Source organism: Lagopus leucura, unplaced genomic scaffold (genome assembly GCF_019238085.1).
Source record: "Lagopus leucura isolate 7727_CA_CO unplaced genomic scaffold, USGS_WTPT01 Super-Scaffold_73, whole genome shotgun sequence".
Classification (NCBI taxonomy): domain Eukaryota; kingdom Metazoa; phylum Chordata; class Aves; order Galliformes; family Phasianidae; genus Lagopus; species Lagopus leucura.
This window is the reverse complement of record NW_024962252.1, coordinates 48,478,014-48,550,102: the sequence shown is the minus strand read 5'-3', so window position 1 is coordinate 48,550,102 and position 72,089 is coordinate 48,478,014. Positions and strand designations below refer to the sequence as shown.

General features: G+C 37.8%; 2 long non-coding RNA genes across 3 annotated transcripts; both read right to left on the bottom strand.

Moving 5' to 3' along the window:
- Nucleotides 1–39,093: 39,093 nt before the first annotated feature.
- On the bottom strand, nt 39,094–44,732 carry LOC122188949. Its single transcript, XR_006181680.1, has 3 exons — nt 44,644–44,732; nt 43,841–43,936; nt 39,094–39,504 (listed from the first exon to the last, which is right to left on the bottom strand). It is a non-coding gene; the product is annotated as an uncharacterized LOC122188949 (long non-coding RNA).
- Nucleotides 44,733–49,437: 4,705 nt separating this feature from the next.
- Nucleotides 49,438–56,325, bottom strand: LOC122188942. Of its 2 annotated transcripts, none has more exons than XR_006181674.1 (4): nt 56,136–56,325; nt 54,292–54,448; nt 53,193–53,327; nt 49,438–50,323 (listed from the first exon to the last, which is right to left on the bottom strand). It is a non-coding gene; the product is annotated as an uncharacterized LOC122188942 (long non-coding RNA). The 2 variants fall into 2 exon arrangements; XR_006181677.1 differs by having other exon boundaries at nt 49,438–50,318.
- Nucleotides 56,326–72,089: the final 15,764 nt, after the last annotated feature.

The window sequence follows — 72,089 nt, the reverse complement described above, 5'->3', positions numbered from 1 at the left end:
GGAAAGGAACTTGGAGACTGCTAAATCTCTCTCAAACAGAACATGCTCTTTATGCCCATTCTGTATGAAACCAAGAGAAACATATTCAAGTCCCAGTAAAAAATTGATTTGTGCATTATATAATGACAGGTCAAGGACCAAGGCGTCTTCTTCCTAAAATACTTTCCACTTAGATTTAATCATAGAATTGCTCAGGTTGGAAAAGACCTTAAAGATCATCGAGTCCAACCATGACCTAACCATACTACCCTAACTAACTACCCTCTGCCAAATCATATCCCTGAGCACTATGTGTAAAAAACACCTGAATGTTTTAAAATGCATTCAGGGATGCTGACTCAACTATCTCCCTGGGGAGCCTAGTCCAGTGCTTAACAACCCTTTCTGTAAAGAAGCGTTTCCTGACATCGTTCCTAAATTTACCCTTAGGCACAACTGAAGGCCATTTCCCCTCATCCTGTCACCAGTGAGAAGAGACCAACCCCGCTCTCACTGTAAGCACCTTTCTGATATTGGAAGAGAGCAATAACGTCTCCCCTCAGCCTCCTTTTCTCCAGACTGAACAGCCCCAATTCCTTCAGTCTCTCTTCATATGGCATATTCTCCAAGCCCTTCACAAGCCTTGTTGCCCTTCTTTGGCCCTGCTCCAGCACCTCAATGTCCTTTCTGTACTGAGGTGCAAAACTGAACACAGTACTCAAGGTGAGACCTCACCAATGCCGAGTACAGGGGCAGGATGACTTCCCTAGTCCTGCTCACTGCACCATTCCTGATACAAGCCAGGATGCCACGGGACACACTGCTGGCTCATGTTCAGCCCACTGTCAGTCAGTACACCAAGATCCCTTTCCATCAGGCAGCTTTCCAGCCACTCCTCCCCAAGCCTGTAGGGTTGCCTGAGTTTTTTGAGACCAAAATACAGGACTGGACAATCGGCCCTATTGAAACTCACACAGTTAACCTCAGCCCATCAATCCAGTCTATCCAGGTCCCTCTGTAGTGCCTTTCTCTCCTCAGGCAGATCAATACTCCCTCCTAACTTGGAGTTGTTACTTACTGAGGATACACTCAATCTCATCTTTCTTCCCCCTGACTTTCTTTCCTTCTTAAATTCTACCTTGGCCATCTTTAGGAAGAGCTCAAGCATGGGACAACATGTTATGCTTTTTGCAGCTATCAATAACATATGAAGGAATAAAACATTTTTAGAATGTGGGAATAAGGAGAAGAAGAAGATGCATCCCTAGTAACCTGCTGCCATGGCTGAGAGAGTTCATATCTCACATTTCTTTCACATGCCTCACCTCCCCCAGAAATTTCTCTGAATTGCAAGGTGGGAGATGATATGCTAACTCCTGAATGTATTTGTTCTTTTCCTTAAGGTCTCAACAAGTAAGCCTGAGCATGCTGAAGAACTCTACGATCAAACATGTCCTTAGTTAACTCTGTAGCAACTTTCTTTGTTGGGCCACAATAATGATGAAAAACTGGAAGACACACAGTCTGTATAGTCATGAAAATAGAAGAAGAAGATGGACAACCTCAGTGAAAGTGTAGTGTAGAATAGATTTTTATATATCCCACCCCAGAAAAACATTCCACTTGCAGGTTAGTTTCTAAGTTATACTGAGTATATTACCATTAGGAAAATTTAAAAACAGACTTCTCCATCACATGGAATGGCTGGATAGTGACTGGAAGCAGACATCCAGTGGTTGCCTACATACAAATCAGTGCCCTCAGCTAGGTTTTTAGTCTTGTTACAGATGCAGAGAATGGTTGTGAACATCCCTCGTGCACCACCTGTGGATCAGATTCCCATACAATTCCCCTCTTCACTTGGACCTGTACAATATTTTCAGTGAATCTGCAGCCTGCCTTTGTGAAAGATCTGAAGATGATGTAGGCTGAAGTTTAGGGGTGTCTGTAACAACAGCAGGATGCAGAGGGCAATATGTCTCAGAGAAGCGTGGAGATATTTGGGAGCATGATGCCCTGAGCAAGGCCATCCCAATGCAAGGACACAAATTGCTGATTTGACTGTAGGATTCATTTATCTGACTCAAAAAGGTAGCATGTTGTTGCACAGCTTATACTGCTGGGGCATGACTTAACCTGACTGAGTGCTGTTGTAACTAGGATGACACTGCTCCTGCATTTCAGGAGCAAGGGAATGGTCTGCAGCTTCCACAGACTTAACTAGACATTATTCTGTCTGACTTTCTAGCCTTGATCTGACAATAGGTTGGTAGGATATCTTTCCCAACATTAGAAATTCAACTGTTCCTGACAAATAACTTCCCTCTAACTACCCCCTATGCCCTTTCCAGAGCTCCCAATCCCCTTTTCATTACTTTTCTGCTCTAATACAATTAGATGAATTAAAAAAGAGAAAATCTATTTTTTCTGTTTTTGTTAGTTTCTTTGTTTCTGTTAGCTTCTTATTTGCTGGAAAATGCAAAGCCGCTTGCGAGGGGGAAAGGTTCCTCTCTTAAAACATTTGTTGCAGCTCAAGTACAGTTTTAAAAATTCAGTTTGGTAGCGGTTAAAAAAAACAAAAAAAAAAAAAAAAAAAAAAAAAACAGTTGTGATCTGAGCTCAGTTATTGTAGTGGATTCCAAGGCAGTTTGGGCTGACCTCAGACATTTCCCTGGAAGGGAGAACATAAGGGCATTTGGGTAGAGGGTCAGCACTATGGATTTGCTAATAGCCTGCTGTTTCAAAGGGGAGACCAGTACAAATAGGCACGTACAGATCCTTACATGTCCATGCATTGTTATCTTCAGGATTTAGGTTAGGGGTATACTGAAGAAAGAAGGAAATGTACACAGCATGTGAGGTGGGGAATGCTTTCTGATACAGTGACATGATGGTACTAAACTGTAGGTAAATTAGGTACGACTAACTGTAAAATACAACTGGTTGTATTTTTATTTATTTTTTTTTAAATCAGGGATGAATAAAAGGCTACTTGTGTGGGTCTGTGAATTTTCAGATAGCATTCTTCTCTATAATATACTGGCCAATATTTTAAAACCTGTAGAAAAGGAGTGAAGTTCCAGAACTTTAATTTCTCTTGGTTTAACCCAAGAACATTTGGAGCTACCCTGTGTAGCTAAGTTTTTAGAAAACCTCTCCACTTATTTCAAAATACTTATCCATAGATTCTACTGATGGGAAAGATCCCTGATAAAAAGGAATTTTATACTATTGCAAAATTATAGAAATTTCATTATGGATTAGATAATACACAAACAGCATTGAATAAGCTCAACAAGTACCATACATGCAGGATGAAATCATCAGGAAGAGAGTTTCAAATTTCCACTAACTTGTACTGATCAACAATGTACCATTGACCTGGATTTTCAGCAGACTTGACTTCTAAGTTACAGTAAAAAATAACAGCATACATGAGAATTATGAGAAAAATTAGGGCTTAGTCATTGTCTGGTTTCTGTTTTGCAACATTTACATTAATCTTAAAAGGTGTCAATTGGATTACCAGCTGCCACTAACTTGCTCTTCTTCCTGTAGCAGTAGGCTTCCTGACCAGTAATATGCACAGCAGTGGTAAATCCCCTGAAGTCTGAGCACAGACACATTGTCAGAACTGTGGTTTGTACTGTTGCTGTGGCTGCTTTATTTAAGTATGAAGAGCATCATTGTCTAAAACTAAAAAGTCGATCTGGAATTCCCAGGCATCAAAAAAGAAGGGTGAGAAATCAAATTTCCAAATGACTTATTTTTTATGACCAGATTGTAAGCAAAGCATTAGTCTTCTTCCTAATAAACTACTTGATTTCAAATCCAGGAAATTTTAAAACAGAAGGCTACAGAAGGCTGAAAGGTTTGCTGCACTTCCTTACCTGAAAGGTAACTTTCTTTTATTTTCACTAACGGTGACTACTTTAGTTTTCATTGTGCTCGCCTATAGGTGAGTGGCACTAATTCCCTCTCAAATCTGAACATGCAGAAAAAAATCTTAGTCTTAAAATTGGTACAATCAGCATATCCATAAATCTAACTTTCAAAACACTGCTGTTGCTGATATGCTCCCAAATTTACTCACCCCTGATATTTGCAAGCTTTTTTTTTTTTTTTTTTTTTTTAAAAAAAACTTATCTCCTCCTTTTTTGCAAGTGAATTCCTTAAGGTGGTTCCTGCTGTTGAGGCCAGTTAAAAAGAGAGAAACCAAAGTCAGTAATTTTCTACACCATAAAGGAGGTTGAAGCAACAGAAAACAAATTGGATGCAATTCTGCACTTAACCTGCAAGGTTAAAAGCTGAGTCAGAAAAGTGAAAGTACCTGTGAAACTGCAGAAATTAAAATATTGCAAGAGAAATTTAATCCTTGTTTGTTCTGTTGAATACCTTACATGCCAGCAAGTAAGGAGGACCAGAAAAAACATATTGTCTTCCTTGTCAAGCTTCCCTCCCCCACCCCCCCAATATTTTAAATATAGTTTTACCAAGATAAACACAAACGTTTTCCTTAGCAAATTCTTAAAAAAAGTTCTTTTTCTTTTCATTAACTGAAATTGTAGTGAGTTTCATTAACCCCAGTGTAGTGGGAAAAGTTGTACTGACAGCTGGAAGAATAAAACACTCCCAAGTCAAGAAACAGGGACAAATTCTCTCTTAGAAACACACCAAAGTGCCACGAATTCTCAACAAATCTAAGATCTCAATGTTAATGTCTTTTGGTCTGCAAATCTCAGCACTGTTCTGTCCAAAGTGCAAGCCAAAACAATTGCTTTTCACAGAAGAGGAAGGGCATTGTTGGGGTCACAAAATTCCATTTCCTTAGCATCTTAGACAAAAACATCCCTAATTACTCTTCCATCACATACTTGTAAAACAATCTGCAAAGTTAAAGCAGATATAGCAATACAGAATCAATAACAACATTTCTGCAGTAAGAGGTTGGTAAAAGAAAAGTAGTGATTTGTATCAGTTTTTCTCTTTACAAACTATTAGAAACTGTAAAGACAGCATAATTATAACTTTTTAAAAGACGTAGTTGAAATTGCTGTAAGTTGTTCAAATGTTAAAGATATTAATGATGTGTCAGGCAGGGAAGAGTGTTGAAAACAGTCAAAAGGTACTGCAAATATGTAATGGGCAAAGTCTTTGTTAAACTGAGGTCAATGGGAGCTCACTATAAAATACAATCTGTGTTAACAGTGTAGAGATGCTTCAATCATTCCTAACGTCTGGATTTTCATTGTAAATTTACAATCTTCATGAACAGACAAAGATGTTAAGTGACACATAAAACAGGGACATATTCTGTTCTTCCTGTGAAGGCAGACCCAGGATAAGAATAGGTTGCTTCAATGTTGTGCCAAGCATCTGTAATTTTGAAAATTACATTAACATTTGGGGGAACTTGCTTTGGTCTATCCACTGACAGGAGACAAACTATTACCTTTACTTCAGCTGGCTTCTTCCTTCTTCAATTCTAATTCCAAACGACTCTTACCCATGTCTTCACAGACTGTAGCCAGGACCAAAGCTTCCTCTAAGCAGTACAGGCAGCAGCAGAAGTGAAACGATGGAAGTAATAAGTCCCTTAGCTCCTCATCCTACCCAATGCCTGGAGGATGCCTCCTTTGTGCTGCTGAACTTTTTATAGCTTCTTCATGCATAATTCAGCTGTTCTTGATGCGACAACAGTGTCCTCCAGGTCCACCCTCACACTAATAATTTTGAATAATTTTCACCTATTCTGGGCATCAAAACACTGTCTTAACTTAAAACTCAAACCTAGGTTACTGGAAACTGGAGACAAGATGCTCCAGTTGGAGAAGATGGAAGAAGAGAGACCTCTTTTACCACCCTTCCTCAAATCACGTTTCATCAGCTATTGCATTACAAAAAGCTAACTTGGGAACCTACTAAAGGAATTTTCATCACCCACCTTTTCTTAGAGGCATCTTTTTGTCTGATTATTGCAGTGCAGCACCTTTACTGACACCTACATCCTGCACCCTGGAATCCTGTATTATTTGGAAAAATAATGTTTTCAATAACAGTTGAAGTTTCCTTTTTGAGAAGTATTTTGCTTTTCTCTCTTCTAATAATACAGTGTTATCTGATGCTATGAGCTCTTGGCCCACAGATAAGTTCATAGACCTGTGTAAACTAATATTCAACAAAGAAACACAGCCGAGCTTACTTTTCTCCGTTCCATAACTTTCATAAGATGAATACACATACTCCTCAGATTGCCATCTCTGATGTAATATGTCCCAAATAGGAGTGTCTTACAGAAGGAAAAAAAAAGTAAGAAATGTTGTATGTATGAGAAAACTAATAGGAGGAGTGCAATATGCCGTACAGCCTATCACAGATTGTACGTGAATAGGTTAATAAAAAAGGTTTCTCACAACCTTGAAACATTTGAATATTGTTAAGATGAAGTTTACGACGCTGTTATAAACAAATCAGCAATAAATATTTTCAAACTTAAGGAGTTCACTGAGCACTGCAGGTGATATTCCATAGGTCACTGTACAATCAATAAGTGTACAGATGTGTAAAATCAATTGACATACAGAGTTTTAGACTAAGTAAAATCATCATAATAGAAAGATAATAAGTGGAAAATGCTTACCAATGTTGTAGGCTCGCAATATTTTCCACAAGGAGCAGTCTCCAGGAAGAGATTCTTGCTCAGTGGCAGTCCCTTAAATGGGATCTAGGAGAGGTGGAGCCATGCTCCACTCCTGGTAGCACAGGTGAATTACCTTCACCTGTGCTCCCGTGGCTGACTCACTGCTTGCCTCAGGTGGTCAGTTAGAGGTTCAGGCTGTGATTCAGCAATTCCCATACAGTCACTCTAAAAGTAATGCCTACTACTTATTTCCATGGAAAATAAAATGGATACGTGGAGTAAAATAACACTATTTCATAGAGCAAGTTCTAAGTTACAAAACACTATTTTTCATCACACTAACCACCATTCGGTGTGCATTTCCACCAGTAATTAACTGCATTGTGTGCCTGCATGCCACACTCATAATTATCTGCACCAGTGGACATGACATATTGTCACTATTGCCACTGCTGAAATGCACTGTTCTACATCCACTGTTTGGGCTCCATCAACAAGCACTGGTGAAAATAGGTGCTATTTTTTTTTTTGCATGTGAAGCAATTCAATTGCTCATACCTTGATTGTAATCACACCTTTGTTTCATGTGCACTTCCACGGTATTTGTCAGACTGCTCCTCAGCTGACATCTGTTGCGTGGCAACAAAATATAATGAAATATTAGTGGGAGGATTCAACCTCTACTGCCATACCACCAACATCCACCTCTGACATCACAGACCAAGAGAATAAAATAGGAGGCATTACTTTTGGAACAGCCATTGTAGAAGTACTAGTCTCAGTGTCACTGTTTTTTTTTTTTTTTTTTTTTTTTTTTTGTAGGAACTAATTAACTAATGCTTTTTATTTACATTTAATGCTATCTGGTCTATACATATATTCCAGTCTTGAAAGCACAAATGTAAATGACAATTTGAGAAGTTGGTTCCTTTCTTATAGATTTCCCTAAAACTTAGGAGTCCGCTTTTCCATTTTTTCCTGCAGAAATGTTAGCACTGGATAAATTTAGTATGAAGTTTGAAAAGTAAACTCCAATAATTTAAAGGCAGTATATAGCATTAGATGTAAGAAAGAGTTTAATTTAGTATACCTTCTTCAGAATTATATGCAGTATATTATGCTTTCATTGCAAAACTCTAGTGAAACAAATATGGTCCCAAACAGGGTAGAAAAACTACTGCTACACTAACACATCGGATCTGACAGTATTTCTGTTAATTAGCATCAGAGGTATTGCTTAGCACAGCAATAATTATGAATTTACTATGGTACCAGTCACTGAACTACAATAAAAATAGGACATAACTACTAAGGCCTTCTTGAGTCTGATGGAAAAAGTTCTACTTTACAATGATTTAGGTGGAATTCGGATAGGACCTCAATCAATACTTGTTGTTACTTCTTCTGACCTACCCTCCTCCTGCACAAACGTTTTTGCTTTGTGAGCTGAATGCTTTCCCTGTGACCTCCTCAGATTCAGCCACAAAAGAGATGCTTGGTATCCTTACTTTACACTTTAATATGCAGTACCCTTCCCAGATCCTTGCAAAACCAAGGTATGTATAGAGTAACTTTCTTCGATTTGTCTTTCAGTGTACTGTCAGAATTTTATCTTCAAAGTCTGCCAAACACATGGAAATACATTATTTTGATTATAACTGAGGAATAACCTACAAGGAATCAAGGTGAAATCAAACTAGGGAATTGAATTCAACCCCAAAGATTAAAAAATACAAAGTGAAAGTGAAGCTAAATTGAGATTATTTAAAGCATTTTCAGTTCTATGCAATAATGAGGTATTGCTACATATCTTCTTCTTTACAATTTAATACAAGTTATTGTGCAGGTAAATAAAAATGTGGAATTAAAATAGGGATTGGAACTGCAATGCTTAAAGAATATAGGCCAGGAGAACTTGGTGCAGCTGCCCTTCATCTAAGATTTTTTTCTGAGTGAAATTTTTTTCTGTTATGACTAAGACCAGTAAGCATAGTGAAACAAAAGAATCTTTAATAAGGAAAAAACCTAACTAAAAAGCAAAACTGAGTGGCAAAGTGAGCCAGTGTTAGAAAGGACAAGCATTAAGAGTTGTTTTTGCATAGATGTAAATTTTCCCAGTCTGCCTATTAATCCTAAAGGAAAAATATCTCACACGCGAGATTTGTAAACAGGCTAAATGTGACCCAGATTAAGGGCAAAAGCAAGCACATGGCCTGCACTGCCACACGGACTGAACTGAGTTAAAAAATGCTGCTCAGAGATTAACTCAGCTGCATCAGAGGGAAGAGAGAGATTGAGTTGATATGAAAAATAGGAATTCAAACTCAAGGCCTTATGTTTTAGTCACAATGTGAAGCAACAGTAAACTCATATTTATTATTTGTTGGGACTGAAAAGTCATGAGAAAGATTTTCCACTGTGACTGGAGGCAGAAGCACTAGAAAATTCCTGAGAAAGCTTCTTGTGCCCAAACATGAAAAGCCAAGAGACTTGCCTTGCTGAATGAGCATTATAAATAATGAGTTTGTATCAAAGAAACAGTGATGAATTCTGAGATTTGCTGCTTGTCATTCATCTCTACCCCATTAACGAGCTATAGGAGCAGAAGAACCTGTTTAGGGTTTGCCACCATTCCTATATCAGATGTTACATTCACGCTCTATATTTGAAGTTTTTATTTGCATTATGTACAAAGATTATCTAATATAGACACTGTTCTAAAAGCATTATTGCTTATGGTAGTAAACAGATAAATAAGAAGAGCGAGAAGAACATTAAGAAAGCAGAGGGGAAATCTGGATCACGTACTAGATTCAGCCTAGAATTTGTCAATGGCTATAGGAAGATTTCATCCTGTCTGCTCTCTATGCTTTCACCTCACTAATCTCTTCCCCTATTCCCACCAGAAGTATTAGTTTCTAGGTGCTCTTTCTTCGGAGGCCGTGATTCTTTTCCAGGTTTACCACACATTGTAGAACAACTGAAGGGACATCTCCCCAGTGGCTTATCATAGAATGACTTGGGTTGGAAGGGGCCTTTAAGATCATCTGGTTCCAACCCCCCTGCTATAGGCAGGGACACCTTCCTCTGGACCAGGTTGCTCAGAGCCACATCCAGCCTGGCTTTGAATGCTTCTAGGGAGGAGTTATCCACCACCTCACTAGGGAACCTGTTTCAGTCTCACACCACCCTCATAGTAAAGAATTCCGTTGTAATACCTAGTCTAAACCTACCCACTTTCAGTTTAAAACTGTTTCCCCTTGTCCTTTGGCTATATGCCCTTATGAAGTGTCCCTCACCAGCTTTCCTGTAGGCCCCCTTCAGGTACTGAAAAGCAGCTATGAAGTCCCTTGAAGCATTTTCCAGGCTGAAGAACTCCAGCTTTCCCAGCCAGTCCTCATAGGGAAGGTGCTCCAGCCCTTTGATCATCTCTGTGGCCTTCCTCTGGACCTACTCCAAGCAGCTCCACGTCCTTCTTACACAGGGGGGCCTCAGAACTGGATATGGTACTCAGGAGGGGTCTCATGAGAGCAGAGTAGAGGGGCAGAATCATCAGTGTCAATCACACTTATCCTTACTACATTGTAAGTGCCTTTTCACCATTTGATCCAGAGTTCTATAGGGAATCAATTTTAGTAGTGTTGTGATTTAACCCAGCAGATAGCATAAGCACCACACAAGGCTTTTGCTCACTTCCCACCCAAGAGGGTGGGAGGAGAGAATTAGAAAATATAGAACTCATGGGTTGAGATGAAATTATTTACTAAGACAGGGGAGATGCAATACGCTCACTCCTATTGACCAACACCCCATCAGCACCAGTCTGGGTCTAGGTATACTCCCATTACTCAGCAACAACCAAATGTTGGTGTGCTCTTAACATTGCTTCAACTGAAAACAGGAAAGGTAGAAATGACTTACAGGACAGAAAACAAGGGATGATAGGAAGCAGTGGATGCTCAGGACTCCTATTTCTTGTACACACATGGATTCTGATTATACTATTTTACAGACAGCTCCTCGAAGGTTCTCAAAAACCAAAGGTAAGACTTCCAAACCATCTGTTTGCCAACTACAATGCCTGTTGTTTCCATTTCCCAACAGAGAAATAATGTTGTCTGATTCTCCCTGACTCACAATCTGTAGTAATGTGGAATTTACAAATCCCCACAGTCTAGGGAGGGGATGCTGCAATGTGTATTATGTCATGTCAGCACAGACAGATTTGGGCTGCCAAGGCTGTTTTTAGCCCATGTTCTGTTCTGCTGCTGAGTGAGCCTAGATGTGAGGAATGCATCCAGGTAGACAAAAATCTAGCTACAAAGCTGCAAGTGGGACTATGACTTACTGTGCTCTGATCTTTGAATCTGCTCAGATCTTTGAAGAGTTCTACGTAACTGCTTATGGAATGAGTGACTTTTTAATAAATGATAACATTAGCTGCAGCTCAGCAGGAGCTGCAGTCTTCCACAGAAGCAAGGTTCAGCTAAGAGCTGGTCTTGGGAATCAGGAACTCCTTTGAAGCTCTTGTAGACAATGCGTCCACATTGCTTTAGGCAACAGCTTTCCAGAAAGAACTGTTGGACACAGCAGTAACTATATTCGGTGTGTACTCATAATGGCCAAAGACTGGGGTGAATAATTTCTCATTTAAAATGTGTTAAAAATCTGAAAAACTTTTCTAAAAGTAAAACATATCCCATCATCACTACCAACAACTTGAGACTGTTTGCTGTCTCAGAAAGGGTGTCACATATTTCACTGCTCAGCAGCTATCACAGCGAGATCCTGCTGCATGACTCACAAAGGATCAGCAGGACAAGCAGACATTTCTTCTTGCACTTGTCTACTTCATTCTCTTATTGCATGATGAACCTTCTGATGCAATGAGGATTTCATCAATAATTAGTAGTTAGAAAGCATTTGAAAGCATAGTATGCATGCACACTAAGCAATTGTTTAATTCTTATGTTTTAGAACATTTTAGTGAATATACTTAAGAAGAGTGCTCATGAAATTAAATGTCTGTAAGGTATAGAGAAAATCCTTATAGATCATCCCCATACATTTTTCTGAACCACTTTGATAATAAGATGCATTGCATTATTTGGCTGATGGGTTCAGTTCAGCTGAGTCATTTCCATCAGATCAACTTTAAATTTATTCAAGACCATTGTAGAAGGCTATTGATTTATTAGGTAATATGTACAAGCATCACCCCAGAAAAGAGGAAGAATTTAAGTAACTGTAAGTATAACATGTTTTGTAAATGTGAAACTCACTAAAGCAGGTATTGCTCTGGAAAAATAGAACAGGCTGATGATAATTACTAACAACACACATTACAGTAAAAGTGGTTGAATGCAAATGAATATCATACAGAGAACAGGATATGCTACACTGACTTCTCTGTACTGAGAACAGGGATACGGGAAAGAGGAGAAAATGTTAAAGGGAAGCACAAAGGAAGGAAATGTGAGAGAGTGAAAAGGCGGCATGTCCGTACCCCATTTACGTCAAACGGTCTTAAATAAGAGCAGCCAAGACAACATTTCAATTCTTTTCTCTTTTGATGTCACTGCAATATTTGCGTATGAGTTTTCTAAGAATTTTGGAATTGTTTTGTTTTAGAGTAAACTACAGATGTTTGAGATTAAATACACAGGATTTGATTGTGAATAAGACGACAGAATGGGAAACTGATAGGAATAAAATGAACCGAACAACTTGAGAACAGTATTCACCACATTCATAGGTAACTAAGGTTTGCTGCTGGCGTATTTACTAAACACACTTGTGAAGTTTTTGTCATAGCGTTCTGCCTCATTATGCCAGATGCAAGTGCAAAATCAGAGGTCTGTGGCCAATGTCATGATTTAAGAAAATTTCTCAAACATGAAGTCAAAAGCATGATTTTTATTTTCCTTACTCAATTCTGTTATGTCACAGGAAAATAGAAAGCCACAGACTTTTTCTTTTTGAGTCTTCCAGTTTGGTTATTGTTAAAAGGCATTTCTCCAGGCTGATTTTTTTTTTTTTTTAATCTTAAATGAGGCTTAAAGAACAGTTATTTTCTTTAATGTGACTCTGTGAAGATTTGATTGATTGATCTAGTCCTCCTCTTAGCAAAATAAGAAGTGAAGGAAATCAGCAGCATCCTTTTTAAAGAGCCAAAGGCTGTCACTACTAACCATGATTCTGTTAGATGGAAAGCTAAGGCCATTGAAATTACATGCAGAAGTTAGACAAAGAGTGTGAGTAGGAGTTGTCATGATATCCTGGTAAAATCCTAGTGCAAAAAGACTCCTCAGTGAAGTACTGGCTCAGAAGTAGAGAATATGCATCTATACAGGGATCACTATGTATATTCTTTTGTCTCCAGTGGAAGAACTGACATCTCAAACAGAGTTTATGTTCTTTGCTATTAGTTCTCGTCTTTATGTCAATTCCTTGTCTGTGTGCACTCTGCAAATTAGCTGTAGGTTATCTCTGCCATCCTGCATGCTAATGCACTGCTTGTCACGTGTTCCTTTCTCTTTGCAACTTATTGAAAGACTACCCTTGAAGAAGATTTTATGAAAAAGATTGTCTAAGTTCTGATTTGAATGTAAGTGATCTGTGGTGTGTACTCGAAAGATTGAAAATTTCACCTGAATTTATGTACACATACACAGTAAAAATAAACCAACAAGAAAACATCCACAGAAATTAATGTTCTAATGCTCTGCTTCAACTGAGCCTCAACATATACTATTTCATTAAAAAAAACAAGAGTTAGTGATTTGTTACTACTGTTTTCCACAACAGAAAACATCTGATTTGCTGTAATTAGGTGAGGCAAAGATACATGTCATCACTTATCAAGCTGAACAGCAATTGACTTTCACAACCATTTGCCAATCTTCAGGCATAAAAAGGAACCCAACATAATTTCTTTTGACGTAATTTCTGTACAGTAAATAGAGTATTTGTGCAAATTTGACGGGCTTCACTAAATCTTACAGAGCAAGAGAAAAAGAAAAGATCGTGCAGTGTAATGGAGTGTAGCCCTGGGACATTGCATCCTGTGATACAGAGAGTTGCCAGGGGTAACTGCAGGATGTAGATTCCAAACATGTTTTGTAAGGGAAGAAAAACTGATGTAGAAATGGTGCCTTTTCTCTCTTTTTTTTTTTCCTGTGTGAATGCAGTATCTTCAGAGAGCTTGCAGTGATCTTGTTGTTCCTTATATATTATCTTCAGAGATTTTCAAATTTTAGATTGAGTGCTACATAAACAGCAGAAGTTTACTAGTACCAGGCTAGTGCATAATTTACCTATCAGCAGCTCAGTTTTCAAGTGCAATGTACCAAACTTCATGGGTGCAGTGACTCACACTTGGCAGTCTCCAGACAGAGCAAGAAAAGTGGTACAGTCAACCAGTGTTGCTTCTTGTTACTTTTTTTGACAGCATTTGATGAGATCAACTCTTTTTCACCAAGAAATGCAATCAAATTTCTGAGATGGACTTGCTAATTGGTATGCTAGCTTGACTCCATTTTTTACTACACATTTCAGTAAAAGTTGAATTGTCAATCTAAATAGAAACAGATTGAATTTCACCATACTTGTAGCCAAATCAGACACTTTTATTAAGAAAAGTGCAGGTCACCTATCAGGAATGCAACTGAAAGCTCTAAGTAGATCAGTCAATGCAGTCAATTAATAACCATAGCTTCTCCCCTTTTATGACCTGACTAGATAGTTCGACAGTTGTAATAACTGCACATCTGCAAACCAAATTTCTCCCTTGTACATGCAACAAAGCAGACAGCACAGAGCAGTCTTCTCATTCCTCCTGTAAATTCCATGTCTGGATCAGCCATCACAGCACTCAGGGACACCATCTAAACATGAAACCTGCTTTCTGTGAGTATCCTCCGTAGTCATTTTCAAGACAGCATTAAGGAAGTGGGAGGACCATAGCTGAGAATTTAAATCACATTTTTTTTCAAGCAGGAAGAAAGCTTGCTGCCTTTGTATATAATACTGTCTCTGAACATAATACCATGCATATCCTACACTGGACAGAGTAAGCTAGCATTGCTTAAGTTCTGGCCAATATTTAATAACTATACTTAAGCCAAGCATTCAGTAAAACCTCTGGAAAAAAAAAAAAAAAAAATGATGAAAAGTGATCCTGCCCACTCCCCTCCAGGCAAAGTAAACAACTCCTTCCACTTATGTATACTGTACTGGCTGCCCTGACACACAGCAACCACCCTTAGATCTCCAAAACCAAGTCTAGAGCTTTTATACAAGTGGTTTTAATTTAGAGTTGCATTTATGAATATCTCCACAGCACCAGAAGAATCCTTCCTTGTAATTAGCAACTCCGAGCACAACTTGTGGAATACAGCTGCAAACCGTGTGTTTTTATCCTGTCCCTGAGGAAAATCAAGAGGGAAATTCTTCTTTCCTTTATCTCATAGCCCAAGACATCTAGACAGCCTGAAATTCAACTGGTTAAGGTTGCTGATGCTGAGACATGCACTTATGCATAAATTAGATTTAACAGATGCTAAACTGAGCTGATCTTCAGAAGGAGAAATAATTAGTTAATCCATTGTCATTATATCAGCAAAGCTCCCAGGGAAAAACAACTAACATTAGAGAAATAATTACAATAAGAATGGATTCTTAATGTAAGAAGTGCCAATTTCAAATTCAGTACAGAAAGAGAACAAGTTTAATTAGGAATTCATGGATGTTTATAGATTATCCCTAAATCCGAGGAATGCTGTGGTGTTTTGACTACCATAGTCCTGTTTTAAATCCATGTTTTTAAATGCTTCTGTGTTTTATGTTTTGGGAAAGAAGCACAGTGGTACAGCAGTTTATCCAAAATAGTGAGCATGGTAAGACATGCAGATGGTTATTCTGTCCAAGAAGTTACATTATTTGCAATATATAGATATCAAATGATGCCACATTTACATCATTACAAAGAAATACTAAAACCAGAAATCAATCTATGAAATAGTGATACAAAACCAAAATGCAGTTATTAAGAAAACATACCAGTACATGAAAATGAACAAATAAAGAAACAGAATACCTCAGTACAAGGCCTACCCTTAAGCATTGCATAAATGCTTTGCTAAATTGGTATCCATGGGGAGACAAAAGAAAAATTCATTCAAATAAAGTCCAACTTCAACTATTTCACCAGCAGATGAATAGAAATACAAATTATTTGTAGTGATTTGAGTAGCATATATCATCCAAACCACTCTGGTTTACACCGATCTTCTGGCAAGACATTTACTCCCTTGAATTGTCTTCTTATTGTGCATTATACAAAAGCTTTCAGCCTTTAACTGAAATTAAGGCTCGGTGGTTGAAAAGAATTCTAAAAAGTTCTATAAGCATTCTTCCAGGTGTGAAAATCATGGCTCAAAAGCCCAGCTTTTCCCTGAATAAATTAATAACGTTAAGGCAATTTATTCTCAAAGGGTAAGTGTAACACAACAGAAAGCACAGCAATAGCAGCAGAGCAACAAGATCCTCAGTTGCAGCAAGGATTTACTCCCATACAACAGCTATGAGCACAGAAATAAAGGAAAGCAACTACTTACCTTCCGAAGACCTCAGGCATACAGGGATCCCTAACAAAATACTCTTACCTCTATTGCTAACCCTTAACTGATGTCTAGGAAGGGGTGGATTCTGGCTCCACCCCTTCTGGTCACTCAGGGGCATTGCATACGGCTGATACAGCTGAGTTCCCGTGGTTTGGCCTTGCTTTCCTACCAGGTGAGCCGTAATTTGGCATTTCTGTTACATAATTAACTTCACAGGATAGAGATTTCTGAAGGTAAATGCCTGAAATGCTACAGAGAATATTAAATTTAATGATTATTCAGACTCAGCTTCCAATCCAGTTGTGGAATCAATGCTTTTGGATATTTAAAAGGTTCTCTATCATCTGAGCTCTTCAGATATGTACTAAATGGGTTTCTCAAAGAAGTACCATTGTTTAGGCAGAAGAAGTGTGTTTCTTAAACTTCTGTTGCCCTACTTTGCAGCAGTTTTTAATGGAACATGGACGTGGCTCTAAAGTGTCTCTCTGTTATAGAGGAAGCATCTTTAAATTCATTACTTGCATGATCAGTTATTGATTTGAGATTAAGACCCCTAGGCTACTAATATGCTTGTAGAATCTACAAGGCCAAGACCCATTAGCTGGTACAGACATCAAGCACATCTTGCTGTAGTAGTCATACGTTCTGTAACAGCACAAGTAATAGTATGAACTGGTAAAATATAAATTAAATTAAATCTTCTCTTGTGGCTGATGGGATCAAACTGTGATGATTTTATCGTCGGTTTAATAGCAAGATTTAGAATAGTCTACATCATTCTGTGTATCATGCTAATCTTTGAGTGTTTCTCTTATCATTCTACCAGATTCATCTGGAAAGAACTTATAGCTGTCAAAATGATGTTTGATATTGGCCTTTATAGGACACAACCAAAATGTAATTTCAGGAAGAAATTTCACTGTTTAAAGTTAAACATGTAATATGTTTCCAGTAGCTTATTTTTCCAAATGGGTAGAGCCACTGAATGAGTCTATCTTTGGACAAAAGACAAAACTGAAGAGTAAGGCTGTAGGTTTCTGTATATTTTTAAATGAGTAGAAGATTGGTATTTAATTCTTATCGCAGAGTTAATTATTATCCTGGCAATCTTTTACGTTTCTTTAGGTGTATTTTTGTTTGTTTCATTTTCTTTTTCCATCTGTCTGAAGGAACATCAGTGTTGCTCCTTCTGCAACTTTCCATTGCACGCAAAAGTGCAATTAATGCAATTAATGGAAGTAGTGGAATTCACTGGGCCATACCAAGGACCTTAAAAGGAGATGGCCCATTCTGGTTTAGCAAAAAAGCAATAATAGAGAAGTTCCAAGGGAGAGGAACTGCCTAGGCTTTGTTCTTAATAAATAAATAAATAAATAAATAAGGAGAGAGATAAGAAAGAGAAGTCTGTCTTTCTGGTGGCTTTTTTGTTTGTGGTACTTGTTAGTGGCTCACAGCCATGGTATGACACAAGGTCTGACAATAAGCATTCTGGCTAGTCACTGATTAGTAGGAGTTGGAAAGCTCATAAGTGTTCTAATGTTTTAGCTTGGAACTTAATGTTATTTTCATCTGAGTATCATTTGCTTGAAGAGACAAAACATGAAGAGCTATGGTAATCATTCTGTCTAGCATCAGGAATCAGTGGATTGAGCTCTTAAGTTTTTCCAATTTTTTCACATTAACAGATGACCCAAAACACTTTTTTCTCTTGTTGACAGTGCATGATGTACATGTAAAAGAAACACATACAAGATATTAATGTATGATTTTTAAGCAGTGGTTTTAAAAGTGTCCAAGTATCTTCAGATCACTATGCTATCTCTTGAAAAGACCACGTATCAGTATTATGGTGAAGTGTGAGAAGATTAAGCCAAAAAGCAGTTTGAAATACAGCTTGGAAAAGTTATACAGTTAATAAAAAGTACATTTTTAAAGCTTCTTAAAGTACTCACAGATAAAGAAGCCATAACAAAAACCCTTGTTAATTAAATTTCTGCTTCTGAGTTCCCTGTAGAGGAGCTTAAGAAAATTCCTACTTTGTGAAGTCTCTTTAGGGCAAATACATCAGATTATCTGACAGGTTGAAAACTCAGTAAATGAATGAACTATTAATGTTTATTTTGTCAAATCACAAGGCCCAAGTGGTCCTGCTTGAGTTTTAAAGAAACTCAAGAAACAGCTGCAACTGGACAAAATGTGTGGAAGCGCTCAAATGATACTCAACTTTTCTGTCTCTTAACATGTACAGACTCACTGCCTAATTTAATTACTGTTTCTGCTGCATCAGTCATCATGCTCCTCTTTGCTATATTCCAGAATATTGTTTTGATGGATGGCCCTTTGTTTTAACCCAGAGCAGCTGTTTTTAGTAAAAAAAAATTTTCATTGTGTGTGTTATTTGCATTCAAAATGTGACAAAATACATAAAACTAAACAAGATTTAAAAAAAAAATTGTGTATATTTGTATAATCAATAGATATCAAGATGTTATAATCACAATTGTATAATCAATAGATATCAAGATGTTATAATCACAATATAATCAAGAGAGTTAGGCAAAATAGACAACAATCACAAAAAGAGAATAGGTGGAAGAGCTTACCCTTTGGCTGAGCTCACCACAAAACACCAAGAGAGGTGATCTCCAGAAGAGATCCTTGCCCTCCGGTAGCCAGCCCTTAAATAGGTCTAGGAGGGGTGCAGCCTGGCTCCACCCCTTCCGGCAGCGCAGGTGAATTGCCTTCACCTGTGCTCCTCTGGCTGACTCATGGCTCACCTCAGGTGATCAATCAGAGGTTCAGGCCGTGACTCAGCAGTTCCCATACACTCCACCCCTTCATGGCATGAACCAATGATCAGGTTAACAAAAGGGTAAGCTTTCCCTAATACAGAGATCCGGTATATCACGACGCTTATACAGTTTTATCGCGACATGTGTTGGTACAGCTCAAGACAAGTGATGATTACTGGATGTCTATATTCTTCTATGGGCCAGTGCTCGATGATGTGACTGGAGGCACGAGGTCCTGAGGTGCAGGTCCGTTCTATGTTCCATCAGTCCCATGCAGACCATCACCGGGTGTTGTACGTGATCTGACAGCAACACTGGAACGCTTGATGGCATTTTGTTCCTTCCGGTGGTCCTGAAGGCTCACAGACTCACGGGGAGTAATACAGATGTTTCACAGGTACCAGGAGGGGAAGGTCTGCTCTCCAGGGCAAGATACAGGCCGTATTTCTGTCTTGGGTCAACACTTCCGCTTGTACTGGGGCACGTCCTGGCCGCCTGTACCACACCTTTTGGCCGGATATCTGCAGCTGCATAACGATATCAGGCACCAAAGGAGGTGTCCTGATCTGCCACAGGGACATGATGGGGGTCCCTTTAGCAATAAAGATCGGAGTGTTGACCACAATATCAGTAGGCCATGTACCTATTACTGGAAGGACTACTGAGCCTCCCACCTCCAATAGTCTCCCCCAAGGTGCAAGTAGGCCACACCACTTGGGTCCTACCTGCACCTTCCAGGGCCATTTTATTTTATGGGTACCTGGCTCTAAGTTTTCAGGGGCAGGGAGCAGAAGATTATTTTCATTACCAATCTGGGGTCTTACCTGATGATCAGTGCCCGTAATTTGGATCCTAAGTGGGGTGGCCCATGTCGTCTGCAACATTCTCAGGGCACTGGGTCTGCCGTCTCGAGGTCTTTCATTCAGGTCCCGCAGGGTTTCATACAGTCTTTTCGTCCACCCATGCAAGGACTGGGAGTCTGTCTTCAAGGCAGCCTTAAGAATACCGTTATAACGTTCAATGAGGCCTGCCCCCGTTGGATTATATGGCAGGTGGAATCGCCATTCGATGTTATTTTCTTCTGCCCAGCGCTGTATCGTTGCACCAGTAAAATGAGTCCCTTGGTCGCTCTCGATGACTTGAGGTGTCCCGTAGGCAGACATCAGTTTAGTGAGTGCCTTGATGGTATATGCCTGGTTTGCTTTCGGTACTGGATAGGCCTGCAGTAGCCCACTTGCAGTGTCGACACAGGTCAGGGCATATCTTGCCCCTTCGGAACGAGGAAGGGGCCCGATGTAATCGACCTGCCATCGCTGGAGAGGATTGTGTCCCCTAGCAAGATGGGCTGTTGTTTCGGGCAACGATCTCGGTCTCATCTTGGAGCAAGTGTCGCAATCCTGGCATGCCTGGACGATATCAGATAGTTGTATGGGCAGTCCCCATGCTTTAGCAGCTGCTCACATTGTCTTTTGTCCAGCATGCCGTAGCTTCTGATGTAGCCAGCGGGCGATGTTCTCAGATGGTGAATTCTCAATCCATCGAACTCGGGCCAGTGTGTCGGCTTCATCGTTTCCTGGTGACTGTAGGGGCTGATGACCAGAAACATGGTAGACACGTACAGTCCTGTGTTTGACCGTATTCCATATATCTAACCACATGTCTTTGCCCCAGATCGGTCGGGCGTGGATAGTCCATTCCTGGGTGGCCCACTGTGCAATCCAAAGAGTGAGCCCCCGGTACACAGCCCAACTATCTGTGCAGATGTTCAGGATACCATCACTGGGTTCCTTGGTTATAACCATCCACACGGCCTGCAGTTCTGCCCATTGGCTGCTCTGACCATCCCCCTCATCGAACCAGATTGTCTCGGTGGAAGGATGGTATGCTATTGCTCTCCACTTGCTCGGGTTGCCCTTGCTGGACCCATCTGTGTACCAGGCATCTTCAGGGATAGGATATTTTCCCTCCTGAACAGGACTCTTCTCTGGTGGAGCGACCAGTATTTCTTTTGGTGCATCATTGTGATACGTAACTGGGCCTAGGATCTTCTGGAGTTCTTCTTTCAAGGGTGATGAAGACAGACTGCTCCTTTGGCTGAGATAGGCAACCCATCGTGCCACTGTTTGTGCTTGGGCCACCCCTGTCTTAGGAAGGTGGGTCAGATCTTTCACCCACCCCTGAATTGGCAGAGTGGTCTTGACTATAACTGCAGCTGTTTGAGTTATTGGCTCTACTGCCTGTAATGCCGAATAGGCAGCCAATAACTGTTTTTCAATCATACTGTATCTTTCTTCTGCTCCGTGCCAAACCTGAGACCAGAAACCAACGGGGGTCTGAACAGAGCTCTGGCGTTGCCACAGGCCCCAACCGAAGCCGTCTTGAGTAACATGAACGTACAAATCGGCTGGGAGGGTAGGATCAAATATACCCAATGCCTGAGCTTGTTTAACTGCCAGTTTTGCTTGTTGGAAAGCATCCTGTTCGGTTTTCCCCCAGTCCCATAGCTGCCCCTTTTTTGTGAGTCTGTACAGTGGCCTTAGCAGCTGCGCTAGTTGAGGTATAAAGGAACGCCAATAACCCAATATACCTAGAAACTCTTGCAGCTGCTTTGATGTTGTAGAGACTGGGAACGCCTGAACCTTATCTATAACAGCACTGGGTAGCACTTTGGTCTTTCCTGACCAAACCACCCCCAGGAATTTTACGGACAGGCCTGGACCTTGCACCTTCTGGGAATTTATAGCCCATCCCCTCTGTTGTAAATAGGCGGTTAATGAATCTGCTGCCTGTCCTACTGCCTCCAGTGAGTCGGATGTCAACAGGAGATCGTCAGTATAATGATATAGGTTAACATCATCAGGTTTTCTCCAGTCAGCCAGGTCACGCGCCACTAGATTGTGACAATACGTTGGTGAATGCACGTACCCCTGTGGCAGGACCTGAAAGGTCCACTGCCTGCCTCCCCACGTAAACGCAAACTGATCTTGTGATTCCTCAGCAATTGGAATACTGAAGAATGCATTTGCTAGATCTAGGACACAATGATAGGTTTTTATCTCCCTACTCAATGTGTCCATTAGGGAGGCAATATTGGGTATGGCTGCATGAATAGGTGGCGTGACCTTATTTAATTCTCTGTAATCTACTGTCATCCTCCATGTGCCATCCAACTTTCGCACTGGCCATATGGGGGAGTTATACGGGCTGTGTGCAGGTCTTATAATGCCCACTTTTTCTAATTCCTGCACCGTTCTCGATATTTCATCTTGCCCACCCGGGAGTCTATACTGTCTAACATTAGTAATCCGGCGCGGTTTCGGCAGGCAAACAGGCTCATGTTTCGCATGGCCTCTTAATATTGCCTGCACCGCCCGGATACTGATACATCTTTGTCGAAGTCTGAACTCTCCCACAGTTGTTTGGAGAGCCAGACCCCATAGAATATCTATGCCCAGGAATGTATTCTTGGACTGGGGCAATAGACACCTTGTACTCCCGGGGTGGGAGACGACCAACCCCCAGTTTTAACCATGTTTGGGTGACAGAAATAGTCTGTCCCCCAAAACCACCAATCATCACTCTGTCACCATCAAATTTTCCCGGATCTCCATAGATAATTGATGTTTCTGCTCCTGTGTCTACCAATGCCATCACTCTCTGAATATTTTTTCGGGACCAATAAATCGTTAATTCTATGCAGGGCCTCCGGTCCCGTCTGGAGGCCCTACAGGGACTAACATCCCTTGTCACTCCATGAATTGTGCTAGGGCCAATTCTTTTGCTTCCGACGGCTCAGGCATTGTGGCCCGAGACACCTGAGGTGGCTTTTTTTTTTTCCTATTTGAAACAATAAAATCTTCTAGGTTCCATGTTGTTGTTGGAACCCTCTCTATAGCTCTTACCCTTGATTTCTTAGGGTAGCTCTGGAATTTTTGATTGTCCTTTAGTTGTCTCCAGAGCTGGAGAAGGACATGGTTGGGCTGGCGGTCGCTCTTAGCAAATTGGACCCCAGCCCGAATTAAATCATTAAACATTTGTTTTCGGGATACCCTTATGGGTCCCGATGGAGGAGCTCGAGTAGCCGGCATTTTGGTTTTATTTACTGGCAGGACCTCTGCTTCCTCCAAAAACCAAATATTGCGCCTAGTCCGCAGGCGTTCTGTTTCTCCCAAGTCGGCAACTAACTGGGCAGCCTGCTGGACTACGGCTTCTGATGCTACAAGGGGATTTAATATGGAGACTAGGGTGCCATACAGATGGGAAGGAGCTTGCTGTAAAATTAAATCTCTCATCCCTGCTGAAAATTTAACCATATCAGGGCCATCAAATGTATCTTCATAGATAGCCTCTCTTACACCCAGTTCACGGATGTAATTTTGAAGGTCCTCCATGGAGGACCACATGCCTGTATGTAAAGGTATGTCTGATTTACTCGGCCATACCATACGGCAGGCTGCCATTAACCATTCTAGTATAGAATGGTTTTTATCACGATATTGATTACCCACGTATAACCTCTGTCTGAGAGCAGGATGGACAGTCATAGTGGCCAACTTAGCTATTTCTGGGCCATTCACCAAGACACTTTCTGCCCCAGAATCCCACAATCTCAATAACCGAGCCGGCACACTTTCTCTAGGCTTCTGCCGAAATTGCTGTACTAAATCCATTAATTCTGTTGCTGTGTATGGCCGAGCTGGTACATGTAAGTGAGTCTGGGCAGGGGGCCACTGATCAGGCGGCACCCCTGCCAGTCTGTCCTGTACTTTTTTTGTTTTCTGGGTTATGACAGGACGGACTTCCAGTGGATCGGTCAGAATTGGACATTCAAGGTCTGATTTGGATTTCTTGTTCTCCTGATCAATGAAGTCTGTTGATTCAGGAGTCTGGTCATTTATTGAAATGTTATGAATTTGGCCTACAGGAAGATGTAGAATTGGCTTCTTCCCTGTTAAAACGCCAAGTTCGTGTTCCAGCTTTTCAATGCGGTCTTTCAAAAGCTGATTTTCAGTTTCTAAAGTATTATTTCTTATATCTGCATGATTTAAGGCACTTAATAATGGCCATGCCACCATGGAGGCAGCCAGTTGTCTTTCTTTAGTAATGAGGACATCCTTGCTAAGTCCTTGAAAATAGTCCGCCATGCGATATGGGGAGGTATTGCCCATAACGCGTAAGGGACCCCATTTTTCAATGATAGCAGCTAACTCATAATAGGGTGATCCCTCAAATCCTGGGATCTGCCCTGGAATCATTTTCTCTAGAGCAGTATTGTTCTGCCCCTTGACCCACTTATAAAAATTCCAAAGAAAAGACATGATGTTAATTTCAGTATATTCGGCCTGCCTGGCTCGCCAAGTGTATAATCAATAGATATCAAGATGTTATAATCACAATATAATTGTATAATCAATAGATATCAAGATGTTATAATCACAATATAATCAAGAGAGTTAGGCAAAATAGACAACGATCACAAAAAGAGAATAGATGGAAGAGCTTACCCTTCAGCTGAGCTCACCACAAAACACCAAGAGAGGTGATCTCCAGAAGAGATCCTTGCCCTCCGGTAGCCAGCCCTTAAATAGGTCTAGGAGGAATTGCCTTCACCTGTGCTCCTCTGGCTGACTCATGGCTCGCCTCAGGTGATCAATCAGAGGTTCAGGCCGTGACTCAGCAGTTCCCACACAATATTTTTCCCCCAATTTCTATTAGCTTGAAATTTATTTTTACTAAATATTTCAGAATAATTCTGTTTAATTTCAAACACCATTGCTCTAAGATAAAATTTATTATAATTCACAGTACAGGCAGAACTGTATTCAATTCTGCTTTCAATCTGAGCATCCTGACGTCCTCTGAATGTCGGTTAACTAAATGGAACATGAATAGATTACTTAACGCAGTATCTGAGAATATCCTGTTATTCTGAGGGCTATTAGGAGTGTAAAACTGTTTATAGCAAAGAACATACAGGGGAATTGGTAGACTGCTTAAAACGTATGCTTAGTTTGTCTTTAAATTAAACTGATTTGCTAGTTTGACATAATTTTTAAAAGATATTTTCTGTAGGCTGATTTTGTTACACTTTTGTAAAGTTATAAACTTGCCATTATCTTGCTTAATTCTTTGTTTTGAATATTTCTTTGTTTTGGATATTCAGATATTAACATTCTAGACATGCAGTCTTATAGAAGAAATAATAAGGCTACTTTTTGAGTACATAATACTATTTAAGTCCTTTACTCTCATTATATCACAATGCTAGAAACTTATTTACCAGAAGAAAGTCAAGTTCTACAGTCACTGCTTAATAACTGTAAATCTCCAAGATAACCAGAAGAGTTATGCCAGTTTTGATTTTAACTTTTTTTGCTTTGAATCTGGCAACTATGTTATAAGTATCAACAATTGCGTTGTTCAGTATTTCTGATATTTTCTGAATTGGAAATTAACCTTGGTTAGTTCAAAGTAGAAAGAACCATACTAAGGCAAACTTGTGATTTCAGCAAATGTCTTTGATTACATTTGAACATTCCTCTGTTACTTGTCTACTGGTTAAAATCTTTATATACATAACTTATCTGAGCATCAGACCTTCTTATTTCTTCTTGGAGTAAGAATTTACTGGATTTTTTTTTTTGTTTATACTTGGCAGATATGATTGCTCTTGCCCTGAACTGTAGCTGCAACTGATGAATTTTGGAATTAGTAGCTAAGTGTAATAGATAGAAATCTAATGCATAATATGGCTGGTTAACAATCTGCACATGAACTCCAGGCATTTATGAAAATATTTCTGTGTCAGCAAAATGTATAGTTTTAATTTGTTTCATTTCTTTTTTTTTTTTTTTTTTTTTTTTTTTTTTTTTTTTTTTTTTTTTTTGTATTTTCAGACATTTATCAAATCATGGTATTTTCCCAATACATCCTGTAAGGGGTAAGGAAGGCAGGAAGGCTGTTGGGTGAAGAAGAGAATGATTATATATATAAACCTCTTCATTATTTTCTATTGTCTCAGCTTTTACTAAAGAAGAATAAGTTTTAGCTCTCAAGTTTTCAAATTAAATACTTACAGTGAGATCCAAGTGTATTTAACATAACTAATTTCTTGAATATTCAGAGATTAAAAAAAAACCAAAAAACTACAAACCATGCTCTGAGGCATGAGCAGTGTGAACAGCCCCATTCATTGCAAGACTGTTACCTCATGTAAATACTATTTTAAAATATCACTACTGTTAACTATTCTGTTACAGAAAAGCATGTAAGAACAGATAGAAAGTGCAGACTTACCCAATGTACTGTGAGAACTGCTAGCTTGGAACAGGCTCTCTACAACACGCAATAAAAGTGAAGGAACTGTGCTTTCGGTAGTAGTGATGTTTTAATTTTTCGAAACGAATAAGACCCAGCTTTCAAAATGTGCTAAATGTTGCTGTTGTCATGCCTGCCTATATTCTTCAAGAGAAAAAGTTGAAGGTGTGTGAACTCTCTCAGCCACCCAGCTGCAAGACTGAGCAGCCAGAGTGGCAGTAGCTGCAAGATCTGCTCCTGGCCTTGAAAGTGGATCTCCATGGGCTGATGGACAAGATGGGAGTACTGCACCGCTTCCCATCCGCTTGTGCCAGGGCCGCAACAGGCTGACAGTTGCAAAATCTCCACACGAAGTCTGGTTTGAATAGCATGTGGGGCTGCTCAGCAGTCAGATGTGGATCTGGCTCAGGTAGACCAAAAGAAAAGCTGTCACAGTCTTAGCAGCTTAATTCTCCACAGTTAATTCCTTCTCCTGCCCAATCTTTTGCAGACAAAACAAGTCTGGGTAGAAGAGCGGAGAATAACTATAACCTCTCTACCTTAAGAAAAATGGTAGGTGGCATGTCAATATATTCAGTGGCTCTAGGCGTGCCCTGAAGGTTAACTTATTCAACTTTTCAATTTTTCAACTTAAGCAATCCAGAATAGCATAATGTATTTGTATCTGAACTTGTCTACTTTTCATAAATTTGGGCTTTTCTGGCTAGGGAGCTGCATTTGGAAGTCCTTGTCTGATAATTCTTGAAGTAAGAACTGTCAGTCTGTAGCATATGTTATATTATTGTTCAGAATATATCAGCAATATAATCATTGTTACCCAGAGATGTGGTGGATGACCCATCCTTAGAAACATGCAAGAGGCTCTGAGCAACTTGATGGAGCTGTAGGTGTCCCTGGACTACATGGCCTTTAAGAGTCCTTTCAAACTCAAACAGTTCTGATTCTATGAATATGCACGTTAAGGTTGTTACTGATTTTTAGTATTTATAATTTGATGCATCTTAAAGTCTCTAGTGTGATTTCTACTTCATAGGTTGGTTTAATCTGTATCACTTCAAGAGGTCTCATTTTCATAAGGGCAAGCAACTGCATTGATTAGAATATATTTCAGGAAAGCATTCACTGCTCACTGTGGAAGGTAACTATTTCCCTCTGCAATTTGTGTCAGTGTTAATGACCCTTCCATATACGTAAGCAGGACTTCATTTTCTGTTAAAAAGGCCAACCTTTCTCAAGTTGATCTGTAGTTTCATTTATACACAAATGAAAACTACTCTTTTTGATAAATATTGGTGCATGCATGTTCACTCCTACATAATCCTTGTTGGTCAACCAAGTCCATGGCACAACAGACCCACAGTCAGTTCTGGTCTCCTCATCTGAATATGTGTAAATATGCATTTTTGCAGAGACTTTGATTCTTGCTTATTTCATTTGGTAAGTAGTAGGAACACAGCTACTTTTGCTGCTGGTTCAGGCTTCACAACTCATTCATGGATAAGAAATGTACCGTAACCTCATTAGTAAGCATACCTTATTGTAAAGATAGACTGAATAAGGCTCTCAAGAAAAAGATTTCCTAGAAGAACTCAGGTGGTCTTCATTCTGTCTCTGGTATCCCTTATTTCATTGATGTTGCAGTATCACTGTGGCTTGGGTGCTTTCTTCTACATTTGTCTTAGCAGCAGGTATGAGCCATTAGTTTAGAAGTCACTATTCTGTGATGTATTGTAAGACAGCTACATGAGTGCTGTGAAGATCTCTGTAGGCAAAATAAAGAGTGAACTAAAGCAAGGATCTGAATTGGCTGAGCTGTAAGGTATGAAAAAGAGCAAACCCAATCCAATGGAAGCAACTTCATTCACATGAAAAGTAAAACACATAGTAATGTGATACACAGAGTTATTGTAATTGCCATGTATTGATGCTTGAATAGTCTTATTGCTTCACAAACATAGATGATGCAAAGCCAGGCGCTTGGCTGAAGTCTGGCATGAATAAGCTTTGGTTTCACCATCACTGGCTAAACATCAGTATTTGCTGCATTCTGTGCTGAGTGATGTGTAAACCTTTTTGAATACTGTGGAAAACACAGTCAAGTCATTCTTATTACAGAATACAGAGACAACTGTACTTAAGTGCATTTTCTGCTATCTATCGTGAGCTTTGTTACTGCTAAAGGCCAGTTGCAGCCTTTTGTTTCATTGAAAAGAAATGATTTGCAAACTTTCCAAGACCAAATATGCTCTTGCCTACCTCGGAGTTCTAGGAATTTCCCTCTGGAGTTTTTCCTTTTTTGTGCTGTGATCTCGGGAAAAAATATTTCAGTAAGTTGAACCCACTGACAGTAGAGAACCATTTTGAGGATAATTTTCTGCCTCACACCTGTCTCTAACTTACTTAATCGTATCTCCTTGTTACAGTATTGCATGTTCATCAGTCTTTGGTAGTACTGCAGAGAAGCTCATGAGGACTAAGGGAAAAAAACATTCTCAGATATTTTCAGTATATGTATATAGCTACCACCTTCTCTGAAGCAGAAAAACCCAAGGATGAGCAAAGTTAGGACTGGCCCACACTATTTTGCAGCATTCCTTGTGTGTATTAGCTAAAACATGGTTCTTTCTTTTTTATCTCCTGTACAAAGCAGTATGGGTTTAAATGTATGTTTTGGACATATCTGACATACATCTGACTGGAAGAGTGCCTGATGTACTGTTATAGACATATAATCAAAAGCAGAAACTCCAGTCTACATGTCTGTGCTGACAAACAAAGTCCTTTGGCTTTACTAATTCACACATGCTTTTTGAATCATATATGATTTTATATCTAGTATATAAAAAAGATTTTACAACTCCACCTAACATGCACCTATTGCTCGGTTTTAATGCATTCAGAGATAAGACATGAATTTTGTGTCATCTTTACTTTTAGATAAAAGTGCAATGCTACATCAGGACTAATGCTTCACAGAAACCTAAGTACGTAACATAATCAGCAACATTACTGTTATGAACTAAATTTAAGAGCTTGGTGAAATAAATAATTTGTTCATTCTCTTGTCCAGATACTCCTTTTGACTGACACTCACTTATATAAGCTTCTTTTGAGTTTCATATCATCTTTTCCATTGTTTTGCCCAGGGCTGATGTTGATATGCCAGACGACCTATTGTTTCCTGAATTAGTCTTTCCACTCCTTTAATCACTGGGTAAATTCTTCTTCCTGCCTTGCTGAGGTTCTGTAGTACTCCAAGACAAGTTCTAGATCCTCTTTGCTGATTTTTGGACAGGTGTTTTGTAAAGGTGTCAATGAAAAGGTGTTTTGTAAAGGTGTATGTGACCAGCCTTTTCTGATTACTCTCTTTTCTATTGGGATACTGTTAGAGACAGCTGGAAATTGCCATCAATAATAGTAATAAAAGAGTAGAACATTTCCATTCCATGAGCACTGGGATGTGATGTACAGGGTTCAGGCTCCCTTCCCTGCCGATGAAAATAGCACTTTTTTCTCTTTTTTACTCTGTTGCCTTCAATATCAGCTCCCATAAGCACAAAAATGAGCCACTGACCCTGCTTCTATCTCTTTGTTCTAACAGTGAAAACAGAAGTTGCTCTGGATTTTCTAGGGACTGTATATTGGTCTGCACATCCAAACATTTGGTAAACACTTCTGGGAAGGAGACATAGGAATGGCTGTTCTTGGAAGTCAGAAGGTACAATGAGAGTAATATTTTTTATGTGTAACATGCTAACTTTTTTTTTCTTTTTTTTTTTTCCTCTGAGATAAAACTAGACAGAAAGTAAATGCATGTCTTGGTTCACCTTTCTGCTTATTGTCTCTCTTCAGAGTCTCTTACTCTCAATGTCATTAGTAATCACAGTACTTTAAAGACAAAAATTAAGAGATTATTGTAATGCTCCAGTCATATAAACTGTTTGTCTTGAGCACACCTGTGAGCCTTATCAACCAAATTGCCCCTTTGGGAAGGGGCTCATATGTGAGAATCTCCTACAATTTCTGAAGGCTGTACGAATATCTATGTGAACCAAGTGCAATGAGGAGGTGCTTAAAAACAATTAATAATAAAAAAAACAAATAAGAACAATAAAAAAAATTTAAAGTAGAAATCAATTAAAAAAAAAAGTTGGAAAATGAAACAGTAATTTTGGTTGAAGTAGTTGCTTACTTTGGACTTGATGATCCTTGTGGGTCTCTTCCAACTTGGGATATTCAATGATTCTAAAAGGATATGGGACATTAAAATAAGATCAACATAAAAATAAGTAAAAAATGATTTTGGTAACAGAGCATATGAAGTAAAATTCCTTACAATGGAAATCCAATTGAGAGATTCTTTGATTATTACAAGGACAAAAAACAACATAAGGGGCACCATAATTAGAAATACATGAATTCAAAGAAGAAAACACAATCCAATTTTGAGAAGAAAAAGCAATTTCCTACATAGAACAGAAGGAGCAAAATGAAACGTAGTAACTGTTGAGAATGGTAACAAACAGCACATACAAAATTAATGCAGAGATGAACGTGAACAAGGGCAATATGACTTTCAATTATAGTGCTGCTATGAATCATAAGTGAACAGACAATGCAGAGTTGTGGACGGAATCTGTTAAACTGACCTTCTTAGAAATCTCTGTCTTCACATGTTGAGCAGTGTGTTCAGCTATATTGCAAAGTTAGTGAATCCAGTGCTATGGAAGGCAAGTATGTCAAATTTCCATTACAATAAATATGGAGAATAGACAACTTTCCCTTAAAATAATCATGCATGCAAAGCCAAACAATCTAGCATGTTGGTCCGCATAAGCACTGCTGTATGTGCATTCAAAGTTAGTAATATTTCACCCATTAATTTTTTGTGTTGTTCTGGATACTTCAATAAACAGAATACTGAGCATTAATGAGAGGATATGAGCAACAATTATTTATAAACTTGAAAGTTATAATGAAAGACTGAATGAACTAGATTCAGATCCAAGATCTGTTCCCAGTTACACTGCCATAAATCTAGAACAATTCTATTGATTTCACTGAGCTTCGGGGTGAAAAAAACAGAAAAGCATGTGTTTCAGTACAATACTCTAAAAGAAGCCTTAGGTTAGCACAGGATAAAACTGGACAAAGTCACTGAATGTTTTTGCTATTAAAAAATGAACACTTTTCTCTTCTTACAAGTTTGTTCAATTGCAAAAACGGTAGTCAAATTGCTTATCCAGCCAGCAAAATTCCAAGCAAGAATATGTGTGCATTTGCATGGAGCGCATCTTCCCTCTTCAGAAAAAAAAAAAAAAAAAATCATATACCTTTTATAAGCAAAGAATGAAAGTAGATATAGATAATGAGACTGAATGACAATTCTTTGTTAAGTATTAATTAATAAAATCAACAGAGTGGCATAGACACCATCCGTAGAAGGATTTGTTCAGAGATAAAAGGATAGCATTAAGCTTACATTTAAAGAAAGATGGCATGATAACACCTATTTTATTTTATTCTGTACCATTCTTTATATTCAAGTCATAGCACGTCACCATACACTGAAGAAAAGTAGGCCAGACAAAGCACTGGTAAACATGAATATCAAGAGAATTCTGCAGTGAAAATGGGAATAAACTAAGTTACCTAATAAATCACCAGAACTTTAAGTGATGTGAGTTCACAGTTTATATCAAATAATATTTATTTCATTTTATCAATCACACTACCTGTGTTCATCTTCTTTGTGTTCCATCTGTCTATTAGTAATATAAGTGGAGTAGATCACAGCCCTCAAATGTGGTGGCATTCTTTCAAATTTACTCATTAAAATGATGTCTTGCCAGATATTTTCTGAGATTAAATGTATTTGTATTATCTCTATTACTGACAATTCAGACAAATGAAAAAGTCTTTCCTAAGTTGCAGGATAGTGTGAGCTTCAGGTTTTTTCAGGTGCCTGGAGCAACATATAGGCAGTAACACTAAGAGCTGGTTATGCCTGACTCACAGCTCATGCAGCCAAACTTGTGCCCAGGCAGGATGCTTCACTCTGAATGTCACAATGGCTCTTGAGGCACTTCTGTCTTGAAATGGTTAGGGAGCATTTTCAAGCTCTGAGTGTTATTTCTGTACCACAGACTTGGCAGGAGCCAGGCTTTCTGCAGAGTTGCCTGCAGAGCTGAAGAGAAGACTAGTGTTGCCCTCGTTTTGGTCTACACTGATCTGGTAGATTTGCCTTAAGTTAACTTCAGAAGATTTTTATTTCACATACTTGTCAGTCTGTTTCTCTCAAACTGATTTTTAGACAGTAAATAAGCTTTGCTGCGGTATTGTTCTCCCACAGAAGAGGTTTTGCAGAGGAAATCTGGTTTGCAGCTATACCTTCTGTTCCTAACAGGTGATTTTAAGTAATTATTTTAACATTTAATTTGCATATTTTAATAAGAACTGATTAAATTGTAACATCAATTAAGACTTGAGAAATGTATTCAACCTTTTCCAAACTCTTTTCAAGAGTATTCCCGAACTGAGTATAACTTCCTTGTTTATCTGCTACTTTATTACATTAATGATGAGTTAACGTCTTCCTCATTTGATTGTAATCAATGGGCTGTGCTGAAGCCAAACTGCCTAAGGGCTTTTTCAGTTCTTTTCTCCAAAGCTTCTTACAGAAGTTATGTCTTGTTGAGCTGTTTTCAAGCTAACATGTTAAATATATTGTGATCACAGATGTGAGAATCCACTGCTGTAATATCAAAATAGACAACAGAGCCAGATCCAGGAGTGAAGTGAGAAGCTAAAATACCATTTTACTCATCTGAAGTCAGATGAGCAATTTACAAAAAATACTGTAGGTACTAAGAATTTAAAATAAAAATCTTTGGTAAATCAAAAGCCAAGAACCTGTCTACCCAAGTGTCCTGAGAATTCAGTTTGCTGAATATGCTCAGAAGATGGCTTAGGCTGAATTCAGCTGACAACATGTGATGGCTGTGACAGTCCTTCATGTTGTACAGAAGGGATCAGAATTCCAAGCCTTTTCCTTCCTGACTGAGTGCTCGGCCTGTGAGGCTGGATTAGGGCTTCAACATTAGCTGCTGCCCTCTCAGACACAAATTTTCTCAATCTGACTGCATAACAGTGCAGTTCTAAAGTAATGACAAGCTACCCCAGAGCCTAGGAGTGAAAGCATTCCCCTGGAGATTGCCCTCTGTGGGTAAAGATTTCAAAGACCAGCATCCAGATGTCTTACACCTTTAACTGTGGCTTAGTACACAGAAATTGGGCTGCTTCTGTTTGCACTAGGAATCAGAGTGCTGATCCAATAGAAATGTTACAGTCCTTCAATATACATTTAAGTGGATAAAAAAGAATTCATTTCTTCATTTCCAGGGTTGGCTTCCCAGTGCTTAGGAGGCTGGCTGCTCCAAGTGTCAGACTAGGTGCCTAATTCACCTACAACTACTGCAAAGACTTTCTCACACCTGAGTTGTGTAAGTTTATTTTATCAATGAAGAGACTCTACCAGCCACTTTAACTAAAACCGGCAGCATAATTTTACTAGAACCGCGACCCTACAGAAAATGAATTAAAGTAGTTGTTATACAACCCACCATTTTAATTAATATAATTGAAACCTAGTACTCAGAACATAAAGCTTCTACAGATAGATTATATCCAGATATTTTTTCCATAATTTAAAAAAGGCAAGTATATGAACCTTATTTACTACCGACAAAAAAATTCGCTTTATTCTGTGGTTCTCTAAGCTTGATTAGTTTCAGCTCCTGCAAACTTACAAAGCATAAAGCTATTTCTTATATTCACCTGAGAGAGACCACTGGATTTAAACATTCAGAAATGTACCTGTTACTTCAGAAACATCTTCTACTATGTGTAAACATTTTGTTTTGCAGACAGGTGTGCAGAATACATCTTGAATGAAATATTGTGGAATCACAGAATATCCTGAGTTGGAAGGAACTCACAGGGATCATTGAGTCCAACCCAAATTCAAACACTATGTCTGAGAGAAGTGTCTGGATGCAGCTTGAACTCCAGCAGCATGGGGCCATAATCACTGCCTTGGGGAGCCTGTTCCTTGGGTGGCATCACCAAAGTTGACTACTTCAAGGTCACTATGGCCAAGATGGCCATCAGTCACCACTTCACCTACAAGACCTTCTCTGTTTGAGTATCTCGTACTCCTGAGTATCTGTTTAAACTCCTGATTCTTTAGACATTCTCTTGACAGAGCACTGAGAAGTAAAGGGGATTATGCTTCATCAAGTAGCTGCCTCTTCTACATTTTCACCTAGAAATCTGTGGTGATGCAGTTACCAGTGACTCTTTCTGACTTCACTAACTATATATTATAGTATATATATTATATTATATATATATTATAGTTATATATATTCACTAACTGGAATGGACTGCCCAGGGAGGTGGTGGAATCACCGACCCTGGGGGTGTTCAAGGAAAGACTGGATGTTGTGTTGAGGGACATGGTTTAGTAGGAGCTATTGGGAATAGGTGAACGGTTGGACTGGGTGATCTTTTAGGTCTTTTCCAACCTTAGTGATTCTATGATTCTATGATTCTATATGGAAACAGGATATTCAAAGTCAAAGCTGCTAGGGAGCAAGGACACATTGACTCCTGTCTTTTTATGAAATGTTTTTCTCTGCAAATGGATTGATGTCAAATCTCTGCATCTCCAAACTGCATGATGGAAAAGAGCAGAGCTGTCAGCATCTACAGTATGGAAGAGAACTTGAACGCCTACTGAATAAGGGCCACCTTTCCATCTTGGCCTTACCTTAGTAGGATAAAATCCCTGGCATTTTGATTTAGCTTGAGTGTTAGCTACGGCCTAACCCTTTGGTAATTTCTTTCACATTTCTACACTGTGAACTGTACACATTTCTACTGTCTATGGCTTGTGATTCTACAGCTCAAATGAGAACATTTTAAAATGTCAAAAGAAGAGAGATTCTCTAGATCTGATAACTAATGTTTAGCAGTGTCAGTCCTACATACATCTGCAAGAATATATAACAAAAGAGCTGAGCAAGACTTGAAGGCTTTATTGGGTGTTCAAAAACAATCTCAGGTTAGACCTTTCTTTACCTTGAGATCTTGTCATTATTGTTAATCAAAGATCTTTAAGTAAGCAAACAGACATAGAAAAAAACAGCTCCATATTACCTTTTAGAGAATTCAGTCCTATTTATTATTAACAGCTGATTTTTTTTGTAAATAAAAATACTCAGGATGCTCTTAATTTTAATTGAAATTTTAAAAAGTACAGCTAATGTCTTTGTACCATACCATCAAACACAAAAATACAGCAAATCACCAAGTTGTCAAATTCCTAGTGAAATGTTCATAAATAACACTAAAAACCTTATCTCAGTGAAATCATTGAGAGTTTTACCTTTGAAAGTGGCAAGGTTTTACTGAAACAGAACATTTTGGTATTATTTATTAATTATTTGTTTTCATTTATAGTTTAGTTCTATTCTGAGGCTTGGTAGTTTATTCATAGAAGAGTGGTGAGTCTCAAAATTAATTCAGAAGTTTACACAAATAAGCTCTGGTTGCGTTTTGTCTTATTATCCATCATTTATTAACTCTTGTAGCAATGTTGTAATGACTCAGAGGACAAAAACAATAATGTGACTCAGTGAGTGATTCTGTACTTCAAGAAAGTGAATAGAAAAAGCTATCTAAAAGCTGAAATTTGTATAAATTCTTTGGTGGATAATTATGACTAGCAAGGACATTGAAACAAAATCTGGATTATTGCAGAAGAGACTGGAAGACAGCAAAGAAAAAAGCAGCCAAGAACAATAAGTTCTTCCATGCAAAATATTGCAGTGCCTCAGCTGAGCTACTGCTGGTGTTCAGCTACCTCAAGTCAGCTAGCTTGGATACCTCTCCAAGCTGCTGCCATCCTGTCTCAATTTAGAACTGCAACCGGTTCTGAATCTCAAATCACATCAGATAGATAGAGACTCCAGCAGTTTCCAAAGTTCCATCACTCCTAACTATGTACTTTGAAATTAATAACAATAAGCTTAATAATAAGCTTAGGAAGCTTAGGAAGTTCTGCACAAACATGCGCAAGAACTTCTTTACAGCGAGGGTGATGGAGCACTGGAACAGGCTGCCCAGGGAGGTGGTGGAGTCTCCTTCTCTGGAGATGTTCAAGACCTGCCTGGATGCCTACCTGTGCGACCTGGTGTAGGGAACCTGCTTTGGCAGGGGGGTTGGACTCGATGATCTCTGGAGGTCCCTTCCAACCCCTACAATTCTGTGATTCTGTGATTCTGTGAATAACATAGAGACAAACAATGTTTTAGAAATGTCTGAAAACACATAAAGGACAAATAAAGAAGATTGAAATATTTTTTCCCCACAACAACAGCTGTAGAAATTGAAAGCTTTTGCTGGGTGCTACAGAGAGCAATTCTATCCTTAAATTTCTGCTGGTGGCTATTACCAGCTGTTTAACAGGAAGAAAAACAGGCAGAGAATGTAGATCTTTATATTAATATCTGGAACCACACTAAAATACTAAATTCTGTAGACTCTGTTTCCTTAAACAGAAGATGAAGACAACCTTTTTCTCTTGCATTACTTAACTTTTCCTTTCGTGGAACATAAATATAACACAGCCTTAGGTCAGGATAAAAATCTTAAAGACTATGTCTTGTATTGGGTGTCTGCTTCCAGTTTAGAAGACCTCTTTGCCAATGCTGACAATTTGATATGCTCTGGGGTCCACTCAAGATTCTGCTTACCTAGCTTTTGCTCTGAATTGTAACATTATAGACTACCAACTTATACTGCAGAACTGGTGATTCATGTCTGAAAGGTTTTTATCTTGTTTTGGTTCATTAATTTTTTGTTTTACTACAAAAAGTCACAGTAACTCTTGCCAAGTAAGGTTTTGAATGAAAATGTTTTATGTATGCCTCCAAAACAACAGAGCCTTTTCTTTAAATAATCCTAAAAGGTGTAATGATTGATCCACTCCGTTTGGGATATAGCTGAAGCTGGGTCAAATTCCTGATCTACTTCAAAAGGTCTTGCAAAACCTCAGCAAATGCCATGTCTACAGAGCTTCTTTTCCATTACAATGAGATTATAAAATTATTATTATACTTCACAGAAGTCTTGTAAAATTCCACACATCAAGGAGTGAGGGTACTATAAATTGCAGTAGAGAGAAGAGAAACAGCTATTTGGGCAAAAAGTAGTAGAGTAAGTAAATATTTCTGTGATAGCACTAAAGGGACTTGATGAATTATATTCAGAAGTAGTACTTCATTTCCTTGTTTTAAAAGCCTTACTCAAGATTTCAAAAGCTTGTTGTGGTTCTTGTTGTCAGTAGTTTCAAGTGGCCTCACCACCAAAACTGCAGGAAGGTTTTGTTTAGACATCTTTTTTATTTTCACAGTTTAAAATATAGTTTATACCATCATACACGTATTATTTTTAAAGGACAGAAAAGTTCAATCATAGTTCAGAATTGTAGTTACTTCAGACTTCATACTTCAGAATTGTAGAAGTTTTGTAAAAGCAGCTTTTGAAAAAATTCAGATCATCAGAAAATTTTCCTGAGATTGTTTTGTTTGTTCAAATACCAGTGAGAATTTGTGTATGCTATAGAAATGTAATGCTATAGTCTACATTATATATTTATATAATATTTAGAATATTTATACAAACTAATAAAATGGGAACAAAGACACAAATTGGGATGCAGTGAAAATTACATTTTTCTGTGGCAAGATTGTTCAACTTTTGTCAGTCAGGTCAGAATTTGATGTTTTTTTAGATGGAGATGGTTTATCTTATGAAAAGGTTTTGTTTTTTATTTTAAAGGGCATAGTTCAACTTTGGTTTGGCTTTTACTGTAAAATCCTTTTCCTACAAACAAAGTGTTCTGATTTATTGCCCTCAATAAGATCCCCCAGGCTTGCTTAAATTGTTCAGAGTGTTAGAGGTGTAATTTTTGCCAAAAACTATACTAGAATAAATATTGCATATATTTTCAATTTGTGGTAAACGTAATGCAAAGCAATTCTGGTTATTAAGCACATTGCAAGCTGGCTCTGTGCAGACCTCCCACACACATTGCTACCAAAGCACTTCAGTCCTGGCAGTTAACACCATATGATATTCCACTCTTGGGTTACCTTCTGAGTAGCAACTGCCAACTTGGTCTGCAAGATTTGGAACGTTTGAACCTATAGACCTGACAACATAGTGGGTTTTTTGATTTGTTTTATTTAGCACTATGCTTTTTTCACACGAAAATGCTATGGATATCTGTTCTCTGTGAAGGATTTCTACGGCATCCTTAACTTTGATCGCCTCCTAGAAAGTCAATTTTCTTCAGCTTTTATTTACAGTTACAGGCCACTTTCTTCCTAAATTAAGCCATTGGCTTTTCAATGCAGCTTCTATTAGCATAACAACCATGTGCTTATTGAGAATGGAAATACGTATGTTCTTCAGTCTTTTTCTGAAATTTCTTAGAGCATAAGAAAATGGTTAACTGTCTGTACAAATTGACATTTGATTATTAGAAAAAATACACTCATTTCTTTGAAATGAGAATAGCCCAAAATCTGTCTATGAAGTACAAAAATATTCCTCCTCCACAGTACTGGAAAGGAAAAGCAGCAGGTTGTGAGTAGAGAAAGGACAGTACAGCTGGTTTTATGCATTAACTTAAATTTATATTGGCTTGTTCTGTATTACACACTAGACATTTTCCAGTGTTGTTCCATAGTAATCAGATGAAGAAATCTCAAACATGGAGAAAACGGGCAAAGTGAGGAGAGGCTGCTTTGGAAAGCGAATGGAGACCAGTAAACACATTCTTCACTTTATTCTACCTTGCCCTCTCTCATCAGTGCTATGAAAGCTCAGTGCTACGAAAGCTCAGTGTCGCATGTAGCTCTGGATCATTTGCCATAGCAACCAAATAAATTTGTGCATGCCTAACAAGGTAAAGTATTGTCCAGTCATACTTCCTTCACAATCTTGCTGTCAAAAAAGATTTGTAATAAGGACAGCTCTCATTACAGTCAGAGAAATTCAGAGCCCCAGACTTTCTGAGAGAAACCTAAAAAAAAAAAAGAACACTGTTACTGCATACATGTGGAAATACTTTACTTGTTTTGGAAATATAATTAACTGTAGGATTAGAGAAAAATACTGAATTAATGCTACTGAAAAGACTACCTGCCACGTACGCACCCATAAAATCAAAAATAAAGAAAAACACATCCAGCTGAAGCAGCACAGAGAATCCTAATTTCATTCGACAGAGTATTTAATGTGATCCTGTGACACTTTATGTTGAACTCACAGTCCAGTCAAACAGTAGAAAGTAAAAATGTTTTCAGAAACAAATCCTTCCACAAGGCATGCTGGTTTTTGGATTCAAATAAAATTGAGGTACATTATTCTTTTTAAAATGTGGCAGCCGTAGAACTCATCCTTTTAGTTCAAATGCCATAGGGTTTGCTTTTCCTCATTCCTTTGGCTGGTTGCACTAAAAGAAGCTCTCTGATGTTGAGGCTTATGATTTTTTCTGGGACTGGGATGGTGCAGTTCTCATACAGCTCTACATGGGACCACAGTATCTGTCCACTTGCTGCGCTCAGCTGGTGTGCCTGCTATGTTCCTTTCTTTTCACATACAGTTAATTTCTAAAATTAAAATCAATGTACTTACAGGAGAAACAATAAACCAGTAGAGTGCTGATATAGGTTTATCTCTAAACACCCTGCTTGGTAGGAACTGGTTTATTTACTGGATTTATCTGAGCAGTTCGTCAGTAAGGGATTAATATTTATCCAGTTCTGGTTCATTCTCTAGTTCTGTCTCTGTCCAAACCAGTTTATCAGGCTGATCAGGACACTGAGCCCAACCTTCTTAGCCCCCCAGTTATATCATTAACAGCACTCATGTGCCTGCCGAGGTGCGACTAATCTTGAAGTCTTCCTTCCTTGTTTTTAAATTTAATAAAAAGAGCTAATTTGCAAGATAAACAGTCCATTAACCTAGTCAAATGTTCTGCTTTTGTCCTCTTTGCTTCTGTGCTGCCCTCCATTCTTAATACTTATTCCTCTCCATCTTCTCATCCCTTTGCTAACTGATGGCTTTCCTGTCCAATTTGGCAACAGACCAAAGAACATATTTTAGTGTAAATAATTCCTACACATGGGTGCACTGGGATTAGTAGTTGCCCACTTGCATCATTCACCTCTGTACATCCTCATAGTAGCAACAAAAATGAATTTAAATGGAAAAGATTCTTCTTCCTTTCTTGAACATTCCTTTACTTCTCACTGGTTTCTGAAATTTCATATTTATCCTGTCTCCTTATCTTTTCTTCAATAACAAATACAGGCAGGACAACCAGAAAACTTGTGCCATTTAGTGATAGGACAAGGAGGAATAGTTTTAAATTAAAAAAAGAGGAGATTCAGATTAGATGTCAGAGGTAAATCATTTATTCAGTGGGCAGTGAGGCACCAGCACAGGCTGCCCAAAGAAACTGTTGGTGCCCCATCTCTGGAGGCACTCAAGACCAGGTTGGATGGGGCCCCAGGCAGCCTGAGCAGGGGTTGGGTGGATTTCAAGGTCTCTTCCAACCTAAGTCATTCTGTAGTTCTAAGATTCTGTAATTCTACATTAAGATAAGAGTTCAATTATCCAGAGAAAATCATTTTGTGCACCTTGTTCCAAGAAAAGCAGAATCATAGCTCAGCAGGTAGTGCTAGATTAAATGGCCATTAGAAAATGAGGAGAGTACTGGGAAAATATTGATTATGTGGCCATTTTGGGGGAAGGAGGACTGATGCCCTGTTTGTGTTGACACAGTTCTGCAACCTTTTCTACACGACAACCATGCTAATCCTATGTTGGAGTCTGACAGATTTATACACCACAGTTAGACTTTCCACATAGCCATGCACATTTCTTATCTCCAATGAAGTAATGTTTTGTTGCAAAGTAAACATACACTGGTATCTTCGGGTGTACATGACCTTATGTCAGACCTAGCCATCCTTGTAAAAGAGTGTAAGATAATATCCAAATACAATATCTTGTCAAAGGAAATAGAAGAAAGTATTTCTGTGGCAATTCCCATGTTAAACTATCAAGATACAGTGTGTCATATGTGCAGGAACAAAATTGAAAGTGCTTTTTAAGTGTAAGAAATTGTTCCATTCACCTCTCAGGGAAGAGAGCTTTCACACAGAAAATAAAAGCTGCTTTTCTGTGTTGATCTGATTATCTGTGGCAAGGGAACCCAACCTGTTCTTGCAATTGAATGAAAAAAAAAGCAATGAAAATCAGTAGCACAAGAAACAAACATGAGAAAAGGTGCTGAAAAAGCGTGATGCAGTACAGCAATCTTTTTTTGTAATTCCTTTACTCATTACTAAAACATTTTGATTCAGAAGAATGAAACAATTTTGCTGCAACAAGATTCATTATGTAAACTCCTCAGGGCAAAGATCCAGTGTTTGTTATTGTTATTTTTTGCATTCACACAGATCCCAGACTCAACTGAAGCTTCTGGATGCTAGTATAATACAAATATGACTGCTGCTAACACTAATAACTCTGGTAGCAAGTGTTACAAAAACATTTGTAACAAACAAAACTGATAAAATTCTTCCCCTAAGAAAAACAAGAATTTAAAATCATTTTTAGGGTAAACTGCATTCTCAGGACACACTTCCCTACCCAAAGCATAAGGTTCTTCCTTGTCCCTTTATCTTCTCTTCAAATTCTAACAGCTTCTTTCTCACATGTGACATTGTACCTTATTGCAGACTTCTCTCCTCCTTCTGGACAAGTTCCACCCTTCAACCATTCACCCCCAGGCTCTATTTTCCCTCTCCCATGATGCATGTGGCACTTATCTCAATCCCCATGCAACCCTGGAAATGGGATAAGGTACTGTCCAGTGTGCACCATTCTAACCTTTTTCCTGGATTAACAACATCTCAGTTTTCCCCTCCTTCAGTCTCATATCTATTTTCCTTTTCTTACCCCATGGACAACTTAGCTAATTGAGGATCCTGAGACTACTATGCTGACATGAAACTAGCAAGTCAGCATAATGTGCTGCTATCTTGTAGAGGATAAAAGAAACTACACCTACTATTTAAGAATTTAAACATGTTTTATTCCCTTTCCAAACTGTTTCTCCTTTCCATCTTCTAGTTTTCATTGCTAGATTGTTTTTTGTTTGTTTGGTGTTCCCCCCCCCCCCCACCTCATCTTCCTAGTGCATAGCATTCCTCCCTTCTCTGCTGAAAGATTCTGTGTGTGTTTTTTTGGATGCAGAAAGCTGTAATGTTCCACCCACTGCATTGCAGTTGTGATGAGGAAGCATTCTGTAAAATACAGGACTCCCAGAAGATCTGAAATATGATTATATATAATTCGTAAACTGTTAATATGTTATAATATTTATTTAGGCATCATAGATGAAAATAAATAGTGGCATTGTTCCCCCTACAAGGACTATACTTCATTTATTTGAAGAGTTTGGCTTTTTTCTACTTCATTCCATTATCCTTATTTCTTAGCGTCCACTCTCTTGCTGCAGAAGTTACATGAGTTTATCCTTTATGGCTGAGAGGCAGAGCTTGCCTTCTGTCTGAGTCCAAGTGAAGACTTAGAGTGGGCTTCCTCTTTCCTGTCTAGCCCAGCCCATGAGCCATCACTGCTGGAAGTGTAGCAAAGCTAATTTAAAAAGTCTTGACAACTGCTACTCCCCTAGACAATTTTCACAAGGCCTGATGAGTAAAGTTCAGACCATAAAAGTAGGTCCACTGTAATAAATATAATGCCGTGCTCTCAGATTCTCTTCAAAATGAGTTACAATCACAGGAGCCACCAGAGGAACAACCTAACTGTGTGGTCAACAGATGAGATTTTCACATTCAACACCTTTTGTGTATTCTAGGAATATTTTTCTAGCAATATGAATATTATTCTAACAATAATTGAGCTATTTTTTGTTATTTTAATATAGATTTTCCTTCTTGATTTGCTGTAGTTAAAAGCAATGAAGCTGCAATGCATATAGGAAGAATATCAGAAAGGAAACTTGCTGGAAAGGTAAGGAGGGAAGAAAGTAGGAAAGGGAAGAGAAAGAGACGAAATAGAGAGAGAAAGGGAAGGAGAAAGTGAATAAAACTCCAAATTTCTATTTCTATCCACTCCCCTGAAGGAACAAGTGATGCAATACTTGCTTTCTTTCTTTTTGGTTGGTTTGTTTTAAATTATTTCTTTTAAGACAAATAATAGATTTTTCGTCCAAAACCATGTACACACAGCATATAGAGAGTAGTATTAGAATAACAACAGAATTCACGATACGCTTGTTTCTACATTATCTATTTGAAAAATTAGTTTAGTAAGTGAAGTACTTTATCTCTTGGCTACATGCAGTTCATTGTTTTCCTATAGGTGATGACAGATCTCTTTCTTGTCACACTTGAGATCTGGCAAACAGTTATTTGGTGCTGTTTAAGGCAAGTGAAAAAAATATAAACCTGATTCAGAAAATACTGGAAGGTGAAAGGCAGAAAGATATATGTTTACATTTTAGCAGGAAAGAAAAGATGAAGATTAAGAGAAAGTTTCAGCCTACAACTGTTTCCTACTTCTAATGGATGTGTTTAATGAAAGGATTTCTAAATGCAAAGCATAAGTTTCAGCTTTCATCTTATGAGACTTATAGTCTGGGCCTGTGACAAGACAATAATTACAGCCACATCCATTATAGCTGTATTTTATCTTTAATTGGTATGGCATGCTTACATTAATTTGATATTTATTTGTTCACCTATGCAAAGGCCTCTGGAGGACATTAAGTATTATACCTCATGCTCTGTGTCTCACACTCTTTAGTACTGCATTCTTTCTCATTAAAACATGAGCAGTTCCTAAAAAACTTCTTGACCAAAAATAATAATAATAATAATAATAATCTGGAAACCATTAAACTCTTACTGGAGGACTGTGTTCATTCAGTTGCAATTACAGTTGAGAAAGACTTAATTTTCTAGTTTTGTCCAGAACAGAGAATTATCCACAAGGTAGGTAAGTAAAAACGAGTATTTGGTATGCAAAAAGATTTAGTTTGAGTTGTGTTATTAAAACTCACCTTAAGTGAAGTGCCAGGGGATTTCATAATTAACAGATAAAGAAGAATGCTATGGCTTCCTACCTTTGGTGCAAAAGTTGACAGACAAATTGGCAACAACTTGCAGAAGGTACAGCCAACATTCTTCTTCAGGAGTAAGTAATCTATTCATTGAACCCAGTAGCTTCCTCCTAGAAAGAAAGGCAGTGGTGAGACCACCTTGATGGGTACTGACAAACCTGCCTTTAACACCTGTTCTCATTCTGGAAAATTACAGAGAAGTTGGAGTTACACTGCTGTTACTACAATGGGCTTCCCTTACTCTGTATTCAGACAGTAAAGCTAACAGTCAACACTGACTTGAAACAATTTCCCAGAGTGCTTGGGAATCTTGCCAGATACTTATCATCTTGATCACACCCAGTACAGTAAATCATGTAGAAGATTCATTTGATCTTTTGATTATTTTCCTCTGAAAAAGGATTCTGGTATGGGCACCTTGACACCCCTTTTCTGACAGGAACCCATTTGGGTATATTCTTCAGTTGCTGCTACTTAAAAACACAGCAAACAGATAAAACCAAACCAAAACACATGTGAGCTGAGAAAGCCAAGAGTGCAATCTTAGTTGTGTAAGAAAACAAATAAAGCAGATATATCTACTGTTTTCTAGAAAAGATTTGCTCTTATAAATTCATAAATTCATGCATAGGGGAAAAAAAGCAGTTCATACTATCTGCTACATACACCTGGAGTTGAAATTCTTATGGGAGAAGATGCTGCTTGAGAAAAGAAAACAATATACTTACCCTGATACTTCACAAGGATTCTAGCATAAAAGTAAAATGACTGTGCCCTTCCCCCATTATTTTCCCCTTTCTTGAGCATAGAAATTCTGTGTAAGCAGATGATAGCTACAGCCAAACAAAAATACAGTTCAACTCTTTCTTTAGCTCCCAAATAAAAACAAGGAGATTGATTTTTTTTTTTTCCAGGATTGATGTTTTAAGCAATATTTACACATCCAAAAATTGAGAAGAAAACAAGTTTAAATACTTGTTCTTAGCTATTTTTTGAGCTTACCATTATGAAATTATTATTCCAATCTAGAATCAGGAAAAAACCCACCAACCCTTCAGTAATGCTATAGTGCAATGGAAAGCACAGCAACAAGAGCAGTGTGGCAAAGACTTTTGCTGCAGCAAACAAGAAAGAGACTAAGTGCAACAGCCATGTTTACAGAAAGAAAGTGGAGAAGAAAAAAAAAAAAAAACAACAACAAAAAAGCTGCTTACATTTAGTAGACCTCAGGTATACAGGGATCTTCAGAGAGAATTCTTGCCCTTTGGTGCTAACCCTTAAATGAGGTCTGGGAAGGGGTAGATCCTGGCCCAACCCTTTCGGTCACTGAGGTGCATTGCATTCACCTGAGCTCCCCTGAATTGGCTTGCCTTCCCACCAGATGTTCAATCAGTGGTTCAGGCCATGACTTACTATTTCTGCTACACCTTACCTTATAATTCTGATTTACAACTCTAAAGGGTATCCCTAAATGGAATTCAAATTCTCCTTTCTTATCTTATATCCACTGTGCTTCTATTTCAGCCTCTTACGCCTTAAGTTTATAATATAATATAAATTATGGTTTTTGAATAATTTCTTCAACATGTTCTCCCTAGTTTTAACCTTTTGATCTCAAATTTCCCCCGCTGAGTACCAACCCAACACCAACTGTGTTGAGTTTCTAGTTAAAATACTATGTAAGAACCTAAAAGGTCTATTTCCCACATATTAAAATTCTTACAGCAGTTTCGCGCAGAACAGTTTCGGCCTCCACACTTGGAAATTCAGACGATAAATGAATTCTCTGTGTTTTTACACCTCAAAAAAGGCAACTTCAGCTCAACAAGTTGAAAACATCTGAAAAAAACTGCAGTCCATGTGTGCTTGAGATAGAGCCTTTGGAGGTCTTCAGCTAAATTTTCCAAAAAGTCTGACTGCAGTGTGCATACACAAAGCAATACAGACTTGTTCTGAATTTCTATAATCTGTTGTAAGATAGTGTGCTAGACTATATGGTGAGATCAAAGAAAATAATTGCCATCTTAGCCTCCTAATATTCTACATTCCAATACTAATACTGCCCTTGCAGAGGTTGAGGCAGGTGGCCCCTCATTCTTTGGAGATGGAAAAAAAAACAGGAATCATGTGATCATATAATTGAAGAATGTAAATCATATACAAAAGTGAGTCAAATTACAGGAAACTGCTGGTTTTGTTCCTTATTTCAACTATCTTTTATCAAAATTTACTTTCTTTTGACTTTATTTTTTAAATATATGTTATTGAACAATTTTGTCTTCATTCTCCAGTCATCCAGCTTTATGGGGAAAGGCCCTCTTCTGTTGATCAGTCATGATCCATGACTGATCCATGACCAGTCATGATCCGTGAAATGCATAAAATGTATAGGTTTAAGTCCGTATCAGCTCAAACCATTGATAGTTTCCTTTTCAACACAAAAAGCTGGACTACTTATGGCCTCTTTTCTGTGGCAGTCTATACCTGTAGGCAATGGATGATGGTCAGTTGCTTGGTCAAGAATTAGAATATTAATACTGATTTGTTTGACTCTTTATTTTCCCAGCATAAACCCAGCACTAGTCTCCGCGTTCACCTTTGTTTTTCCCTACAAAAAGGGAATATAAATTAATGTTCTCCTTTTATCCAGAAGTATGTGATTACACAACTCTGTCAGCTGTAATCAGCCCTCAAAACACTTGAAGTTTTCACTGTACTTATTTTATTAATATGAAACAAATCTGACATCCCACATAAAAACAATTATTAAGCTGAACTTTTGTTGCCATCCAGAGCCACAAATCCATTTAAATATCTAATGGGTCATTTTTTTTTAAACCAACCACTTCAATTTCAACAACAAAATCCTAATGTGACCACCTAAGGCACTGACAACAAGCAACAGTTCCTCAGCACTTTCTAAAACCTCAGCTCCCCACATATATACGTAAAAGCTGTACCTTTTTTTCAAAAGCTGATACCCTTTTTTTTCATTACAAATATAGGCAGCAAAGTTCACCAAATATAATTTCAGATAGGTTTTAATGCAAAATAAGTGGTCAAAGAGTGGCTTTCCAATTGCTGTCCCTTTAGGAACATCAACTGCACCCATGCTTCCCTCTCACAAATACTGCATTAAAGTAAAATCTTCTCCGAGCTTAAAAAGACCTTCAACAAAATACATCTGCAGTTCAGTTATCAACATCTGGTGACAAAATACGTAACAACAGCACATCAGAAAAGCACTGAATCCAGTCAGAATTGAGTTAAATATTTATCCTGATTAATTATAAAATTCTCAGTGTCTTCTGTGTTATTTTTAGAACTTCGATTTAATACAGACAAAGGCAGTGAGAGGAAGAATTTGGTGCAGGATAAAAGATGGTTTTTATGCTCAGTGCAGCATTTGATGCTAAGGAACGTGCTATATCAATTCTGCAACAAAATGTAGCATGTAATGCTTTCCTGTGCAGAAAGCAGCAGAGCAGCTTTCCACGGCGGTCACTCTTTGCCCTTCACACACACCTCATCCACCAACTGGATCTATCTTGGAGGAGAGACCTTAAATTCCTGCAAGCGGCTGTAAGGCACATGCAGTAGCAGCAGTGTACTGACATTTGCTAAGCACCAGTGTCCCTCAAGTGACTGGGAGCGAAGCCATTGACGTCACTGAACAATAGGCAAAATATTTCCTCCTCCTCCATAGTCCTGAACTGTAAACACCCAGCTTGCACACAGCAGGCTGAACATTTGGGGAGAGGCAGAGAAGGAGAATGTGAAAAACTCTCAAGTGATGCTGCTGAAAACAAGCAGCTGTTCCTGCATAACCAGCCTCTTCTTGTCCCTTCCATTTTGCTTGTGAAGGTGTCTCCTTAGTGCAAGTCACATGGTGGAGAAGATAAAGCTGAAATATGCTATTAATAAAACTGTGTCTCCTGAACTCACAAGGATTTTTTGAAAGTAAAATGCCTGACATAAATTAGAAAAGAAAAAAAGGAGAAGGGAAAAAAAAAAGAAAAAAACATTCTCTCCCTCTTTCTTTCTCCTTTGTGCATTATTATGGTACTTCAACAGTCATCCACATATTTTGGGCAGGATGAGGTGGGCTGCATATAGTGAATTTCAGTCTTGGTCATACTGCTCACTGTCACACGTCATTGCAAACCAAAGGAAAAGGAAGGGTAACATTTTTGTCTTCAGAATTACAATTACAAAGTCACACAAATGAGTATATGTTCTGGATTCACTGTAAATTCTGTTTTAAGCCCTTAACCTGTTATGCTTCAGCATAAGCAGAAAATGAAAAGGCGGAGTTAATCCTGAAAAGTGAAACCTAAGTGCAGCTTCTTGTAGCTATGTATTAGAAATAATGATGCAGAGATTTGTTAGGACTTGTCAGTAGTTGAAAAGAACTGGCAAAATGTGAATACAGCAAATCTTATTTGCTTTTTTAAAAAAAATTATTTAATTTTTTTTTTTTAGCAGTCTTTCAGTACGAGCTGCAGTCCTACAGGTGGTAAAACTTCCCTATTTTCAGAGCATCCCTGGAAGACCCTTAGAGTGAAGGAGGAGAAGCACAGGGGGTGGTATGGCACTGAACAGAGCCTGGACATGCTGTATCTCTCAAAATGCGGCACTAGGGAGGCCTGAAAGCTGCTGCAACCTACCTCAGGGAATGCTGTGTCAGAAAGAGAAATTGATTTTTTTCCAAAACTTCCTTGAATTCTAAAGCCAACATTTAAGGAAATCCTAAGAAATATCACATAATGTGACTTTTTTTTTTTTTTTTTTTTTTTTTTTTTTAAATGCTTCTCTGAAAATACTGCCTAATACGCCTGTAGAGGACCTTGGAGTGCCAAAGAAAATATTTGTGTCATCGGCTTACTAAATGAATAGTCATATCTATGGAAGCCAAAATGATTCAGGTGATCACCATTTATATCCTCCTCTTACTTCATTTAGGTTTGCTCACTTTGCCCACAGGAGATGGTGGAAAAGCCCTCTTCCATCACACTTATTCTCCAGACAGACACCAAGGAGTCATCCACACCACCTGGTTCTACAGAGGGCAGCATTATGAGCCAGGGAGAGGCATCATTTTTTTCCTGTCCAATGCTGCTCTCTGTTGAATGAAGCTGTAGGTGGCACATCGTATTTGCAGTATATATTGATTTATGATTTCAAAGTGCTGAACAAACAACCCATTCTTCCAAGCAGACTGCAATTAATGACTCATTAGCCCCACTTTAATATGCAGGAAAAGTGGGGGACAGTGGTTGCACAATTAATCTGCTAGGCCGCTAGGCATTAAGGATGCCATATTCTGCCGCTCTGCCTGTGCTGCTTTAGCTTCACTGCTTGAAGCATCCAAGTGGAGGAGAAGAAAGAACCTCATAATCTCTTCTGTGCTGCTGCACTTCTGGGCTTTGACACCTCCTGTGCACACATTCTGTCCTGTGAGTCGATGCACTGGCACTGAACTCCACATCTGGCTTGTGCTTTCTCTACAGCAGCTGAAATGCAGCTTCTCATCTTCCCAGGGAAAGGATGCGTTGCAAGGAAACAGTCAGTTGGATTGTTTTCTCTTCCTTCTTTCTTTGACAGTTTTGTCTTGCCATGGGCTGCTCTTCTGTCGGATGTCTCTCCTTTCTGCTGGAGAACTTGGTGTCAAAATCGAACTGTACTGGGACAGAAATAAGCCAATTGAGTGAGTAAATAGATGCCTGGAAAGACCAGGTACCATCAAACAAGTATGTGTAAAATTGACACAAGATGCTTTTTTCCTGCTCTAATAGACTCATACCCATGTTTTAATTGTACCCAAACGACCATCTGTTATGAAGAGCAGTGTGCTTGCTTCACTGACGTAATTCTTATTGGAGTCTAGGAAAGCCTTGTGCTGCTTTGGGAAGCCAAGATGCTAGGAACATTTATTTCATTCATAGTAATGCAATTTTAGAACATACCTTTAGGCAAACATTTGTGCATTTTAGTACAAATATTCATGGAGAACACATATTCTTGGTTGCTTGCCCATATTGATATGAATTTGATAAACACTCATTCTTAGTAGCTTCCAAGGTTTTCTGCCTTTTCCCTTTGTCATTGATGAAAGCAGATATTTCTCAGTAAATATTGTGTTTGGACACATCAACATTTCAAGTTACTGCCTGAAAATGTGTGTTGAAGGAGTAAAGGATCGAGGAGAAACAAGAGAAATAAAAATGAAAGAAGCCTTTCTTCTATGAATAAAATTGATTTTTCTGTTTTTGTAACTCAAAACATGAATAGGTGAATGAATTCTACACAAATTCAGCTTCATGCAGAGCCTGGGAAAAGGTGGTGAAAGTACTGGAAAAGTGTGCTCTGCAATCAAGTCTCCTAGAATTTTAACATTGGTGAATTTGCATACAATTAAAAGGTAATGGAACATAACATTTCCTTAAGTTCCCATCTAATCTGAAACACTAGAAAGTGTAATTTATTAAAAAGAGCATAAGCAGCATTTTCCCTTCCTTTAATCAGACCTATGACAATCAGAAAAATCAAAAGTAAATCTAAACCACATGCGTATAATTCAAAACATAAACAGATTCTTTAGCTTATATACATACTGTGAGAAAATACTTGGGTGAAAAGCATCACTGTTCTCCTGGGAAACAATGGCAGAGACATTGTATGACTGAATTTCCAGAGACTGACATTTCTTTACAGAGCAACATATAAAACATTTATTGTTTAAATCCTGCTCTAAAATCTATCATGTTGTGGGCATTTTGACCATGTTGAATTAATCCTTCTTTTTTCTTAACGAGTACTTCAGCACTCATGAGAAGGAAGATTATTAAAAAAGCAGCTTTTATGTGTCCAAAAGCTCTTGACGTTCTTAGGTTAATTATTTAAGTGTCATTAGAATTTAGAAATTCATAATTGAGACTCAGATTGTGAATTTTGGCAAATATACTACCACCAGAGTTCTAGACTGAAATGCAGTGTGTGAAGTAGGCTTTGCTACTTAAAGTAACTGAAGAAATACTTCTCCTCTTCACCAGAAAAATAAGAGTTTTGACATGGAAAGCAAAACATTCTCTGAATAGCTTATTGAACTTTTCTGGAGGTCCTCTTGAGTTCATGTTGCTGTTGACACTGAAGCATTACATGATTGGTCAGAATTTCCAGTCTTTACCTAACAGCTGGATGTCTATCCCCAGCAAGAGTACCTATGTTACAATCATAAATTGGATGGAGCAGATAAAAAACTATCAACTGTGACTGAAATCAGATCAACAATAATAAAAATGAAAGAAAAAAAAAATCATGTTCCTTTACAGTAATTTTCAGATTACTGAAAATTTGGTCCCCAAAACTTCAGTGTCTCAGATCAGAAAAATCTTAAGAACTGTAAAATTAAAGCAAAGAGTGATTTTTATTTCTTGGAATAATTGAACTCATTAGATATATTACAAAAAGTATATTGATATTTCTGGCCCTGTTTTTGAAATAGAAGAAACACAAATAAACACATACCTAATAGAAAGTATTCAGAAGCCTTACTCAACTATGAAAGAAATGTTGAATTTCATCTTCCTCTGAGAATATAAGTTCATTTTTAACCAGTAACTACTGCACTGTAGAAACTGATTATACTGCTGTTGAAGACAGTAAAGACGACACATAAAGGAAATAAAGCACAGGTAGGTCTATTGCTCTCACCCTGACTAATTGCATGTTTAAAATTAGACATTCATTAAAGAGCCCTTAATTGAAGTACAGAGGGAAGAGGATTAGTTCCTAAAAAAACTGTCATTATTCATTGCTGTGTGTATAAGGAAAGCTTCTTTCCTGGCTCTGCATCCTGCGTGGTAGGTCAGAGAAGATAAATTCTTATTGTGAGCACAGTGGCTTCAGCTCATGGAAGCTTCCAATATGGCAACAGCATATATTTCCTTTTGTAGTAAATTAATATAACTCCCATAATAAAAAACGATCTGTCAGAGACCAGAACTCCTAGGAAACCTCATACAGAGACTGAATATGTTCTCTATATACTTTTTTATTTCCTTAGTATGTAGCTAAAGGAAATACAATGAAATTAATGTAAAACTCAAGAAACTCTATGTTGTACACAATCAAACACTGATAGAGGCTGAGTTGCTGACATGCAAGGTCATAGCAGCTGTGCTAAGTCTTGGCTTATCCTCAAGGTTGCCCTGACATTCCTGGTGTTACTTATAATTTTGGAAGTTAAGAGCAGATTTATTTACTTAATAGGAGGTTCAATCTATTGCTCTAGAGCTACCTTACTGGAAAAGCTGGTGTATATCAAAGGTTCATGTTTATGAAAATATAAGGCAAGCAAAATAAATCAAAAAGAAAACTCACTGAGAACTTTGAGAGGTACCGGTAAAGAACAACATACTTCTTTTGGCTAGATATTCATTGTAGATTGAGATGAAGAACATGATTTCGTCCAACATTTTTGTGGTTAATTTGCTGCCAGGATGTTTATATGAAGTAAATAGCTGAAATTGGAAATTTGATTCTCTACTTACCAGTAATATCTCTAATCTGAAAAGCATTTCATGAGTTTAACTCAGAACCTGGCTTATGTGCATCTAGGATTTCACATTTGCTACAATTAATTTCATAATTTTCTCCTTGTTCTGGTCATACGTTGCCACATGTCTCTTCCACACAAATGCAAAGGAAGAAAGAAAAAGAGGTTAAAATATCATTACCCAAACACTTATTTTTTTATTTTTTCAGCTTTTCAAAACAATTGTATTACCTGCAAGACTTTACTGCACAAACTCTTTGGATTGAATTTAGTCAATAAGAAGTGTTAAAGAGAACAGAAGTTCATCCTACATGAGAGTAAAAATCATGTTCATATAGCACTTGCCTCATGCTTTAGGCATATACCAGCAAAACTGCTAAACTGCAGACACTGAGCATCAAACTCACAGAGTGGATATTCTACAAGGATGCAGGGAAAAAGGATAATTCATAGCTATCAATAAAGGTTTTAAGTCTTTCTTATAGAAGAGAGCTACTAAATTACAACCATACAATTGCAATCTGAAGCCATATGATTTCCAACCTGTCACAGAATCTTATCATTTTGATGGCATTTTCATCTTTGCAAAGGTCAGAAATCTGAAATAGAGCACCATTATCTCATAATGAGTATTGAGAGAGATAGATCCCTTATGTGTCTGCATAGTTTGTTATTAGAAACACTACTGTGGACAAAATCTTAATTGCTTGCCATAAAATGCTAATCTTATTTTTTCTTTAAGGGAAAAGTATTTGTCAAAAAGGTACACCTTAAACTGAGCCACAAAAAAATAAGGCTTTTTAAAATAAGGCTTTCAGAATACATTATTTATGTATCAAAAATTCACATTTTTAATTCTTAAGAGCTGGAGAAGTTTTTCTTTTCATAATGGCACACCACTGTTAATCAAAAGGTCTACTCTGTATTTCATGGAATAAAGCCAAGATAAAATCACGTTTCACCTGAAGGGCAAGGCAAATGAGCTCTCTTGTTTATCATCTACTTCAAGTTGGTTTTTTTTTTTTTTTTTTTTTTTCCCTAAGAATATTTGAATTTTGTCTCTTAAATTACACTAAGACGCTGCTGGAACTTACGCTGCCCTCTGCTGGAAAGAATACATTTGGCCTTTTCATGAAAAAACAGCGCAGTGAGTAAGGGCCGATGTTTCTAGACCCCAAAGCTGGGTGTTCCCCTTTGGCGAAGCCTGCAAGCAGTTGGCATGGTCTGTGTATCCACAGGCAGATGTTTGATCTACAGATAACGACAAATAAACATTGAATTTTACAAAAGTAAATGAACATTGAATTCAAGAAAGTAAAAACTAGAAGACTGTATGGTTAAGTTCCCCAAAGTCAGGAAATGCCAGAGGTGAAGTTTCAAATGGAAATGTGACTCTAATCCCACGCGTGTATGCATTTACAGGGCAGATTTTAATTATATGGGGGAAAATCTAATTATTTATTCTACATAATTTGGAGATGTTCTTCAATTTAGGTAGCTTTCAGTTTGGTTAGCCATATGCAGGAATTTGCCTGAATCTATTCTTTACATTAAACTCCCCAAAGGTGCTTGCTTGCTTTTTGTTATTGAAAGCAGCCCATCCATAAACATCAGATGCAAAACAAACTCATTCATAAGCAGACTGAGAACACAAATCTGAATTGCTGGAATAGACTCATTTTTAATTAACAAATTATTTAGTAGAATAAAACATTTAGCCACCACTTACTGTCAAGCCAAATCACTTTCCATAAATAGAATTTTGCACAAGCAAGGGGCAATTAGATCAGGACAAGCCTCATTGTGTAACCATTGTGTAACCACCTATCTACCTACAGTGAATGAAGGATGAATTAAAAACATTTGTACAAACATAAATGGTTGAAGGAAAACAAGTGAATGTCTCTACCATGCTCTTTCAAAAAAAGTAGGCAATAAAGCAGCGCTGATTAAACTTTTACTGTATATCTCCACGTTTCTGACAGGTACAGGTTTTCTTTAGAAACTGATATGAAAAAAAAGGCTGATAAAAGAGACTGGGAAGCAAACAGTATACAGAAGGGAAAGTCTTCCTTTATTTCTTAGTTCTGGTTTTGATTTAGCTTGCATGATGGATCTGGAAACCACTTCTCCTATTCTGAATTCATTCTGAGGAATGGAGGGGAAAATGAGAATTAAAGAACTTCCTTGCTTCAGTTTGAGGTAGTCTGATTAATCTTTATTTACGGATAAACAATGAAAAATAGCACACATGCTGCTGTGTTCAAGGTCATACATATCCTGTACATGACACAGATATCAGATCTATTTTTAAATCATTTACATGTATTAAATGTGCCGTTCTGCAATCAGACACCTAAAGTTAGGCACAAACTACACACAAAGGCATACCTTTGTTTAAAATCATACCCCAGACGCAATCTAGTTATTCAAGTCTTAATCAGAAACCAGAGTTGTAGTTCATTTGCAGCTGATTTTTGTCAGACTAAATTTCATTTTACAGAGCGTTTCAGTAACATGAGCAAACCCCAGGCAGCAGGAGTTTGGTACAGGCTGGAGAAGCCCTTTCCCTGTGTTACCTGGAGGCAGCACAGTGTTCAGCAAGTCTCTTGGATCCAAGCAGATGTGGTGGAAAATGTAATTAAACGGATTTATTTTTTTTTTTTCTGGGGCTGGTGGTTTTGCATTGCTCTGGAGCAGAAATGCCAATAAAGCAGCAATAGACACAGCCGTGTTTTGTTGCGGAGCAGTCAGAGTACAGAGCGTACGCACAAAGCATGTTCATGGAACCCAGGCCTGGGGACGTGTCTAAGCCAGTGCTAGCAGCACAGCTGGGTAGTATGGCATGCGTGCTTAAAGGCCTCCATCAAAGACTTTTACGGTTTGTTCCCATAATTTAAACCCATGAAGGAAAACAAAACCGTCCTGACTTCCTTACCAAGGGAAGTTCCTGATCTGAGTACATCTGTCTGACATGTGCCTATCCCTTCTTCCAGGTCCTGCAGCTTTCCAGCAAGCAAGCCGCAGAGCTGTTTCCCACTCATTCAGACAGGAAAATCCAGCAGTACAAGAATATATTTTTCTTTCCCTTCAGCTAAACCTCTGCCCATCTTCATGTTGTGGGCCTTGCTATAATAGAGGGATTCTTCTCTGTACATATAGGAAAAAGGAAACTGTCCAGAAGCACACAGTGATCTCATTGCTGTATCACTTTTCCCACTAGCCTATTTTGGACTCCAGGGTAGGATCCTGGGGCTTAAAGACACCCGAGCGCCTGACTGACCTTCTGTTCTCTCCCTTGGTTCTTGGTACTGTGCAAATGAATCCAGAAACCTGCAGATGTTTCGGGTAACATAACATTTGACTGTTAACAAATGTGGCATTGCCTTCATTAGTGATTTCCTCCTTGATTCTGTGACACATAGTGGAATGCTGTGGCAGCTGATGAAGGGAAACTATCTCAGTCTTAAATCTAGATGAAATTACTGTTACTTTGTGTGCATACAGAACTAGCATGAAAATCAAGTTTTAAAAGAAAGAACAACAAAAACAAAGGCAAAAACCACTCGACTTAACTAGAAATGACTGTGGAAGGAATGTTTGAAAAAGAAATTCTAATTTCCAGAACCAATTTAAAACTTCAATGGCCGAAGCAAGCAAAGAGAGTCTTGTGAAATCATTTGTCCTCTGATAACACCTCAGAAGCGCTGACGTGTGGAATAATACATAATATTTCTCACATTTCTTTCTTACCATATAAGAGAAATGCATTACTTTCTAGAAGTTTTGAGAAAGGAAGAATTATTCTTGCTTGTGTTCTTCTATTCTTCTGTGAGTAAGTTATTAAGGAAAGCTATGTTAAGAAATGAGTTTCAGTATAAAAATGTCTTCTTCTACAATCACAAGGCATAGGATAGGGAAGGAGGAAAGCAATAAATTGCCAGGTCTTCATTCAGCTACATGAAAAATTATGTTTTTCTATTGGTTCATTGCTTATATATTCCAATTAAATGCAGCTTTTATGAGACTTCTGCAAAAGAAGAATCTCCCTACCCAGTAATTTGAGCTGGTTTAAGGGAAGTTCTGAATTCTAAACCAAAAATCTTCCAATTGACTTGGAAACTTGCATAGACAGCAGAACACCAAGCTGGTGAGCTCTTTGCAGTCTGTGTTGCTAGGGAGACCAGGAGCTGATTTTGGAGAGCAATGTAAGTACATTTATATAATAAGGAGTTGCAAGTTTCAGTGCCACAAGTGTACAGATTTCTCTGGTAAAATGTACTGGAAATATTAGAGAGGTATAGGGTGCTTTTTTTTTTCCTGTTGTTGTTGCTTTTTGTACTTTCCTCCTCTCTACCCCTCCTTTCCCCACTGCCCCCTGGAACAAATCTGGGAGAATTAGAGAAATGTTAGAGACAATATTTTGCATCTATTTATATTTATTTATCTGTGCTCTCACGGTATTTGGGTAATCAATAGCACTGGAGTAGTCAAAAGATTCTGAAGATTAAGAACAGACTTAACCTAACCCACGCCAATATAAAATACTGTCTGGAGGCTGTACATTGCCCCAGCTTCATTTGTGGGAACTGTAAACAGCTGACGGGCAGTAGCCAGCTGTCCACTGAGAAATTGTAGTTCTGAATCATGACTGTGCCTTCTTCCTTACCCATCAAGCAGAGACGTAGGGCTGCTGGAGGCAGAAAAGCTGCACCTTGTGTTGCCTAGCCAAAACACGTTCTTGCCTATCCTTAATTCTCAGGCACACTGAATGATCATGGCATTCAAGATAAAACCAAATTTCCCAAAGTTCTCATGCCTGGTTCAGTTTTACTAATTTATTTCCATCTCAGATGTATGCATTAACAACATACTGAAAGAGCTCTACTTTTCACATTTGTTTAAAAGTGGATGTAGTTTTGCAGATTATACTACTTCATTGCTTCTTTGATAACAAAAGCCCTAATGTATTAACGACTACTGTTGTTAATAATTTCAACACAGCTTTGTAAATAAATGACAAGAATCACAGATTTCTCTTTTTTGTTTGACATTTCACATGGAAAGACACAGACGTGTTTGTATACGGTGAAACATGTTTGTACATTTGTTAAATGTTCACTTTTACCACCACGTTCATAGAATCATAGAATCTTTTAAGTTAGAAGGGACTTTTAAAGGTCATCTAGTCCAACTCCCCTGCAATGAGCAGGGACACCTACAGCTAGATGTTGTCTCACCAGTTTTATAGCTACATCAAGACTAGAATACTTAGTGAAGGAAAGTAATTTGAAGAAATATATTTTGCATTTAGTTCTAAGAATTGCTGGCATTTTGGGACTATAAAACTGTCACTACAAGAGATTCTGTGATCACTGATTTCACTCTGGAACACCAGTAGTCATACAAATTATTTGTTTGTTAAAAATAAAGGTCTCTGAGGACGTTATGGGAAAAAAGAGAAGAAAAAAAAAGAAAAAAAAGGAGTTGACAGTCATTGGGAAATGACTGTTTTCAAAGAACCTATCTTGGTGTATTATGAGGGCTGCTCCAAAATTAATGCCTCGCATTTTATGATGTTAGTCCCACAACATGAGGCTTTTGGTGGTATGGCAGTAGAGGTTGAACCTCCCCACCAATACCCTGTTACATTTTGTTTCTGTGTGACAGATACCAGCAGAGGGGCAGTCTGACAAATTGGCATCTGACATGGCAGTGCACACGTATGAATCAAAGGTGTCACTGGAATGAGTTGCACCCACTGACATTCACTGATGCTTACTGACTGTTTATAGAGACCAAACAGTGGATGTGAGTACAGCGAGGTGGTGGGTGGTGTGTGGCATCAGAAACAGTGGGTCACGTCTGCTGGAGCAGACTGTAACAGGTGTGGCATACAGGTGTGGCATGCAGGCTTTTGTTCACCTCTGGCAGTGGTGACTATGTTGAAAAACAGTGTTTTGTAGCTGATAATTTGCTCTATCAAATGGTGTTATTGTGCTTTTTGTATCTGTTGTAGTTGCCATGGAAATAAATAGGAGGCATTACTATAAGACCTATACAGTAATTTCTCTTTCTGTCACAAGATGACAGAAAGACTGTTCACTTTCTGAGCGATTCAAGGCTCTCTATAGTCATGTTACGAAGGGGAAGGAGATAATCTTGCAGCCTTTGACTCTAACAGTGATAAAAGAATTGCTCTTTTGTGTACTGTCCCATCCTGTGGTACAGAAGGGCAGCAGTCCCAGAAAAAGTTGTATCTAGAACTCCAGAGAGCTGCCTGGTTGCTAGTAGGAATTCTCTCACTGGGGCTACTGAAGTTCCAAAAGACTATGCTTGAGGAGGGAGATGTGTTCCTAATGTGATGATTCCACATTACATCATTATCTGCCACCTGCTATGATAACCTACACTCTTTGAGTCTTTGAAACAGAATGCCCTGAAGAGTGAATTCTGATGATTCCATATGATGAGATTTAGCTTTTAAGTGTTCTTCCAAAGGTCTGAATTTGCAGAATGATTTAGAGACTAGCAATTTAGAGACTTGCTTTCTTTCAGTTCTTTGTTCAGAGATGTTCCTCCATCAGAAAAGTAGCTTAGCCCAACTCATACGAATTAACTTGCTATGAATCGTAGTACCATCTTGAAGACCTTTGGTTCATTCTTTGGGAATGTAAATGAAAGGACTTTTATTTGACAGTAAGCCCCGGCCATTGTAAAATCCAAGAGGAAATCATTAACATTAGAAAAGAGGTCTCCTGTGTGTCCAAAAGCAGAAACAAAACTCACCTAGATGTAGTGAAAAAATAGTAGCCAAAACTCAACTTCTATATAATGTGATAAAATCTTCTTAAATATAAATTGATGTTTAAATGATCTTTATTTTTGAGCACTTTACTCCTTTTATGTTGTGGAAGAAAAAGATTTTTTTCCAAGTTTACTGTATAAACCCAGTGTATATTTCTTATCATGTTCTGTAGGGAATTGTTCCTTTCTCCAAGGGCAAGCTCAACTTTTTGAATGCAGAGTGAAAAAAGGCAGTGAGAGAAATACAGCCTGGGAAAACTCTGAGAGGAAAATCTGCCTGCATTACAACGTGGTGCTGACTCAACACTGAGATCTGGAGGAAACAGAAAGGAAGAATCATTCCCAAGAATGCAGAGAAGACTTCAGTGTTTATTTCAACCCACAGATTCACTGCCGTCTACTAGGGTTTTGGAGAAAGGACAGTCATCCTGCAAGAAACATTGGTTAGGATTGATTTCTTTCAGGCTTCTCTCATCCAGCATTTCTGATATCATGAGTCTGATGTCATGACCTCCCACGTCATCTTGTCCCACTGCATTTGCTTTTGTTCAAAAAAGTAACAGGCAGCATTAGAGTTTGAAGTTTTTCCTAACTTATGTGCAAGTGTGAAAGGAAGACAGCAGTGTGATTCTGCTTCATGATTTTGACAAATTCAGTGTGCAGACAGGAGAGAGGCACACAGGTACCGAGAAACCACTGACAGGAATGACAGGATCAATATATCCTGTGTTCTGCTAGCATATGTATTATTAAACTGCTCTTCATGTGATAAGGATAAAAGGATTAGAAGAATGGGAAACAATGACACTAAGCAGTTCATAGAGCTGCAGTATCAAATGGTGCATATCATAGATTCTACTGAAGACTGCCTATCACTGAAAGGCTTGAAATTTGAAATAATTAGGACTAATTCATCACTGCAGTGATCAAAGACATTTTTGAAATTCAGTGTCACAAATAGCAGTGTTGTAGTGGCTGGGTGAACGTTGGAAATAGCAGTAATACATATTTTTTCCACTATGAGTTAGTTACAATGAAATGGATAAAAGAAGCTGATTTATCCCATCAGGACAATAGTTGGTGGTAACTGCCGAGGCAGCATCTGAGAAAGCAGAGGATTATACTTCCATGTTTAGACTCCATTATTGTTATCAAAGAGCATGGAATTCTTTGCTTTCTTCTACCTTGAAAACTAAAGATGAGAATTAATAGACATGAATGCATGGACTTCAGTCTCAATTTTTTGCTTGTTGTTTCTGGATGAAGGATGAAAGGAACAGGTGACTATACAGACTTCCCCATGTGAGATGAGTCATATCTCTTTACCTATATCACATTTGAAACTGCACAGGTGAATGCATAATACATGGCCAGCTGCAAGAACAATAAGTGTCACTTTCCAGGAGAGATTCTAGGAATCAGAAAACAGTGGTGCAAAATAAAAGGACAACCAATACAAAGAAAGATGAGAAATCTTGACATCCCATTTCCCAGTGGGAAAACTATATCATTATTAAGGTGCACAGATTTACAAAGGGAGAAGCCAGACAGACTGAACATATTATAATAATATTAGAGGAGACGGTAATTTGTAACTACACCCCTACAGATACTGCCAAGTATCTGCTCTTGAGCACTGATAACAAGATACAAACACTGATGATTTCAAGATTGATGCAAAAGAATTCTTGAAAATGGAATATTTTCCACTGGAGTATTTGGTTGTCTAATACTTAGTGTCTGTGTGTGATCAAGCAATTAAGCTTACAAGCATTCCATTCTAATGTACTATCAACCTAAATTTTAAAAGATGCCAAATTCGTATTTGCTTCTTCAGGTAAAAAAACAAACTAATAAACAAGTTGATTAACTTTTATTAGCTCTGGTTTATTTTCAACAAGTACTCCTTTTTTATTCATTCCAATGAAACGATAGGCAAAACCACTAAAAATTTCAGTATGACTGGCTGAATTTCAATCAATTTGTATATGTCAATCAAGTAGACAAATTTAGTCATTAGATCATCATTACCAAGTGAACTCAAAGATACTGTGCAACAGACAAGAATGAACATGGACAACACTTTGACAGGCTTCTGAAATAGCCTATAAGAAAAGAGATTTCATCCTTCCACTTCAACTTGACTTTTAATTCAGTGGTAATAGCAGTCAGATCACTTGCAGCCTCAGCCTAACAAACTGTTTACTTCTAGTGAAAGTAAAGGAATAAATCTTTGTAAAATGACTAATTTGTCCACAGATAGATATTCTACTAAATTCTAAAATAAAGGAGTCCTATGTGGTTTTTTATAGAACTTTCAAACTAGTCCTAAAATCCTGGCAAAACACATACCTCATCTTCTGGAAGGAACTAAATGTTGCATGTACAAATCATTTTTGTCTGAAGTAGTTACTCTACAGAGAAGTCTGCTCTATCCAGATTGTCTTTTCACCAGACAAGCTTCAAGTGGAAATAGAAGTTTAATTAAGAAAAGCAAAAGGTAAAGGTCTCAAGTTCAGTTAGAATTTGAATATGTGGAGTTCATCTAAGATCATTATAACGTTTTTTTCCAATTTACTAAGAACAGAATCTTACTCCTCTTTCTCTTTTCTGGCATTATTGTTGCATAGAAATATAGCTTCTGAATCTACACCATAATGATTGTGGTGACTTCACTTCTCCTATCCTGTCTTTCAGAAGAAGCTAATAACAGGAGTTTCACCTTTAGGTAATTAGTGAGTGATTGATGTGGATGGAATCACGCACAATGTGAATGCATATGGATGAGTAACGAAGAGAAAGAAAAGTTACTTCCAATAAATGTAGCTTTTCTGCTACATTTTATCCAAGGTTGGACAAAATGAATGTCAAAGGCAAAAAGATGCTTATTGAAAGAGAAGTAGACTATGAAACCACCTGCAGAAACTGACAAGGTCACAATAGAAGTGCAAAAGTAAAATATTAATCAACTGGAATGGAAATCCCAAGGTAACACAAGAAGCAAGGACACAAAAGGTACTATGTAGTAAGAGCTCAGCAAAACCTTCAATTTGCTTTATAGAGCTGGGGAAAGGAATTATAAAATTGAATAACTAAAAAAGTATCCCTCTCCTAAAAGCTATGAATAAAATAATATACAAAAAGGTGTGGCTTTTGGAAAAATGTTTTGCTTCACTGGAAAAGTATTTTGAAAAGTATTTCACAGGGTAGCTGAGATGATGTAAGGAAAATGAATCCACGAAGGACAAAGACTACATATCAAAGCCAAAAATGGGGTCTGATTCAAGCCTATACTACATGAAAATTCATTATAAAGTGAATATATGTTCACGTTATGTAGACAATAATAAAGTAGAAGTGTATGATTACTCTGTATGACTCGTTTGGCGAGGCTTATGGAGCACCTTTGATTTGACAGATAAAATATATCTATTTATGATCAGCTTTCAGCAAAACTTAGACTTTTAAGTGCCGAAGTCTGTTCTAAAAATGACATATACTTTAAAAAGAGTCTTGGTAGATATTTCTTAATCCAAATATTGTTGACTACATTCTTCCTTTTATAAAATTTAGAACGCTGTTAATTTCGATCTCCAGCATTAATTGCTTCTTGCCCAGTAGGCATCACCACACAACTGCATCCACTCATTTTTTGATAACTTGACCCATTCAGGTTGGGGGCAGCCCAGAGCACTGATTAAAAAAAAGCAAATTAAGTAACTTAATGAGAAAAGTAGGCGGCATTGGCAAGAATCTTCTTTCACAATAACCTACATAGAAATTTGATTTCATTTTTACTCCAAGCATTCAGTGCTTTCAAATTCAGATTATTCAAAACTGAAAAAAGGTTTTGAAGCAGGTTTATTCAATCATTCAGGACCACAGTTCACTAGGATCACTTGGTGAAATACAAAGCTGAAAGACCTTCAAGTTCAAGATGAGAGACATGAAAGAGCGAAACCACTTTTATTTATCCCACTGCAATTGCTCTTCACTATATCTAAATTGTCATTTGCTTTGATTTTACGTTTGAAGCTCAGAAATCATCCAGAAACAAATCTTTTATTTTCATGGTTTCATGACTATGGGATAACTAGAACAGCTTTACTTTGGACTGTTTACAAGAATCTATTATAATTAAATATTTCCACTATATGCCTGACTATCTGAAAATGTTTAACCAAAAGACTTTCAATATACCTTAAGAAAACCATCTGGAAAACAAACTAGTCCAAACCGTGTTATATCTAGCAAATGCATTGTATCATATTATTTCAGTGTGAGGTTATGCACTAAAAAAATCTTATTCTGTTATTTAAAAGCTCAAAAAAAAAAAAATCTTCTGTGTGACGTCGACAGACCTGAAAAATATTCCTTTCCTGCAACCCCATTAAGGAGGTAGGAGATATTTCAGAGCACTGGTCTGTTTCTTGTGATTATATTATGTCACATTATTGATCAAATCAATTTTATCATGTGTTTATAGCTAGAACTTGCTCATAAAGTTGCCGTTGTTCTCTTGTGAGTTACCACTGCGTACTTTGTCAAGCAGAATTGAGCTGGAGGTTAGCAATCTTTTAAAGTTTAGTATTTCACTTCTAGCTTCCCTTCTATTTTTTAGTATCTTGAGCTCACTAGAAATCTTACAAGTATTTTTTTCCCACTGGCAAATGTTTCAGAAACAAGTTGTTTTGTGCAAAGATAAGAATCCCAAAAGAAGAAAAATGAAATGCTTGCTCTTTTCATAAATATATTCAAGTTCTTATTTTCAAGATTTATATCATTTATATCAAACCACAAAAACTGAAAAGTGAAAATTCATTTTTAGATAAAATAAATGACTTTATCAATCGAATATTTTCCATAATTTTTCTTCAGAAATTCTGAATTTAATTTCTTTCATTCTATAGTGGAGTGAAAAATTGTGAAAATCCTTCTAAAAATCTGATTTGTTCCTAATTCACATAGACTTCTCATTTTACATGCGTCACGTATACATTTTTCATTAAAGTTTTTATAACCCATGCAGTCAGAGTTTGTAGTTATTAATTCTTCCCAAAAAAGTTAGTCTTTTTTGCTGCCTTTGAAACATCAAATTTTTTGCCTAAGAAAATTTTCCGAGTGTGTTTTTAAAATTACGAAGAAAATTCATAATTCCTACAAGCTCCATGTTTCAAGATAAAGTATTTAAACTTTAAAATTTTAAATTTTGACATCTTAGAGAAAAATATTTTTTAACATTGTAGTCTTAACTCTACTTGCAAAATATAATGTAACAGTCATGCAATATCTACAGAAGTGCAATCAGACCTGAGAAATATCAGTAGCAGATGTGCTGGTGGGCTGTGATGGCACTGAGCCTTGAATACAAGCATGGCTGCTCTGGTGCAGATATGAATGGAGTGGTAAAGCAACGCAGTGCCAAGCAGCATCAATTTTGTACTGGCTGTCTTTCAGCAGTTTAATCACAAAATGAAAGAAACATTTTTATGGATTAGGGACAGTCAAATAAATGAAGGGATAGATTATGCATTGTTGAGACCATACAAGCATGGGGAGAATAGCTTGTAAAAGAGAGAAGGCAAGGATCTTCCGTCTGTGGAAACACACGTATTTGTTTTCAGAAACATGAAGATTGTACAATCTCAATTATCAAATTCACACAGTTCAAGTGTCTACTGTACTGAAGAATCTGAGCTTTTCATTTGATAATGTACTTCACTACTCACGAACAGAATCTGGGACTTCATCGGTACCTTCAGTATTTTCCCCTAAGAATTCTTGGTCAGAAAGCAATGAGAAGTTGGATAAAAAATGTAAGATCATGTTTCACAGGATAGTTTGGGTTGGAAGGGACCATTCAAATCATCTAGTTCCAACCTCTCTGCTGTAGCCAGGGACACTTCCCACTAGACCAGGTTGCTCAAAGCCCTGTGTGCCCTGTCACAGCAGTTCAATTCTGGAAATTCAGATAAATAACCTGATTTAAGGGCTGTTTATGACTAAATCAGAGTGCAAAAATAATCATAGACTTAGGTGAGAACTGTAACAGCATCACAGCATCTTTTAGCTCTTCCCTTGCTACTGCAGTTTCACCAATTTGTAGAATATTTATACCATACAGAGTAAGCTCTGCAACAGTCTTACAGCATCAGATGTTTCTGAAGGCTCAGATAGGTTTATTTGAACTTCTTTTTTACTGCCAAAACTAATGTCAGTTTATTTCAGATAGTGAAGGATAGCAAAAATGCATAGCAATGAGAGAACTCACTTGTGAGGTAGGAGTGGCTCCCCAGTAGCACAAACTGTGCATACAAAGCAGGCATACATTACTCCTGCAACTCCTTTTATTGATATTTCCAGCTCAGAGCAGTCTGTCTCAGCTGAAGTATGAAAAAACAAGAGGTAAGAGAAGCAGTTAAGAATCTTAGCAGACATTGACAAGAACATGTGTGCACACTATGTTGGTTCATGCATATGAACCAGCACATGCATACACGTACAAAGGTGGATGTCTTCTCCACCACATCAGGAAAGGGGACTGATCTGGTAACAGCATTCTTACAGTCCGCAGCCAAGCAGCATGCTGGTTAGCCTGCTCGAGCTGGCCCTGCTGAAGGCAGAGCTGCCAGGTTCCTGCTGTGCCTCAGGGCTTGGTTATGAAGGAGTCAGCTCCACTGCTTATCCTTATCCTGGTTTGAGAGAACACAAAAGGAAAGGCTTCCACTCTTCACTTGTCTTTGTATCTTAGCAGGGAGAGAACATGTATTTTTTGTTTGTGATTTTATGTATTCTAAATACAGTTTGAATTTTATGCTTGAAAATCACAATTAAATCTCCCCAACCTAAATCAATGCTTCCATGAACTCGAATGTGAAAGACAGGTTCTTACAATTTCATTAATTACAATAGATTAGAACTTATTTTAGATCTACAATTAGTCCAGTATTTCACTCAGTGAGACATCAGACACCAGCACTGCACAGCTGGATTCCTGGTGGTATCACTGCCATTGGGTAAGTGCTCCCACTTTGCTGTGCATTCACCATCCAACAAATACACATTTCTGTCATCCTGTGCTCAGCACTGTTATTATTAAAACTTAGCAATGTTTTTGTGACTAAATGATGATATTGTTTCTCTGAAGAGGTTACCACTGAGATGTTAAACACACTGTAATTCCTTGCTGCAACCACCTTTTAGCACATTTTGTGCATGTTGCAGAGTGTATGAGACTCACACAACCATCTCCCAACCAGATCTGAGTGTTACAAATACAGTGTGCAGTTCTGAGCATCTTTGGAGAACTCTGACTCACATTTGCTGGAAGCAGTTGGCCCACCATATTTGCAGACTGTTAACTGAAGGCACCTGGTATTTTAGACTACAGAAGGAAAAGCCAAAGAATAGTAATGCAACAGGGAAATGCATAGCCACAACCTATTACTGGTTTTGATCCATTAATTATGTGATCTAACAATGTATTGATGTACTTTGTATGTTTTGCAACACAACTATCTGCTCACACCATACACCATACAATTGCAGGAGATATTAACAAAGCTGTCTACATACAGAGCAGTGTACCATCATGGGGTTTTTTTTTTCATAAATATTAATAAATATAGAAAAATGTGAGAGCTGACTGGAAAAAAATAAGAAAAAAAAAAAAAAAATTAAGCATCTTTTTGCTTCCTAAAGTGGAGATACTAGAGGTTCTCAATTTTTCACATGCATGCATGCATATAAAGACTTCTAGTTTACCCTGTATTTTACTCATCAAAATCTCAGTTCATTTTAAAGTTTAATCCTTCTTCTTCTGGGACCAGATGGATTTTTTTCTTTTTCGTTGGAAGAAATCAGGGCTGAGTCAACTGGTTTCAGTGGCTTTTTGTTCTTTTCTAGTGTTGTCTGGAAGCAATTTTCTCAAGCTTTGTAATTTATTTATCATCTTCCTCAAAATCCCCACAAAAAAGAGAACGAGAGCCTTTCTTTGGAATTAAAAACAAACAGAAGAAACCTTGACATTTGATTTTTGTACATATCTTTCATATCCTGAGTGTAATAAATACGTGTTTCAAGTACAGATGCCTGGAAGCTTGAAGAAAAAGAAATTATGACTGAAGTGATGTCTTATGCAGAATAGAAGCACAGAGTTGGCATCTTCAGGGATTCAGCTATATATTAGATATGAACACAAGCCCTTACTATGCTTTAGTACTGTAAAATCTAGTACATAAGAGGATAGAGTGTATCCCAGTCTTTAATCCTAATCTTTAAGGGTTTCTTCTGTAAAGTCATTCCAACAAAGCAACTCTACAATAAGCATCAAATCCAATAACAATGTCCTTTCTTACAAGTGCCATTTTCTTCTGTTTCACTTTTTTCCCACCTCAACCTAGGTAAAGAGGTTAATGGCCTAAACAACAAGATTAAGCTTTGGCAATATAAAGACAAAACAAGACAGGAAACAATCTATTAATAGCTGGAGTTCTATTAAAAGTAATACATAAAATACTTGTCTTCAGTTGTTACATTTCTTATTTTTTGGTATCACTCAGTTCTTCTCCTAATTTCTTAATCAAATGTTTCTGCTGAACCAGAGTTGTGGCAGGATATAAAACTGGTTCTGAAAAATCACAGATTCTATATCATCCTTGCAAAATTATTCAAATCTTCAGCTGCACCTGCAATGTAGCATGCATGGTTGTGAGAATTCAGCTTGACCTGTATTCTGCAAAAATGCAGTATTTTAGTATCAGGTGTTACATTCTGTCCTGGATATAGTTTCTGGACTGATTTAAAGTTCAATCCCTCATAATGCATGCATACAATCTAATGTCAAAATGGAAATAGCATATCTTACAGTGGCCTGCTTTATGTTCAAAATAGATTGATGCAGCTTGAGAGCCAAATATGGGGAATAGCTTTCCTTAGCAGCACTAAAATGTGATTTTAGAGCAAGCTGGCATCAACACTACAGTAGTTTGTAAACATGAGTTACGAAAGCTAATATCTAATGAGAGGAGCAAGTATGATCTCTACATATATCTAATTACCTCTTACAGGTTATCAAGATTACCTCAGACTTACTGGACTGAATGCAAGCTTGTTAGCTAATAGTCGTGTAAAATTTGTTTTCAGACGCAATCACTCTCAAATGATACAAACAAATAAGAACATTGAACTTATTCAGTGCTACCTTAAATCATGTTCCAGACTGTCTTAGATTGGACAATCTTTATGAATTAAGCCAATTACACATCAAGATATTCTGCAGGTCTTAGAATAACTACAGCCTTGAGCCACTTCACTGTTTCGTACTGTCTTCATCACTGAAAATATGCAACAGTTACAAGCTGCATATTTTCCCTTAAAACCATGCACATTATCAAAATTTTCTCCGTTACCCAAGCACAAATATTCTTGTCTCTAAAAAAAATCATTTTTATAACTGAAACTTTGGCAGATTTATATTGCAGAATTTACATATCTGACAACATAAAAGCCTATCAATCTCTTACTGTTACATGTCATATAGTCCTTTTCACGAAGGAATCAAAAAGCATTTAGGATATCTACCTACACTCCTCCTACTGGAATCTTCTTTTAGATCTCTTACCTTTGGTGGTTAGGAGCTTTATTCTAACTTCCAACCTAAGTTCGGTTATGACAAGTTTAACAGTTATTCACTTCTTCTGCTATAAGTGCACCTCTTCAGCACATATGTAAAGAACAGAAAGCTCCACTTAGCTAAGTTAAACAAAACAAGTTCTTTTTCCTCATTCTATAGAGCACGATCTCCATTTCCTGCCACTAAAGGTCTCCTTTAGGTCCATATTCCTTTAGAACAATTGCATTCAGAATATGAGAAGACAGAACTGCACACAACTTTCTAGAGAAAGGCATTTGCAAGCTATCTGATCTTTCCTAGAAAACACCTCTTTGGATGCACCTCAGGATTATGACTGCTCTTTCATTACAGCCATAACAAAAAGATGAAGTGTTGTCATTTTCTGGTTGATTAATCTGTGCTGATATTTATTCTCCTATTTTATTTGCAGATGCTGAACATTCGTGTTGTAGAGGACTTTCTTATGATTAGTAAAATCAGTACTTTCTACTGTTACTACCATGATAAAATAGCTCTTTTCTGATGGTTCCTTAAAAATCCTGTAGTAATCAGAAAGACTACAGGCTGAAGCAGAGAATTTAAGCAACCTGGCATCAAAGATAATATTGGAAACATTATTCAAGTTTTAAGACTTGCTGTTTCTTCTGCTTAAATTATATTATTCAGTTATATCCATATTATTATTGTGTTTTTCATGTGTTCACACATTTTCAAATTAGTTGGGCTGACATATTCTTTGTAAAGGTGAATACATGGGTGACTTTTGGCCTAATTTCTCTTGATCCTGTGTAAAAATGGAGAAGTCTCCACAATTTTTCTTTTCTTTTCACTCTTATTTAAGATATGAGTATAATCTAAAACCTTTGACATCCAAATACCTATAGTTTCAAGTAACAAAGTAGTTGCTGCAAAATGTCCTGTCACGTTATTCTATAACGAGTTATTGCTCTTCTGACTGTGAGACCTATGTGCTTGTAGTCTTAGTTACTACTACCATATGAATGCTCCAGAAGAAAAAATTGGATTCAAAATCATATCCTGACTGAGCAGTTAGGCTAGAAAACATGGATCCTCCTCCAAAAGATAGTAAACTCACATAGCTCATTTTATTATCTCAATTTCTACTATGAAGTAATTTTGACCAGTCATTAATGTATCTTATTAAGAACACTGATTCCAGGAAGTTTGGAGAAGAGAAATAATGTAGATGTCATTATTTTTAACCTTTTTTTTTTTCTTTTTTAATGTTTACAAGATATAAGAGAAAGACTTATTTGTAACATTAGATGATAAGTATATACCACAGACTCCACTGGATGAAGAATTCACATCTTGCTACTGGAATTCTTTTAAGCTTCTTGCAGTTTATTCTGCTAAAGATTATTTTTTTCCTCAGACTTTTGTAGTTCAAATAGAACACAGCTTCTAGATGATCTGGACAAAAGACATCACCTGCTATAACTTAGTGTCATATCAGAGTTTACAGTCAGACAAGCTGAATTCACCAATCTACTTGGCTATTTTTCTTAATTTGCCTCCAGAGAAGTTTACCAGGAATTATTCATCACAATCATCATAATTACATACAGCTCAAATTTTCAGAGTTCTAAACCTCTCAGGAAAAAAGGCTGGTAGGATCTCATTTTATTGATCCGTATGTGATAATCACTAGAAAGAGCAAATGGTAGTTAAAGAAAACCAGTGGATTTTGGCAGCCAGCTAGAATCCTGATCAACCAAGGAGAACATTAGCTGTGAATATAATAATAAATACCTCTGACTGTATTTCATCACAACAGGGAACCACATCTGCCTGAAGATGAATTTGTATTACTCTGTGGCTCTCTCTTATAATGCCACTATCATTACAAACCTTTTTCGCATGAAAGTTTCATACAGTTTCTTCTCCAGGAAGTGACAGTACCCTTGGGCTTCCAAATTGATAGCAAATTTTATCTTGATAGCTTTTCATACCTAATTATGTCTGTTTAATGTCATGGCATACTACACAGATTTCTTGCTAGTGTTTACTATGTTAGGCATAGACACTCCAATGGCATGGGGTTTTTTTACAGTTCAAATCACTATACACGTTAGAACCTCCTCAAATGAATGTGAATAATGCTTAATAGATAATTAGGATGTTCCTTCTCTCTAGATCTTATATGTAGAAAGCATAAACAAATCTATTCTGTTTGCAATGGTATCTCTTCTTCCTGAGCCAACAACAGGAGCTGTCTCATTATTCATTCTTTTTGCGTGACAAACTAAGCTTCTGCAACATTACTATTTAAAACCTCTGGAAAGTATTTCTTGTCCCTCTCATGAATTCCGAATTCTTAGAAAAATCCTCACATACATTTTTCTCAGGTTTTTTTGTAGAGCACGAGAAATTCATGAGAACATTTAATAAAATTCCAGGAAGCACTAAGAATTCTTTCTGAAATCTGTT